Source organism: Notechis scutatus, chromosome 2 (assembly GCF_049901735.1).
Source record: "Notechis scutatus isolate UNSWTSFEM ecotype Mainland chromosome 2, rNotScu1.2, whole genome shotgun sequence".
Classification (NCBI taxonomy): Eukaryota; Metazoa; Chordata; class Lepidosauria; order Squamata; family Elapidae; genus Notechis; species Notechis scutatus.
In genome coordinates this window covers 17,894,190-17,965,646 of record NC_142010.1, presented here as the reverse complement: position 1 = coordinate 17,965,646, position 71,457 = coordinate 17,894,190, and the positions used below count along the sequence as shown (strand labels likewise).

Sequence of the window (71,457 nt, the reverse complement as noted above, 5' to 3'; positions counted from 1 at the left end):
TACCTTATTAAATAAATTTCCCTTTTTTTTCTTTTTTGCCATGACTGCATCTTCTATAACTTTAATTCTCAACAGTCAGAATCTGTGGCTGTGTTTCTCAACCTTGTCACTTTTGAAATAGGTGGACTTCAACTCCCAGAATTCCTCAGCTGGGTGCCAAGGAATGAGAAACACTGATCAGTGGACACTTCTGTGACATCACAGCAGTTTAGCCAATGGCTGAGAAGGTTTCACAGGAATCTTTCAACCAGTTTTTAAACCCTCTGTCTTCATAAAATTTGTAATTTTGCGAATATATAAATGAACTGTAGGGGACTGGAGACTAAAACATACAATGAACAGTTGCAGGAACTGGGCCTGGCTAGTCTAGTGAAGAGAAGGACCAGGGGAGACATGATAGCAGTCTTCCAATATTTGGGGGGGCTGCCACAGGGAGGAAGGGGTCAAGCTATTTTCTAAAGCGCCTGTAGGCCAGACAAGGAATAATGGATGGAAACTGAACAAAGAGAGATTCAACCTGGAAATAAGGAGAAACTTTCTGACAGTGAGAACAATCAACCAATGGAACAGCTTTGCCTTCGGAAGTTGTGGGAGCGCCATCACTTGAGACTTTCAGGAAGAGATTGGATTCCCATCTGCCAGAAATGGTGTCGGGCCTCCTGTTTGGGCGGGGGTTGGACTAGATGACCTACAAGGTCCCTTCCAACTCTGGTAATCTGTTATCTGTTATTTGAACTCCAATATTAAGGGGAGTTTAAGACATTGCCCCATTATTCATCAGTTCTTCCCTCTTGGCTATTTGTCTCTGTCATATCCCATTATGAGTCGGTCACACCTCATTAATCCTCAAGGAAATTTTTGAACTAAGTCACTTATTAACTATTTCTGGGCTCTAATATCCTTTTCCACTGGAGGGTGGGATAGTTCCTGGAAACAAAACTCAAGAGAAAGCTTAGAATCCCTTAGGGTTCATTTCATTCGCCATTATAGCCAGAAACACGTTGTTTTTCTTGACTGAGGCTCCGGGGCAAATACTGTTATTATTATTGTTATATTTTCCTCGTTTTGCACTGAAAGAGCAACTCAGTCCTAAACACCAAATACAAAGAATAAATTTTCCAGCTACACTTCTTTCTCCAACCAACTTTGTACAGGTAACAGATAACAGATAATCAGAGTTAGAAGGGACCTTATAGATCATCTAGTCCAACCCCCTGCCCAAGCCGGAGGCCCTATACCATTTCTGACAAATGGCAGTCCAATCTCTTCTTGTGATCCTTGTTGTCCAACCATCTCGTTTAGTGACCATCCAAAGTGACCATTTTTAGCAGCTGTTGAAGCATTCCCAAAGTCCCGTGATAAAAACGTGGATGCTTGGCAATTGGTATGTATTTATGACAATCGCACTTAAGACTGTTGCAGCATCCCCATCGTCACGTGATCAAAATTCAGGCGCTGGGCAACTGGTTCATATTTATAATGGTTGCCTCAGGTCATGTGATCCCCTTTTGTGACCTTCTGACAAGCTGTTCAATGTTGACATGGATGACCTCTTTAATGCAGTGCGCCATGTGCAGACCTGTCCATTGGGGAAACAAAACAGCCACTTCATAAATGCATGGCACAACATAGGAGAACAAACACATCAGGACAGCAAAGTCCACATTTTGGACACTGGTTTGAAAGTGGAGTCCATCCAGAGGTGGTATTCAGCAGATTTTGACCAGTTCTGGAGAACCGGTAGCAGAAATTTTGAATAGTTCGGAGAACTGGCAAATCCCACCTCTGACTGGCCCACCCCAATCTATTCTCTGCCTTCTGAGTCCCAGCTGATTGGCTGGGTCTTCTTTTGTTGCCCTGCACAGGAGAATGGAGCTGGAAAGCAGGTTAGTGGGGTGAGGGGGGAATGGAGATTTTGCAGTAACCTTCCCCTGACACACCCACCAAGCCACACCCACAGAACTGGTAGTAAAAATTTTTGAATGCCACCACTGAGTCCATCTATGTCAAAATTGAGCAACCCTTTCTCAACCCCTTTTGCCATCATCTATCTCCAGTCTACAACACAGTCCTTTCAGCAGTTCCGAAGGCTCCGCACCCATTTGTACCACTCAGGTGACCTTAAGGACACAGATGACCTTAACAACCCACCGGCTAAAAGGATGCAAATGACCAGCTGTCTGCAAGGAGTATAGAACCTTCCATTACCCACCATCCAGTCAGAGCTGAGTAAACTTTTTGGATGAGAAGTGAAATGTCTTCAAAGAAAAACCAGAAACTCCAGCTGCTTCTTTGAAAAAAGCACCTTTGGTATAACGCAGTGGGTCATTTTTTTTGACTGAACATGCTGTTGAACTACATTTCACGATGGTTTGTGGCTTAGTCTATTGTGCAAAGCCATCCAGTTTGTTGCTCCTTCAGGCAAGCAGCTGTGAACAAGCCACGGTTTAGAAGTTTCATAAGCTTACGTGGATGCTAATGTATAGATTGTGTGACAAACCAAAACGGAGACATTTTTCTTTTTCTTTTAACCGGGTGTAAAAGAGAAATGTGATTTCTTTGGTCAGCCTTCTCTAATTTGGTACCTCCAGAGCCATTGGGCTGCAAAGCCCAGGATCCCCAGCTTTTCCTAGCAGCCTTGTAATTCATTTCTAAAGGTGAATCCCAATTTAACTTCATATTTGTACATCAGTGCCCCCTAGTGGAGTACAACTGCATACCTCTCATTCATTTAAGACCACAACTGAACCCAAACCTTCCATTGTTAAACAAGACAGTTGTTTGGTGAGTTTTGCCCCATTTTATGACCTTTCTTGCCACAGTTATCAAGTGAATCACTGCAGTTGTTAAGTTAGTAACCTGGTTGTTAAGTGAATCTGGCTTCCCCATAGACTTTATTTATTTATACTTTGCTTGTCAGAAGGTCGCAAAAGGGGATCCCATGACCCCAGGACACTGCAACCGTCATAAATACGGAACAGTTGCCAGATGTCCACATATATTTTGATCACATGACCATGGGAAGCCTGCAGTGGTCATAAGTATGAAAAACAGTCATAAGTCACTTTGTTCAGTGCCAGTTGTACCTTTGAAGGTCACCAAGCCAATGGTTTGTAAGTCAAGGACTACCTATATCTTGGCTGGGTAGAATCTAACGATTTCATCTTGAAATTGAGCCGATTGCTAATTTCTCTGCCAAGGAAATCTGGACAGAAAGATTGAAAGGAGAATTTCTCATATCCATTCTCACAGAGGGATACAATTGAGATCGAGTGAGGTACTAATACCACTCTATAAATCCTAGAGTACTGCATCCAGTTTTGGTCACCACATTATAAAAAAGATGCTGAGACTCTACAAAAAGTACCGAGAAGAGCAACCAGGATGATTAGGGGACTGGAGACTAAAACATATGAAGAATGGTTACAAGAACTGGGCCTGGCTAGTCTAGGGAAGAGAAGGACCAGGGGAGACATGATAGCAGTCTTCCAATATTTGAGGGGCTGCCACAGGGAGGAAGGGGGTCAAGCTATTTTCTAAAGCACCTGAAGGCCAGACAAGGAATAATGGATGGAAACTGAACAAGGAGAGATTCAACCTAGAAATAAGGAGAAACTTTCTGACAGGGAGAACAATCAACTAATGGAACAGCTTTGCCTTCGGAAGTTGTGGGAGCTTCATCACTTGAGACTTTCAAGAAGAGACTGGACTCCCATCTGTCAGAAATGGTGGTAGGGTCTCCTGCTTGGGTGGGTGGGTGGTTGGACTAGATGACCTACAAGGTCCCTTCCAACTCTGATTATCTGTTATCATTCTTAGAGATTCAACAGGAAGGTCAATTTTAGGGGGTTACTACCACCCAGGTGGATGGATGTTCTTCTGTCATCATGATGACTCTCTAGGAAGGAGACTCTTATTTACCAACATCTGGAGGTTTGAGGGAGTGGAACTGTGTGTGAAAGAAGTTCTCAGGAAGGCAGAAAGCAAAAATGTATGGCCGGTGCATGACTAAGAAAGTTTCAATTTTTTTTAAAACACATGCCTGATTATTTGGATAGGAAAAAAGGAATTTTTAAATCATTTCACCCCATTCTATTCCCATTTTCTTTCACATCTCCAAGTGCTGCATTCATTGTCTCTGTAGGGCCCTGGGTGGTGTTTAAATTTGATTGTTTTCTTGCAGACGTTTCATTACCAAAAAACACAACATCATCAATGCTAGTCTCTGTAACTGAGTCCTAACCTTTTGGATGTTAATATTTATTGTTTTAAAGTCTTGTATTGTCACTTTTATCATATTGCAAGCCATCCGGAGTTGCTTGATAAGTGATGAAAGGTTACCTTTATCATCAGAACATTATATTATCTTTGATTTGATAGCTGGTACTCAGGTTAAAAAAAAAGAATTCCAAGTGCTATCAGTTTAACTTTCCATCAAAATTATCTAGTATGCTGAGATTTTGTTTCTCTAATCTAGGATTCTATTTGATTTTCTTTAAAAGGAATGGAAAACACAATGTCTATAGTATATCATATTATACCGAATTATATAATTCTCCTATTCTAGATCTCTTTCACAACCAGCTACTTCTCAAAATTAGCACATGCTGCCACCTGGTGGCAAAATGTTCGCATGACAGCTCCACTCTGCTCTTTCGCACTGCAATAAATTCTCAATTTGACAAGATTTGATATTTTGGCTCCTGCAAACTCAGTAGCTGCCTTGCTGAGTTTCCTGGACTGCAAATGATTTTGGAGACCTTCGTCTCACCCACCCATTTTTGGTCTGGGCAGAGTAGAAAGAGGACTTGCTTTAGCATCTGCCTCCTACCTAAAATATCACCACGACCATCTAAATGTCAGGTTTGCCTGTTTCAATACAGATTATCCAAAGGGTGAACAAATAGGTCCGAGAGACGCCCGAATGTGGCAAGTACTAATCATTCTCATGACCTTGGTTGAGACATAACAAGTCTCTGTGATTTGGGAAGCCTCAACAAAAGATACAGAGAAGTCCCAAGGCCATGCTGTCTTCAAGCTTCACACAACATTCAGCCAAACATGCCCTGATATCCACCATCGTCCCTCAAGATAGGGCTTCATTTCCCACAAATCCTTCACAGAGATAACGGAGAAGTCTCAAGGCTGTGCTATCTTCATGACAACGAAAGGTTTAGAGGCCGGTGGTTTGTAGCTTAGAATAAACCACATTCACTCAAAACATGCCCTGATTGTTCCACCGTGGATTATTCCACCAAAGGCAACAGCCCCCCACCAAAAAAAAAACAGGCAGCCAGTGCAATCCTAGGTTGCATTAACAGAGGGATAAAATCAAGATCACGAGAGAAGTCATGGTACTGCTTTATAAAGCCTCAGTAAGATGACGCCTGAAATATTGCATCCAATTATTGGTCACCACATTATAAAAAAAAGAGTGCAGAGAACAACAAAAAGATGATTAAAATACACGAAGAATGGTTGCAGGAATTGGGTATGGCTAGTCTAGTGAAAAGAAGGACCAGGGCAGTGGTTGGTATTCTACTGGTTCGGCCCGGTTCTATCGAGCCGATAGCACCGATGAGACCGAAACGGCTCTCTCTGACAGTCTGCTATTGGGGCCACCCGCCCACTTGGGCTCCCGTACTATCCTTTATGTCCTGCTTCTGAAGCGCAACTGCTTTGCGTGGCACAGCAGACTGCCGCGCGGCAGCTGCTGAAGTGACAGGGAGAGTGCAGGATTGCAGGTGAGTCCAAACGCCTCTGCGCCTGTGCAAAGGGCGTCTTTGGCATGCACACGCATGCAAAGTGTGTGTGTGCACACGCAAAGTGTGCCCACCAAGCCACGGCCACCGAACCAGTGGTAATTTTTTTTGAAATGAGCCGCTGGACCGGGGGTGTGTGTGTGACATGATAGCGGTGTTCCAGTATTTGAGGGGCTGCCACAAAGAAGAGGGAGTCAAGCTATTCTCCAAAGCACCAGAAGGCAAGGCATGGAACCATGGATGGAAACGGATCGAGGAGAGAAGCAACCTAGAACTAAGGAGACATTTCCTGACAGTCAGAACAATACACCAGTGGAACGGTTTGCCTTCAGAAGTTTATTTTTATTTATTTTTATTTATTTGATTTGCCAATTGTTTACAAGATAATAAGTATAAGAGTATACATAGTTGTGAATACATGAAATGGGTACATATATGAAAAATAAAAGAATAAGAGAAACAATAGGACAGGGACGGTAGGCACGTTGGTGCGCTTATGCACACCCCCTACAGACCTCTTAGGAAAGGGGTGAGGTCAATAGTAGACAGTCTAAGGTTAAAGTTTTTGGGGTTTGGGAAGAAACTACAGAGTCAGGTAGAGTATTCCAGACATTGACCACTCTATTGCTGAAGTCGTATTTCCTGCAATCAAGTTTGGTGCGGTTTACTTTGAGTTTGTATCTATTGTGTGCTCTTGTGTTGTTATGGTTGAAGCTGAAGTATTCACTGACAGGTAGGACATTGCAATGTATGATTTTATATACCATGCTTAAGTCAGACCGAAGACGGCGTAATTCAAGGTTTTCTAGTTCTAGAATTTCAAGTCTGGTGGCATAAGGTATTCTACAACGAGTAGAGGAGTGGAGAACTCTTCTTGTGAAATATTTCTGGACTTTCTCAATTGTGCTAATATCAGATACGTAATGTGGATTCCAGACTGATGAACTGTATTCGAGTATTGGTCTAGCAAATGTTTTGTATGCTCTGGTTAGTAGTGTGATATTACCAGAGAAAAAGCTACGTAGGATTAGGTTAACAACTCTTAATGCCTTTTTGGCTATGTAGTTGCAGTGGGCTCTAGCACTTAGATCATTAGAGGTGAGTATTCCAAGGTCCTTTACAGAGCTTGGGTCATCAACAAGTTCTTGATTATTCAGCTTGTATTTTATTTTCTGATTTTCTTTGCCAATATGTAAGACAGAGCATTTATTTGTTGAGATTTGAAGTTGCCATTTGTTTGACCATTCTGATACATAGTCAAGATCTTTTTGTAGGGTAGCAGTATTGTCTGTGGTATTGAACAGCTTTACGTCATCAGCGAAGAGAACGCAATTACTCTTAATATGATCACAGAGGTCGTTTATGTAGAGTATGAAGAGAGTTGGTCCTAGAACACTGCCTTGGGGGACACCACTATTGACAGGTACTGGATTTGATAGGACGCTCCCGATTTTGACCATTTGTTGTCTGTTTGACAGGAATACTTCTATCCAGTTATTCAGTTGTCCAGAGATACCATAGGATTTTATTTTTAGGAGTAGTTTATCGTGTACCACTGAATCAAAGGCTTTACAGAAGTCTATGTAGATTGCGTCTATTGCTTTGCCCTGGTCGAGTTGTGTTGTCCATATGTTTTTGCAGTGTAAGAGTTGTAGATTACAGGATAGTTTTTTTCTGAAACCAAATTGTTTATTGGAGAGTAGGTTATTTGTCTCTAAGTGGAGGATGATGGATTGGTTAATAATTGATTCCATGACTTTACAGGTGACGCAGCATAAGGAGATTGGTCTGTAATTTTCAACTAGGCTTGGGTCTCCTTTTTGAAGATGGGGATGACTGTGGCTTGTGACCATAGGTTAGGCAAGGAGCTGGTTCTGAAAGATTTTTCAAAGATTATGCTTAGAGGTTTGGCTATGGCAGTGGATAGCTTTCTTAAGAAGTAGGCACATATTCCATCCGGTCCAATAGATAGAGATGGTTTTAGATTGCGTAGTGATTTTTCAACATTGTCTTCTGAGAAATCGATATGTATTAGATCATTATTGTTATCTGTGGTACGGCTAGGAAATACTGGGCATGATCCATTGCTGTTTACAAATACTGAGCCGAAGAATGTGTTAAAGATGTTGGCTTTAATGGTGTCGTCGTTGCAGTCTTTACCATCAGGTCCTAACAAGGGAGGATGGACCTTGAGTCTTTTAGTTGTTGTTTACAAAATTGTAAAAAGCACGGGTGGAATTGGTGCTTAGAAGGTGTTCCAACACTGGAGGCTTTCAAGAAGAGACTGGAGTGATATAAGGTCTCCTGCTTGATCAGGGGCTGGACTAAAAGACCTCCAAGGTCCCTTCCAACTCTGTTATTCTGTTCTGTTCTGCTAGTGAAAGTCTCTATTTGCTTCTTCTGTAGCTTAACAGACATTACACATTTAGCCGTTGTAATGTATAAGCCCGTGATGGCGAACCTATGGCATGCAGAGCCATTTGTTCCAGCACGCGAGCCACAGGCAAACTTACCTCACTGCGCATATGCGCATCTCACTGCTGATTTTTCGGCTGGTTTGAAGCCTTTTTTGGCCTCCCAGAGGCTTGAAAAAAGCCTCTGCAAGCTTTGCAGGATGAATAATAGGCCCGTTTCATCACTTCCTGTAATACCGGAAGTGGCTAAACAGGCCTCTGTAGAAGCCTTCCTCATGCCTTTGGGAGCCTGAAAATGACCCTCAAACTGGCTGAAAATCAGCTGTGAGGTGCAGTGCAGTTAAGGGAGTGGCGGGGAGGGATTGCGTGTGCATGCACAGGGGGTGGAGCACGCACATTGCCTTCTGGGTGCTGGCACACTGGCACACGAGCGCACAATTTTTGGCACAGGAGCCCAAAAAGGTTAGCCACCACTGCTATATGCCATGGTTTTTGTGTTAATATATGTGAAGCCCTCAGTAAATTACACAGTTCCACAATCCGTAGCTTAGCATGTGTAAACACCCCCTCTCATGTCAATGGCTAGGTTCATACATTAATCCCGGCTTAACATTTTGTAAGCTCAGGTACTTGTGGCCTTATTAAACAGAATATTACTAAACCAGAGGTGGTATTCAGCAGGTTCTGACCAGTTCTGGAGAACCAGTAGCGGAAATTTTGAATAGTTCGAAGAACCGGCAAATCCCACCTCTGACTGGCCCCACCCCCATCTATTCCCTGCCTCCCGAGTCCCAGCTGATTGGCTGGGTCTTTTTTGTTGCCCTGCACAGGAGAATGGAGCTGGAAAGCAGGTTAGTGGGGTGGGGAGGGAATGGGGATTTTGCAGTATCATTCCCCTAGAGTGGGGTGGGAATGGAGATTTTGCAGTATCCTTAACCCTAACCCTGCCATGCCCACCAAGCCATGCAATGCCCACCAAGTTCACAGAACCGGTACTAAAAAAAATTGAATCCCACCACTGTACTAAACTGATTAAAACGCACTTGGCTTGCTTTCCAGGATAGGTCATGAATCATGGTTTACAGACCAAAATGGCTGGATTCAGAAACCCCATTAACCCCAAATCAACCAAACTGTTGAGCAATCATACCTGGGCCGCAAAATCCATTATGTGGTCTTCTGAGAATTTGCAGTCAGGTAAAGGCAAAGGTGCAAATCTAATTCATCAAACAGTTCCTCTGGGCTTCCACAACTGTGCAATAAGATGAAGTATTCTAAAGATTTTCTAAAAGTTTCCGCTTGTTTGGATGACAGCCATTTCAAGATACCCCCTCTAAAAAGTCACAACTTTTTTAACCAGGGGAGAGGGTTGTTGGTGTTTTTGAGTGACCAAAGGGTGTTCCGTCTTCTATATTACAAAAAAATTAGCCCTAGCATGAAAACAATAAGGAGTTATTGTTTAGCAGTTCCAAAAAAACAAAATCCCATTTATTCTTTCCTGAATAGAGGTAATCCTCAAATTATGGCCATAATTGAGCTCAAAATTTCCATTGCTAAAGGAAACAGTTGTTAAGTGAGTTCTGCTCCATTTTACGATCTTTCTTTCCCACAGCTGTTAAGTGAATCAGTCCATTGGCTTTGCTTGTCAGAAGGTCATAAAAGTTGATCACATGACCCCAGGACACTGACATCGTCATAAATATGAACCGATTGCCAAGTACCCAAATTCTGGTCATATGACATGGGGATGCTGCATGGCCATTAAGTGTGAAAAACAGTCACTTTTTTTTACTGACATTGTTAACTTGGAACAATACTTAAATGAATGGTTATAAGTTGAGGACTGCCTAAAGATGTGCTAATATGGCTTTATCTTTTTAAAACCTAAAAAACAACAACAACCCAAACCCTTTATGCATTTAGCTAGCTTCTTTCCAAATCTTTCGTAACGAGTTTGGGTCATGGTTTTTCTACCAGGGATCGTTTTCCCTCAGAGACAATCTGGTATTTGTGTGTGTGTGTGTGTGTGTGTGTGTGTTTGTGTGTGTGTGCGCGCGGCGCATCAGTGTGTAATCTGTGGGCCTGAAGCAAAGGGGAGAGAAAGGTCAGAGCCAAACATAAGTAGGATACACTTATCCTAGGGGGAATTCTGGGAGTTGAAGTCCACACACCTTCAAGTCACCAAGGTTGAGTAATACCGGGTTAGACCAACATATTCGAAGGTGATCCATCTTCCCTTCTGCCTTGGTTTGACTCTCTTTCTCTTTTGTGAGCTAGTAGATCAGATACACTCACCTGACATCAGGGTGGGCTTAATTTTTTTTAGCAAAGTGTTCTCTGCCCGGTTGCTTGGTGGGTGTGGCCATGTTGACCATGGCCTAGTCGGCCTCCTGCACAGGGGTGGGATTCAAATTTTTAACAACTGGTTCTGTGGGCGTGGCTTAGGTGGTGGGCGTGGCTTGGTGGTCATGTGACTGGGTGCACATGGCTTGGTGGTCATGTTATTGGCTGGGTTTGGCCAATTCAATATCGCTCACATCGAGGCACGCATCTCCTCCCCTGGCCTCTCATGACTGTGGGGATGCTGCAGCAGTCGTAAGTGTGAAAAATGGTCATAAGTCACTTTTGTCAGTGCCATTGTAACTTTGAATGGTCACTCCACACAAGCAAAGTACCAGCAAAGAAGGGGGGGAAAAAACTCCATGAGAAGTATCTGAGATAGGAAGTCTAGTCCTGCCAAGAATGTAAAGAGGGTTAACGGAGAGGCAGTTTCTGTAAGCAACACCAGAATGTTTCCTTCCTGCCTTCCTTACAGGATTAGGCCAGTAATTTCTTCTAACAACCGGTTCTCCAAACTGCTTAGAATGTTAACAACCGGTTCTAGCGAATAGGTGTGAACTGGTAGAATCCCACCCCTGCTCCTGCACCACGGGGGGGGGGGGGGGCATTTTTCCCCTCCCCAGTCTCTGGAGGCTTTCCTTGAGCCTCCGGGAGGGTGAAAATGGCCCCCCGGGGCTCCAGAGGCTCTCTGGAAGCCAGAAATGGGCCCATTTCCAGCCTTCCCAAACTTCTGGGAGGCCCGTGCGCCCTGCACTTACCTGCATCTAAAACAGGCCACGTGGGGATTCCTAGGAGGGGAGGGGTCGATGGGGCCAGCCAGGAGTGGGATTTGGTGGTTCTCTGAACTGTGCAGAATCTTAGCTAGGGGCTCTCCCAAACCCCTGCTAATCCCCAGAAGCCCACCCCTGCCTGACATCCACACTCTGTCTGTGCCACATATTTTCCTATGCAATAAGGCCCACAGGCCATCCTAAATCTGGAATTGCTCCTTCCTGCTTAATGGGCAACCCATTCAGGCATAGATGCGTACCTACACGCCGAAGAAAGACTGAGGCAGACCCTTGGCAGAGCTGCCATGATCAGCTCTCTTCTCCTTGGCAGCGTTTGCGTGTTGAGCGGTCTTCTTGGGCATCCTTGTTTGCCAGAGTAACCGATACCCTCCTCCGTACTGCAACTATGCCCTCAATGCCTGAATATGAGACAGGAGCACCATCTGCCAGACTGGCTTAAGTTTCTAGGAAATGTTCCCTCTGCTAGACTCAAAGGGTACAGACTGAGAACACCCGCCTGGTGCTCCGTTACCAGTTGTCCGACATTGCGAAACTGTTGTTTGCTTCTGCTGCTGCATTCTTGCCATAGATCACATTGATTTCCCCCTGCCCAAGGGATATTGGTGTCGAAGTAATGGGTTGGCAGAAAGGATAAAGAGTTTCGGTTTCTACGTTCTGAACATAGAACAACTTCAGAACAAGAAGCAATGGATGGAAAGTTTCAGTCACCCCGATGTAAAAAAAGAGGTTGAGGCTCTAAAAAGGGTGCAGAGACGAGCAACAAAGACGATTAGGGGACTGGAAGTTGTGAATGCTCCAACACTGGAGGTTTGAAAAAGAGTCTGGGCAAACATTTGTCTGAAATGGTATAGGGTTTCCTGCCTGAGCAGGAGGTTGGATTAGATGACCTCCAAGGTCCCTTCCAATTCTGTTATTCTATGTTGGATGCTCCTTTGTGGAAAAGGGCAGAAATCTTCTCCCTGCACGGAGAAGCTTGAGTTGATTACATGATGATTTACAATTCTCTGTTGCTGAAACATGACGTTACTTCTGACGTTTGGGTTCCAAACCTGAAGCATCAGGACCATGAGATTTTACAATTAAGGGATTGCTTTGGTGGATATAAAGATTTTGAGCCTCTTGGTGGGATCACCCAATGTATTACATGCCATACAAACATACAGTAGTACTAGGGCTTGATAATCTAGTTCATACCACATGCAAAACTAACAGCTGCGTGTCCTACAATACACTGAATTACCATCTACCCTGACCCGTTTTAGCATAGTCTGGCCAAACAATTACTCAAAATGGACTAGAGTTCTAAGGTATCTAAGGTATTTCTTCTCCAAATCTGCATCGTTTTTAACTAAAGAGAAAAAAAAAAAATGAGGTAGCAGAGCACTCTCAATCCAGCTAGAGAGCAAATGTACCAAAACACACAGCATGAGTATAATCTTAAAATAGACTTCTAATTTACCTGGGAGTAAAATCCTCTTAAATTCAAGGGGTGTTTGTTCTCCCCCAAAAACCTATTTAGGATGGCAAGTATTGGGGTGGGGGGCAACCAACCTTAAAATGCGTTAAGATCTTGTCTTTGTTTTTTTCCCAGTCTAGCCAGTTTTTGAAGTTTTATATCCTGTGTAAAATAACGTTTATGTCCTGCACGGATGAAAAAGGCCACCCACAGAAATTTATCGTGCTGCATGCACACCCACACACACACAGAGTGAAGGGCTCCAACTCTCTCTTTTTCTTTCTCCAGGAGGAATTCTTTCGAGGTCATGTTGCCCTGCAGAGTTTGTGGTTCATTAACCCTTTCAGGCTGCACAGTCCTTTCTTCCAGACGGCACAATCGGCGCTGCTCGCTGCCCGGTTCTTCAAGTAAGCACAGCCTCCGTCTCCCTCCACTTCGAAGCTGCAAAGCAATAGAGAAAGTTCCTGGCATTTGTAATTTTCTTGCAAAAGGGTTTCCCTAAAGTTGCATTTCTTATCCAAAGGGCTTCAGAGAGGCAGGGGTAGACTTCAGAAGGTGGTATGCACCGGTTCGGGCAAACTGGGTGTTAATTTTACATCCGGTATGGCAAACCTGTAGTTCCGACGACCGGCTGGCCCCACCCTACGCTGCCCCTCCACTCCCAGGAGTCGCCACGTGGCCCGTTTTGGATCCCAGGTAAGGGCAGGGGGCGCATGGAGCCTGGGGAAGTGGAAAATGGGCCTCCCAGAGGCTTGTGGAGGGCGAAAATGGGCCCATTTCTGGCCGCCAGAGAGCCTCCAGAGCACAGGGAGGTTGAAAACAGGCCCTCTACAGCCCGTTTTTGCTCGAGAATGGTGCAGGAGGCCGACTAGGCCACATCCACCATGGCCATGCCCATCCAGCAACCGGGCAGAGAACGGTTGTTAAATTATTTGAAGCCCACCACTGTGAGGCACCGAGACACACTGGGAGAAGAATGCACTAACAAGAGCTGGCATTCTCAGAGTAGAGAATTGGCCCCAGTGTTCCCATTGTTAAGCGAAGCACTTCTTTAAGTAAATTTGCCTTGTTTTACGACCCTTCTTCCCACCGTTGTTAAGGGAATCACTGCAGTTGTTAAGTGAATCTGGTTTCCCCGTTGACTTTGCTTATAAGAAGGTGGCAAAAGTGGATCCTGTGAGTCCAGAATACTGCAAGCATCATAAACATGAGTCTGTTGCCAAAAGCGTCTGAATTTTGGACTTCAGAAAAAGTTCTTCAGAACTGAAAAAGCTTGTTGGATGAGAAGCAAAATGTTTTCAAGGGGCAAAAAAACAACAACCAAGAAAATCCAGTTGCCTATTGGAGAACCTTCATAGAGATTGAGTCAGTGAATAAATGGATGGATTAACAGAGAATCAGAGTTGGAAGGGACCTTGTAGGTCATCTAGTCCAATCCCCCCGTTGAAGCGGGAGACCCTACACTATGTCTGACAAATGGTAGTTCAATCTCTTCTTGAAAGGATGGATGGGTGGGTGGATGAGGCAAACACAGTTGGAACCAATCAAAATTTCTTTTTGTACCTTGGAAACTATTCATTTTCTCCCTCCCTCCAGTTTATATGCCGTTCCAGTCCAGAACCTCTGAGCTCTTTGTGATAGACCAGAGGCAGGTCTAAATAGTGATCCCCAACCCCCCCCCCTTTCCCTACCGGCTCGCCCCATCCCGGCCCATCAGCTGGCCCCCCCCACTGTTCATCAAAAAGTGCTGGTGAGCTCCCTTCCAGGTAGAAATGGCTTTCACCGGAAGCTCACCGAGCGGCGCCCCATCTTTTGATGAACGTGCTTCGAACTCTGCACAAGCCGCGCCACCTTTTTTTAGACTGCCCGGTGGCTTTCTACCGGAAGAAGCTTTTCATCAAAAAAAGGCGGCGCCAGCAGCCAGCGCCCGGTAGGAGTGTCCGTGGCCGGTACGCGACCGCCTGGGGACCCCTTTTTATAACATCTAACCTCACATGTTTATGCTTGCTGGTTACCATGATCTTTCCTCACCCGCAAACATCTGCCTAAAGAGCTATATTGTAATGATTTTTTTGGAGACTTCATTGAGGCGATGGGTTTTCAGTATCCAATGGTAGGAAGAACTTACATGTTTTTAAATAGAGTCCCATCTGGCCATTTCCATCTGTCTTCAGAACTTCTGTGGAGGCCAATCCAGTGGTTAAAGGGCTCTTTGACATTCATGGCGCCAATCTGTTTGTTTTTTTAATTAAAAAAGAAAAAGAAGAAATACTATACGTTTCAGAACATTTTGGAAATTGAGCTCTGCACTCCGCAGAAGGACATAAGTGCCTCTTCCATCATCACTCTTCATGCATATGCACGTACGTACACATAACAGAACAACAAAGTTGGAAGGGACCTTGTAGGTCATCTAGTCCAACCCCCCCCACCCAAGCAGAAGACCTTACACCATTTCTGACAAATGGCAATCCAATCTCTTCTTGAAAGTCTCAAGTGATGAAGATCCCACAAGTTCCAAAGGCAAAGCTGTTCCATTGGTTGATTGTTCTCACTGTCAGAAAGTTTATCCTTATTTCTAGCTTGAATCTCTCCTTGTTCAGTTTCCATCCATTATTCCTTGTCTGGCCTTCAGGTGCTTTGAAAGATAGCTTGGCCCCTTCCTCTCTGTGGCAGCCCCTCAAATATTGGAAGACCGGTATCATGTCTGCCCTGGTCCTTCTCTTCACTAGACTAGCCAAGCCCAGTTCCTGCAACCGTTCGTTGTATGTTTTAGTCTCCAGTCCCCTAATCATCCTGGTTGCTCTTCTCTGCACTTTTTCTAGAGTCTCAACATATTTTTATAGTGTGGTGACCAAAATTGGATGCAATACTCTAGGTGTAGTCTTATTAAGGCTTTATAGAGTGGTATTAGTACCTCACTTGATCTTGATTGTATCCCTCTGTTAATGCAATTTAGGATTGCATTAGCTTTTTTGGCTGCTGCTGCACACTGCTGGCTCATATTTAGCTGGCTGTCCACCAAGGCCCTAAGATACCTGTCACAGTTACTGCTATTAGCCTAATTTCTCCCAATCTATATGTATGTATATTTTTTCTTGCCTAAGTGTAAGACTTTACTTTTTTCTGTATTGAATTTCTTTTGGTTAGTGTCCAGTGTTCAAGTCTGTCAAGAATCATCTGGATTTTGAGCCTATAGGGTATTTTTGGCTATTCCTGTCAACGTTTTATCCAGAATAATAGAATTTTCTGCAGAAAATCCAGTATCCGGATTGCTTGAATTACACAATCTGCTTCTGGGGTACAGAGAATAAAGGCACATCTTTTCAACACTGGAAAGAGATTTAAATCCCTCAAGCATCCTGGAGATATAATGGCAAGTTCTTATTTCATAAAATGGCGAAAGAGTAGCCACTAGGAAGGCCTGCTTGAGCAAAACTGCAGGTATCAATTTTGACAGATTCTTCTCTTACCAGTTTCTCTAGATCCCCAAAAACAGCCAAGGTGGCCCCAAGGGAGAGACAACGGTTCTGACTAGCATTCCAGCTCTCTTGGGTTTCCAAAACATGATAGCAGTTCCCTTGGTTCATGTGCCAGCCCGTTGGGCAACAGGAAGCGGTGGCAGCAGCAGAAGGCAACTGAGGTTTAGCTTCTGAAAATACAAATTCACATGATTTAATAGATTATTGTCCTCTCAGCCCTCTATTTGGGAACAGAGGTGGGGAACTATGGCCTCTTTATCACTTGTGGACTTCAACTCCCAAAATTCCTGAGCCAGCATGGAACTCAACTCCCAGAATTCCTCAGCATGGCTGGCTCAGGAACTCTGGGAGTTGAAGTCCACAAGACATAAAAGGGCCATAGTTCCCCACCCCTGATTTAGAGGAATGTTTCTCAACTTAGTGAATTTCTACGGTAGGTGTAGGAACTTCAGCTCCCAGAATTCCACATTCAACATGGCCACTGAGGAGAATTCTGGGAGTTGGTCCCATACCTGGCTGCTAAGCCTTTAACAAGGTTGCTAAATTTGGGGAACACTGATTTAGAAACACGGGACATAAAGGAGATGGTAGAAAAAGCTGCTGTTGTTTTGATGCTCTCCCTCACCTCTCCCCTAGGATGTTGAGTTCAATTTTATTCTGATTTATCATCCTTCAAATGTGCTGGAGCATAATTCCTAATCATGATTGGTGCTACAAGACATAGGATCTTCCTGGGAATTATAAAAGGTCCAGACATCTGGAGAAAGATAATGCAATTGAAAATAAGTATGTGTTAATGGATTTTGATGTTGCCCTGATAACCATTAATATGCAACAAGTTAGAAAGATGTCCTATCCTATGACATCAAAGGATGCATTGTGATTGGTTGAAGTGATATTCTCCATTTGCTGTCTCAGCTGTCATTTAGCTTGTCTTCCCACCCACTTCAGACCATTTCCACCAGTGAGCATTCCATCTAGCCCAAGGGTCTTCAAACTTGGCAAGTTTAAGACTTGTGGACTTCAACTCCCAGAATTCCCGAACTAACATGACTGGAGGAGGAATTCTGGGAGTTGAAGTCCACAAGTCTTAAAGCTGTCAAGTTTGATAATCCCTGATCTAGCCTATAGCAGCTAGAAAGCATTTACTACTTTAATTAGTAATTACATTTAAATGTATTCAATATTAACTTAATGCTTTAACTGCATTAAAGCACAGTAAAATTCTAGTTGGAATATGTATTTATTTAATTAAATTTTGAGGCTGTTGAATGACTTGTAAATGTTTTTTAATTAAAACAAATACAAACCCTACACATGATTAGAAAAGGACAATTCTGAAAGCTCTGAAGTTTAAGAGCCACATGCAAGTAATCCTCAACTCACAACCACAAATGAACCCAAAATTTCTGTTGCTAAGCGAGACAATTGATAGGTGAGTTTTGTCCCATTTTATGACCTTTCTTGCCACAGTTGTTAAGCGAATCACTGCAGGTATTGAGTTGGTAACGGTTGTTAAGGGAATCTGGGTTCCCATTGACTTTGCTTCTCAGAAGTTTGCAGAAGGGGATCACATGGCCCCAGGACACTGCAACCGTCATAAATGTGAGTCAGTTGCCAAGCCTCTGAATTTTGGTCACGTGACCACGGGGAATGCTGCAATAGTCGTAAGTGTGAAAAATGGTCATAAGTCCCTTTTTCCAGTGCTGTTTTAACTTTGAACGGTCACTAAACAAACTCTTGTAAATCAAGGCCTGCATGCAATTTCATTTCATTTTATTGCCTCACTATTAAACATTTTTTTAAATTAAATTAAATTAAATTTAAAAACATTTGAACATGGTGATCTTTGGACATATATCAATACTCTTTACATTATTATAATAGCAAAATGTCATCAAACAATATAACAATATATATATATATATATATATATATATATATATATATATATATATATATATATATATATATATATATATATATATACATACATACATACATACATACATACATACATACATACATACTGTGTTTCTCCAACAATACGGCCTCCCCAATAGGAAGTCCCAGCATGTTTTATAGGCATGAAATGAAATTAAGCCCCTCCCCCCAAATTAAGGCCCATATTAAAACATGCGAAATGGGGGGGGGAATGGCGGGGGAGGGCTTGCCGTTAGGAAGTACTTTTGTTGCACACTGGCACCGGGCAGAGCGCGAAGAGCTTCGCCTGGGGCGCCCAGTGCAGCTGATAGGCAGGCCCTCCTGCCCGGTGGTGGAGATCTGGCCAAGGCAGCGAGCACCTCCCCGCCAGGCCCTCCGCTGGGCAGAGCTGGGAAAGCGAGCCGTGAGTGCACATCCGCCTGCCAAGTGAATGAGCCGGGCCAACCTGAGCTTGGCTTCCCAAGTCCCTCCAGCCCGACCCCGAAGGGGCCACCAGGAGAGGCTGCCTGAGGCAGCGATAGCACCCACTCATCCACAGACGGGCAGGCAAGGCAACAGCAGCGCTGCTTCCCTGGCTGGAGGGTCCGGCGGAGAGAGCCCAAAGCTGCCCATCCTTTCCATCCCTCACCCAGCCCGGTCCCGGTCCCCACACATCTCCAAACGTGCTGGCAGCTCCAAACACTGCAGCAGCACGGGCATCGGGCAGATGTGCTCACTCAGCGGGGCTCAACTGAGAGGAGGACGCAGCGTGGGCCGTCGCCTTGCCTCCCTGTCCACGGATGGGTGGGTGCTATCACTGCCTTGGGTGGCCTCTCCCGGTGGCCCCTTCGGGGTCGGGCTGGAGGGACTTGGGAAGGAAGCCAAGCTCGGGTTGGCCCGGCTCTTTCACTTGGCAGGCGGGCGCGCACCCGCGGCTCGCTTTCCCGGCTCTGCCTAGCCCTCCCGGCTCCGGCGCGGCCCTGGTGGGATGACCGGAGGGCCCAGCAGGGAGGCACTCGCTGCCTTGGCCAGAGCTCCATCACCGAGCAGGAGGGCCCGCCTGTCAGCTGCGCTGTGCGCCCCAAGTGAAGCTCTTCGTGCTCTGCCCGGCGCCAGGCAGGGATGGCTGGGCGCTTCTCCCGGGGTGGGCCTATCCTACGCTATGGCCCCGGGATATTCGCCTCCCCACGTGGGGTTGGGCTGCCCTCTCTGGCAGGGGAGGCTTTGTCGTACTGGTAGTAGGGCGTCGTTTTTAAAAGAATGGGCTTTGCCTTCAAACGATGCCCGGGAAGGCAGCGACAGGAGCGCCTGAAGCTGAGTGTCTCCGCCAGGCTCCAGTTGCAGGGAGGAGCCCTGGCCAGCCCCGCATGGCTGCACCAAATGCCGTGTGGCTGCGCCAAACGCCGCGGCAGCATGGGGAGAAGGGATAGCAACGGTGGCGGAAGGTCTCCTGATATGAAGTGCCCCACCAACGCCAAGCTGAACATCCAAGCCGTCGCTGCCTGCCCGCCCAAGGATGCAAGCGGGGGGAATTAAGTCACCCCTGAAAAGACGGCCTAGCCATTTTTGGGGGGCTCAAAAAAAATAAGACCCGGCCTTATTATATGAGAAACACGGTATATATGTGTGTGTATATATATACTGGCCACATACATTGGACAGACCAATAGAAGAATAAGTACCCGCCTGGATGAACACAAAAATGCAGTAAAAAAGCTGGAACACACTTCCTCACTTCCAACACATGAAAGCCACAAGTCATAGCATCAACTTCAATGGCACTAAAACCCTAGCCACAGAATTATCAGAGAAGCCATAGAGATTGAAAAAAGACCTGAAAGCATGAATAGAAGAGATGATTCCACCAGATTCCAATTATTTGGAAGCCTGCACTCACAAACAAAAAAATCTCCACACCACAAGCCAGGCAAACACCTGGGCACAAACAGATCCCCCCTGATACCTCCAGCTCAAACACACCCCAACCAGGCACCCAGATGAAACCTAGCTTCCTAATAAATGATAGCCATCCATTTACTCGGAGCCAAGCTGCACTAAAAGCCTCCAATACAGGAACACAATGTTGCCAGCCAATCAAGACAAAAAAAAGCCACAAAACAGACAGAAGATATTAGAAACACCAATCAAGCAGAACACAGCAAACTCCAAGACCAATAAACACAGACCAAGACTCCCAACCAATCAGGATGAAGAAAAAACCATTCTGGCACAGCAGTAGGCTAGCCCCAAATTTAAAACTGAAACCACTGTAAAAGCCTGACTCACAGACGAACACAATACAGAAGCCTGATGATGGCAGATGAGATTCTGCCGAAACGTTGCTACAACTTTAAAAGCACAACTATAATGACGTGGGAAAATACCCGAACAAAGCTGAATACCATACATACATACATACATACATACATACATACATACATACATACATACATACATCTATATACATCTTTACATTGTAAATCTTTATATTCATTTTAAATGAATTTTTAATAGTTTGCAAACAGAGAGAGACTACAAGTTTCCTTGCCTGGCCTTACTCGGCAAAATACAGGCAGTTCTCAACTTACAACAGTTCATTTAGCAACTGCTCAAAGTTAGAGCGGCACTGAAAAAAGTGACTTATGACCATTTCTCACACTTACAACCCTTTGCAGCCTCCCCATGGCCATGTGATCAAAATTCAGATGCTTGGCAACGAGGTCGTACTTATGACGGTTGCTGTGTCCCATGCGATCCCCTTTTGGGACCTTCTGATAAGCAAAGTCAAGGGGGCAGCCAGATTCACTTAACAGCTGTGTTACTCACTTAACAACCTCAGTGATTCACTTAACAATGGTGGCAAGAAAGGCTGTAAAATGGGGCAAAGCTCACTTAACAAATGTCTTACTTAACAACAGAAATTTTGGGCTCAATTGTGGTCGTAAGTCACATAGTTCCATCGGTTGTCAGGCTGACCACCCATTACACTAAACCAGAGGTCTTCAAACTTGACAGCTTTAAGACTTGTGGACTTCAACTCCCAGAATTCCTCCTCCAGTCATGTTAGCTCAGGAATTCTCGGAGTTGAAGTCCACAAGTCTTAAAGCTGCCAAGTTTGAAGACCCTTGTACTAAATGAAGGGTTTTTTTTTAAAAAAACAAAAAACTGCAATTGGTTGAACAGACCTAACATAGGGTTTGATTTACATTTGGTTGTAAGCAAGGACAACCACTGAGCAGTAAGAACGAAGAGGGGGAAATAGATTATTATCATAGCTCATTGCAAGGTCAGCCAGATGTTTAGACTGGATATGATGCCTATTGAGTCCTTCCCAAGGATATAGGCAGATAGGCAGATGTGGTTTGAAGGCATCTGAAGATATATTTCAGATATTCTGTCACTGTTCCAAGTAAAGCTGCGGAGATGTTGTCAGTGCTGATGATATTTGTTTGGGTTTCCACCAGTGGTGGGATTCAATTTTTTTTTTACTACTGGTCTGTGGGTGTGGCTTGATGGGCGTGGCAGCAAAATCCCCATTTCCTCCCCACCCCACTAACCTGCTTTGCAGCTCCGTTCTCCTGTGCAGGGCAACAAAAGAAGACCCAGCCGATCAGCTGGGACTCGGGAGGCAGAGAATAGATGGGGGCAGAGCCAGTCAGAGGTGGCATTTGCCGGTTCTCCAAACTACTCAAAATTTCCGCTACCGGTTCTCCAGAACCGGTCAGAACCTGCTGAATGCCACTTCTGGCTTCCACGCAATATTGGTACTATATATTTGCTTCCTTTTGCCACATTGTTGTTATTATTACAGAATTAAGGAAATATTTTTGCAGGTAGTTCTCTTCCGACTTACGACCACAGTTGAGCCCAAAATTTATGTTGAAGGGCAACATTTATGTTGAAGGGAAACATTTGTCGAGTGAATTTTGCCCCATGTTACGACCTTTCTCGCCACCGTTGTTACGTGAATCACTGCGGTTGATCAGTTAGTAAGTGAATCTGGCTTCCCCATTGACCTTGCTTGTCAGAAGGTCCCAAAAGGGGATCCGACCGTCGTAAGTATGAACCAGTTTGCCAAGCATCTGAATTTTATGGGAATGCTACAGAGGTTGCAACTATGGCAAACAGTCATGAGTCACTTTTTTCAGTGCCATTGTAACTTTGGACGGTCACTAAGTGAACTGTTGTAAGTCAAGGACTACCTGTATTTGAACACTTAACGTCGCCGTATATTTTGGAAGCGTGCAGCTATCCTTCCCCACAAATGATCTCATTACAGGGTGGGAAAAAAAGTATACACCGTCAGAGCAAAAAGAGAAATAACTTCTTCTATCAACTAAATAAATAAATTATTAAATAAATAAATAAATTATTGTGTCAAGTTAAGATCCTGGGAAGCTAGGAAGAGTAATGAAAAGTGAGTATTTGGGGCTCGATTTTACAAAAATAAAAAATAATAAAAATCAGTTGCTGCAAATTTTCATTTGTGATTCAAGTGGATTTTAAGACTTCCTCCTTAAGTAGTGTAATTCTGGGCAGTTTTATTTGGAGACAGACAGCGTCTTAGCCTCCCTTTCATGAACCTTAGTTTGACACAGATGTCTGATAAGGAGGGAGGCCAGATAAACAGCTGCTGGAGTCCAGCAATCTTCCTGGACCAGAATCATTCAAGTCATCTCACATTCGTTCCCTCCCAGTTACAAAAATATTTATTTAAACGAGGATTTGCCTCACTTTGATATTCTCCAAACTCTGTGCAAAATTGACAGATTCCAAAATAAAATGGTTGCTTGCATTCCAACCATGGTCTGTTGGGCTTTCTGGGTGAGATTTCCACCGAATGACAATGCAGGAAAAGCAATGAACAGTCCCCTGCACTAAGCCACTGTCTGCTTGCATTATGAGCCAGAGTTGCTATTCAGCAGGTTCTGACCGGTTCTGGAGAACCAGTAGCGTAAATTTTGAGTAGTTTGGAGAACCAGCAAATGCCACCTCTGACTGGCCCTGCTCACATCTATTTTCTGCCTCCCGAGTCCCAGCTGATCGGCTGGGTCTTTGTTGCCCTGCACAGGAGAACGGATCTGGAAAGCAGGTTAGTGGGCTGGGGAGGGAATGGGGATTTTACAGTATTCTTCCCCTGCCACGGCCACCAAGCCACACCACGCCCACCAAGCCATGCCCACAGAACCGGTAGTAAAATATTTTGAACCCCACCACTGATTATGAGGGATGTTCTCCGGAGTAAGAAAGAGAAGCAAAGGAATAACCAACATTTTCATAAATTAACCTCTCCAATGTGTATATTGCAAAGTAAACCACCATGCCTGTTATGTGGGAAGTTATTCTAAACATTTTGGGAAGCAAAACTGCAATCAATTACATAAGATACAGGGAGTCCTCGACCTAACGGAGACCAAAATTTCTGTCGCTTAAGTGAGACAATTAAGTGAGATTTGCCCCGTTTTACAACCTTTCTCACAACAGTTTCTAAGTGAATCACCGCAGTTGGGGGGTTAGTAACATTGATGGTGCATACAATATTACAGATAATCCTCAATTAGGACCACAATTGAACCCCAAATTTCCATTGTTAAACCAGACAGTTGTTAGGTGAGTTTTGCCCCATTTTATGACCTTTCCCGCCACAGTTGTTAACTGAGTCACTGCAGTTGTTAAGTTAGTAATATGTTTAGTAAGTGAATCTGGCTTCCCCGTTGTTAGACGGTTACAAAAGGGGATTTGCATGACTCCGAGATGCAGCAGTTGCCATAAATATGAGTCAATCGCCAAGTATCTGGATTTTAATCACAAAAATTACCATGGGGAATGCTGCAATAGTCGTAAGTGTGAAAAACGATCATAAGCCACTTTTTCCAGTGCCCCCGTAGAATCCATAGGGCCGTGATGGCGAACCTGTGGCACGTGTGCCACAGAGCCATTTGTGCGGGCACGCGAACCCCAGCCAAACTTACCTGCACCGCGTATGCGCACAGGCCCATTTTGCAGCCTTCTGAGGCCGCAGAGGCTTCTTTGGAGCCTCCGGGAAGGTGAAAACGGCCTCAAATGGGCCGAAAATCAGCTGGGAGGCGCATACATGCACAGTGCAGGTAAGGGGATGGGGCAGGGGTGTTGCTTGTGCATGCGCAGGGCAGGGGGCAGGTCGCATTGCATTGTGAGTGCGGGCGCACGCACGCTTTCGGCACGCCCTAACAAAAAGTTTCCTCATCGCTGCCGTAGGGCCTGAACCGAAGACATGGCTGCCTTGAACGCCGGGCCTTCTCCTCCTCACACTGATCCCGAGTCCTTTTGTTAAGGTGGGTGATCCAGGACTGGGATATTTTCTGTCTCAAAGGTCCTCGACTTACAATCGCTAAATGAATGGCTGTAAGCTGAGGACCAGCTGTAGTAAGCTATTCTAAAAAAGGATGAAACTTGGATCGATCGATAGGGAACGCGAGTGGGTCACTCACTTGTAAAAACGAAGATGGTGGTTACCAAGCCCGCAATCTGAATGACAAATAGTATGAGGATAATCCAGGTAATTGAGTTTTTGACCCTTACGTTGGGTTGGGTGCCTATAAAGGAAAAGATCATATGTCATTATAATTTATTTTTATTGCATTTCCCACAAAGCTTAGAAATAGTTCATTGGATCCTGTATTATCTTGGCAACGGATAACACCCAGTTTCATGGCCTCTCAAAGCACCCATGATTGCAATTAAACATAGGTGTGATCAGAAAGGGGTGCCAGTTTTTTTCTTCCTCCCCCTCCCTTTCTCTCAACTGTACTTAACATCCTGTTGAATAAACAGTTCTCAGCAGCTCAAACATTTGTGTCCCCCGCTTGATTAATCCAAGCTGAGTTGGTTTCATAACTACGTTCTTCAAGATGAGCTTTGGAATGGTATCTCTAATTATTTCAGTAGCTCGTCCTTGAGGTCCAGACCACAAACTATAACTTCAAAGAGGCAGATAAGTAAACAGAAGCTTCTGAATTACGGGGGAGCTTGCTGTGCTCCAGAGGGGGCTAAAGGAAGTCTCTCAACGTGTCTCGCCAGGGCCCGGCTATCTGTGGCTGCCCGGAGGTAATGGTGAGCATCATCTGGAAGGCAATGGGGAACCTGCTTGTAAAAGGTGCCTCAGTCACCTGAGTGATATGACGCACCCTGTCGTCATCATCATCTTCTTTTAACGACCCCATAATCCTTTGCGGGGTGGAATCTGGGCAACTGAATGGAGCTGAGTGTTTAATGGCCGGAGGCCTTTCCTGTCGCCAGTGTGGAGCTTTGTTCAGCAGATCTATTCTCATTGTGCCCAGAGAGAGAAACATCTGCCTCTACCTAAGATCGAACACACAGCTCCCTGATTGTGAGGCAAGAGCTCCTTCTCTAGCCCACTGCACCGCTTGATGTGACACATGCTGTGCTCGTAAAATACAGTATTATGCGTCTTTGGAGATTCGCAATCCTCCAGGTCATGGTTGCCCCAAAGATGCTTTTGCTAAAAAGCAACTGGACTTTCTTGGCGGGGGGGAGGGGGTTTGTTTGTTTGTTTGAAAACATTTCACTTCCCATCCCAGAAGCTTCTTCAGTTCTAACTGACTGGTGGGAAATGGAAGGATTTATATTCTTTGCAGTCAGTCCTCTGGCTCTTAGTTCTCTGAGAGTCACTGAGGCCACTTGGGGGTTTAACTGTATCCTCAGAATCATCTGAATCAGAGTGTGCAAATGAGTGCGAAGTCGCTGAAAGGACGCAGTGCCACACCTGTTTCTACTTCTGATTTGGCCTAGATTAGTTCCTGGAGATCCTTTCAAGCTATACAAGTTTATTGGATGACAAGCAAACAAGGAAGAATATATTAGGTATAAAAAAGAGCATCTGTGAGCACCCAGGTGTGACCACGTGGAACTAGAATATATACAATAAGGGCAAATAGAGTACCACAAGGATCCCAGCACCGGACCATGACATGCCAGAAACCAGGCCATGCAAACAAGTGAAGCCCCATACATGGGATACAGGCAACATACAAAACCACACTCCCTTCAGTCCGCGGAAAAACCACAGAACTAGTCCTTGGTGCCCAAAAGGGTGGGGGGCCCCTGGAGTATAACGTTTCTCGATCTCAGTAGCTTCAAGATATGTGGACTTCAACTCCCAGAATTCCCCAGCCAGGATAGCTGGCTGGGGAATTCTGGGAGTTGAAGTCCACACATCTTCAACTTTTTGAGGTAGAACTCTAGCACCTTGGAGAGCTCTGGAACCATGGAGAACTCCAGCTCAGAAAGTGTGGAATTTGGTGCTCAGTGGAGTCATTAAATCCATCAGCAGTTGCTCCATCAATCATTCTGGGAACACACAGATTGTCTAAGCATGTATTCAGAAGAAAAACTCTTAGTTCAGGACCATCTTGCCTCTTGGCTGATTATTTCAGCAGTCTAGAAGCTTCTGGGATCCAAACAGAGAAATTGTCTCCCTGCAATTCAGAGGAATATCCCATAATGTCAAGTGCCTTATACCTGCTTCCTTCTTTTCTTCCGAGATGAAGTCCACACACTGCTCAATAGCTGCATGCTTATTACCCTTGTTGTCATCTTCATTCCCATCAGTTGCGCCTCCTTGGAAAAATAAACCACAGTTAGATACCTACTTTTCCTGAGGCAACAGCAAACTTCTTTCCTTTTGACCAGGGGTATCAAACTCAATTTCATTGAGGGCCGCATCAGGGCTGTGGTTGACCTTTGGGGAGCAGCTGGGCATGGCCAACTGGGTGGGCATTCTCCCCAAACTGCTGGCATGTTTCCTCTTTGCACTGGGTAGACCAGGCTGAAGCCTCGCTGGGCCGATGTTTCCTCTTTGCATTGGATAGACTGGGCCAAAGAGACATGGGCCTGCCCCTTACATTTTATAGGACGGCCCTGTGGGTGTTGTGGCTCCAAGTCCTGAGCCTGCATTCTTAGAGGAAGAGGATTCGGAAGATGAGGAGGAGGAGGAATTGGGAATGCCTTCCTCCCCAGGACCTTCCTCTTCGGCAATGCCTTCCTCCCTGATTGTGCCTCAGGTGTCGGCAGATAACTGAGAGGGAGAAGGAGGAGGGCATATTGGAGCAGCCTTTGACAGAGAATCAAGCAGACGAATGCTGGCTTGATGCGAGGCAGCGTCGCAGGCAAAAGTGTGGGCTGCAGCGCAGGAGGCATGGACGAATGAGAGAGTGAGCTGAATTAGTGACACGCCCCACAGGGAATAAAAGTGGGTGTGTTTGCTCTGGGAACTTCGTACGGGACAACGTGTGACTTATTCAGAGGAGCTTCGGTGTATTCTGTGTTGTGACAGCTTGTGTGATTTATATTCCTGTTTTCTTGTCGGACTTGGCAGACAGTGTGTGTGAGACTGCCAAGAACATTATCGGCTCAAGGAATTAACTCTATAATTACTGGATTTGCTTGCCTGTTTGTATTCAGTTGGAGTTTGGACTTCTCACCTCCTTTGTAAAGGTGAGATATAACATTTGGTAGAGGTGGGATTCTACCAGTTCGGACTGGTTCGGGCAAACCGGATGTTAAATTTGCACCTGGTTCCCCGAACCGGTATTTGAACCAACCAGCTGGCCCTGCCCACCCCTCCCCTCCCAGGCATCTCCATGTGGCCCATTTTTGAAGCAGGTCAGTGCAGGGTCTGTGCGGAGGCTCTGGGAGGGGGAAAATCAGCCCTCCTGGAAGTTCCAGGAGGCCACGCCCACCATGGCCACGCCTCCACAGCAACTGGGCAGCGAATCGGTTGCTGGGATTTTTGAACCCCACCCCTGCCCCTGGACCAGATCCAACCACTTCGCAGGCCAGAAGTTTGACACCCCTGCTCTTGACTCTTGCAAATTCCATCGCAGCGCCATAGGTAAGCAGGGAGAGATTAATTGGGAGATAGGAAAATCCTACTTGCAGACAGTCCTCAACTCACGACAATTCATTTAGTGACCATTTGAAGTTATAACAGCACTGAAAAAGTGATTTCTGACTGTTTTTCACACTTATGACCATTGCGGCATCGCCATAGTCACATGATCAAAATTCGGATGCTTGACAACGGACTCATGTTTATGATGGTTGAAGTATTCCGTGTGTGTGTGTGTGTCATGTGTTCCCCTTTTGCGACCTTCAGACAAGCAAAGGCAATGGAGAAGCCAGATTCACTTAATAACCGTGTTGCTAACTTGACAACCGCAGTTATTCACTTAACGGTAGCAAGGAAGCGGGGGGGGGGGGAAATGGGGAAAAACTCACTTCACAACTGTCTCCCTTAGCAATAGAAATGTTGGGCTTAATTGTGGTCATAAATCGAAGACTACCTATATGGATCTGGAACTAAGTATCTGGAACTAAGTCCAATTGAACCTAAATGTTGAGGAAGTGGACAAAGCAAGCCTGGCAAAGACACTTTTTGAAGGAAGTAGAGACAGGGACTCACTTTGGACATTTCTTTTGTGAACCCAAAATTGTTGGGGGCAATAGGCTGACTCTGTAAACAGCTTAGAGAGGGCTGTAAAGCCCTGTGAAGTGGTATATAAGTCTAAGGGCTATTGTTATTAGTCCTATTTAAAAAAAACAAAAAACTAGGGCCCTTTGAAACCCTGAGAATCAGAAATCTTGTGTGAAAAATCGTTTTTTGAATGTGAAATCATCCAGTTTCCTGTCTCATTACAAGATTTGATCTGGGCTTCCTTCTATTTCTTTAGCGGGCCAGTCAAGCAAACAGTCTGTCAGTCTCCAAGAATCCTTCTTCTGCTTGTCTTTCCGGCTGCCATAGAAACCGGGGGAGGGAAGAATAATTGGGCTTCATGGGGAGGGGGGAAGGATGCTGGAGATTTTAAGTTGGTGAAATGTAAAAATTGGGATGTTTTCTTGACTATTCCTACTTGCTTACTGAGCAGATGGAGCCCCTTATCTGCCTAAGCCAAGGTCAACCGTCTTGGAACACCAGATGTGTGAGACACCACCTGAAGATGCCTCACATGACATTATACACACCTCAGATTGGATGGTCAGTTTGAACTCTTGCGGGTGGGAACATGGGATAATTTTCTGTATGTGATTTTCGCACCTATTGCCTCAGATCTTGTATTCTTCTGATGCTACCACTTCAATTTTCAGTAAAAGGCCTTTTCTCTATAAACAATGGAGTCTAAGGTTTTCTTCCTTGGATTTTGAATGGAGCCTCACCTGACATAGTCATTACACACAGCTAGTCCTCGATTTACGACTCTTTGTTTAGTGGCCGTTCAAAATTACAGTGGCACCCCAAAAAGTGACTTACAACATTTTTCACCCTTACCTTTTTCTATGAAGTCTGCTGGGTTTATGTTTGAAAATTCTACAATGGTTGGCTGGGATTTTGGAAAACTCTCTTTCCCCCTAAGGAGAGAGGAAATTCACGATATAAAGGATATGCAATTGAAGAAGATCAAAACATTTGCCTTTTCCTACCATACTGTAAACTGGAATATAATGTGATTCTTCAACTAAACTATTCACAAAAGGTAGCAGTAGAAACACAGGTAATCCTTGACTTACCACAGTTTACTTAGTGGCCATTGAAACTTACGACAGTACTGAAAAAAATGACTTACGACCATTTTACACACTTACGACCTTTGTAGCATCCCCAATTGTCGAATTCAGCCGCTTGGCAACTGGTTCACACTTGTGACTGTTGCTGTGTCCCAAGGTCATACGATCCCCTTTTGCAACCTTCTGACAAGCGAAATCAATGGGGAAGCCAGATTCACTTAACAACCAGGTTACTAACTTTTCAACTGCAGTGATTTGCTGAACAACGGTGGCAAGAAAAATTGTAAAATGGGGGCAAAGCTCACTTAACAAATGTGTCACTTAGAAACAGAAGTTGGGTTCAATAGTGGTCATAAGACGAGACTACCTGTATTATCTAAAATAGCTTGTCAATAACATGGCAATCAGGTGCTACAAGTAAATAATCTCTATATTAATACAGTAGCATCAATAAAAAAAATTTTAAAGTATCAAAATGGCTTTCTTGGTTGAGTTTAGGTCCTAATTATTCAGACTTCAGTGTCCCAAAGATGCTTTTTCAGGAGGCAAACGGACTTGTTTTTTTTTTCCTTTTGAAGACATTTTGCTTCTCATCCAAGAAGCTTCTTCGGTTCCGATAGGATAGTGGGGAGTGGAAGGATTTATACTCCTTTCAGACAGCTGGACATTTGCATCCTTTTAGAGTAGACGTCACCAAACTGCAACTTTAAGACTTGTGGACTTCAACTCCCAGAATTCTCCAGCCAGCATAGCTGGAAGAATATAAATCCTTCCATTCCCCACTGTCCTGTCAGAGCTGAAGAAGCTTCTTGGATGAGAAGCAAAACGTCTTCAAAAGGAAAAAGACAAGTAAGTCCAGTTGCCTCTTGAAAAAGCACCTTTGGGACAACCATGAACTGGATGTCCTGGATGAGAATCCCTACAGACTTTCAGACATCCAATTCATACTGTTTCCTTGGTAACAACACAGAAGTGAATTGATTACCACTCTTCATCCTAAGAACGTTTCCCCCCCCCCCCATCAACTCCCCAAATTAATTAAGACTTCTCATCCGGGTACCAAGCAGATCTGACTCTGTCTGGCTTCCCAGGTCAGAAGCAGTTGGCCAAGAAATGTCCCAGGCTGGGAACTCTTAGCTCTAGAGATGGAAAGTGACACCATATATGGGGCAGGCTGGTTTTGCTGGACCTGGGATGAGCTAAGATCTTCTAGGAGCTGCCATTGGATCATGGAATCAGTGAGATACATCCAATTGCCGCAGGTCTAGATTTGAAAGTGTCAAAGCGTGAAGCGAGATGGGTAGCACACAAGTCAAACAAATATATTGGTGCTTCAGCAGGAAAACACTTACCCATTCAAGACATTTCCAGTAGCCTAGACAAAAAAAGAAGGAGGTAAAGTATTATGGGATGCCTTGAATTTTACCTATGCAACAAGTCCAATAAGAGATGGTTTTCACCATATTAATAGATGTATCAGCCACTTTGGTCTAGTGGCTAAGGCATCAGGGCAAGTCCTACTTTAAGCATGAAAAACCAGTTGGGTGAGTTTAAACCACTCATTTTTCTCTCAGCCCAACCCTCTTCACAGAGGTGTTGTTGTGGAGAAAATAGAAGAAATAGTAGGTATGTTCACCGCCTTGAGTTACTTATAAAATTAATAAAGGTTGGCTAGAAATGAAAAATAAAATATATAATAATTTAGCTTTTTGAATCCTGGTCTTTGGATACAGCATGATATGATACTGTACCATATTATATATTATGTTGTTACATTGATTTTATGTATTGTATTGTATTATTGTGTTGTGTTGTATTATAGTGATATTTGAGGGGAAGAAGAACTTCAGTGCAAACACAAAAAAATTAAAACTCCCTTATCCCCCAGGCTAATTTTAAGTCAAATATTTCTGCAGTTACTGTGGCCTGGATGATACTTCATTTGATCTTTTGACAATTTAATATCCATGTTTCATATTTTTCAGTCTGAGGTGAGGGTGATATATACCAGTGGGGGAGAAAAACAAATCACAATTATCACGATGGGTGCATGTCGTATTTTTGCTGAAGCCAATATGTTTAATCAGAGTCAATTTGTTATGACAAATAATACACAAAACAAGTGAAAGTGAACTGATTCATGGCTAGATTACTCTAATGAATGTCAGGAGCTGCCCTTGGAGACTGACTGGAGGCTGGTGCAGATGATGGTTTTTTTTAATTAATCGGCAAAAGGTTTCAAGAGGGAAGATTTTATCCCAGGAGTTTTAGGGGCTGGCTCCCTATCGTCTTAATACAGTGTTTTGGAGGATTACATTGGCTTACCTGATTTTCTGGTTGATTCCTGGAAATGACAGTGTGCCCCGCATGATCCCAGGATTTTCTGCAGAGTGAACAAAGGGGAATTTGATCCTCCAAACAGAAAAGACTTAAGTCTTCTTTATGTATCATGCACACATCTTGAATTGCACGCCAATTTGTTTCCTCTACAGTTGCCTGTCTGATAGCTTCTTTCATTTTCCCCAGAAGTTCTGTGGAACAAACTTCCTGTTTGTTTTTCAATGAATCTCCTTTACAACTTGAACAAATCACTTTATCTTTTACTTCATCCTCCAAGGATTGGCTGGTGCATGTTTGAGAAGATGGAGTGGTTGGATGTTAACAGTTGGTCAAACTGATCAAACAAACTGCTTCCCCTGTAGAACGGTTTGAAGATGTGATCCTATCTCCTGGTTCCCTAAGGAAGAAAACAACAGAAATGTGGATTCAGGAAAAGTTATAATGCATTCATATACAGTATATTGTAAAATTGGCTTAGGCCCCTTTTTGTGTTCTTTCTAATACAGTGTGGGTAACTATGGCAACTTTATGACCTGTGGACTTCCACTCCCAGAATTCCTCAGCCAACATGGCTGCTCAAGAATTCTGGGAGTGGAAGTCCACACAGGTCATATATTTGCCATAGTTGCTCATTCCTGTTCTAATGTCAGATTATAGATCTAACCAACAGATCATTTTTTATCAGAAGCCATCAGGAGTGATTTCTGCTGCTTAGGATAACAATCATACATTAAACAATTATTTTTTGTTACCTTCTGGGAGGAGGCTTCGCAGCATCTGAAGCAGAACAACTAGATTCTGTAATAGCTTTATACCATAAAATATCAACCTTGTCTTTTTTCAGCTATGTATTCAAAATGGATTGTGATTTGTGTGTATTTGTAACGGTATATGTATGTATGTGTGTGTATGTACATATAGTAAATGTATATGTATGTGCAAGTAAGTGAGTGTACATATATGTATACATACACATATACATACATACACATATATACATGCATACACAACACACACACACACGTGTGTATGTATGTATATGTGTATGTGTGTGTGTGTGTATTCTTTTGAGAGTAGGCATCAATATTTCATTTTTTAATGTGTGCCAGTGTGTTCACAGAAAAAAGTAACAATAAAGATTATCTTATATATGTACTGGTAATTTTTCTGTATTAAAACGGTGACAACCAGAATGACAAGCACTGCATGAAAGTAAAATGGGGAGATAATATTTAAAATAGTGATCAGCAAGTTGGAATACCACATGCCAGTAAGTCCCACATCACACACTCTGCTAGAGAGAAGTCCCCTGAAGATGAGATCCAGCACGAGTCCAAAAGCTTGGAAGACAAAACCTTTGGTCCTGGTGACCCAGATTGGATCCTGCAATGTTATCCTGGGACACGTATATTTGCCTTCATTCCTTACGTCTTTGTGTAAGTCTTAACCCTTAAATACAATACAATCCACACCAAAATTCTACATTGACTTACCCGTATAGTCAGAGATCTGAGATGAACATTATAGTTCCAGTGTTAGTACATCTCTCTATATATATACTTATATACACATGCACAAGTGTTAGTCTTATGCATGTGTGTATATGCATATATTTTCTACTTTACTTGTGGTTATGTAGCTTTCTACTAAATGCTAACAAGGTCTGCTAAGAAAGATAAACCAGGAAAGATATACAAGAGATTTACCTACAAGCCTGCCCCAAAATGTTTCACTGGGTTTTGCATGTCGAGCTTCTGCATCAACTGTTAACAAGGATCACTCCCTGCTTATCTTTCAAAAACCATATGCTTAAATTATGATTGTATTCTTAGCTATTAGTTATCGGCAAGCTCCATTGGAGATGCCGGCAATATACAAGTATGTGTTTGTTTCGGCTAATTGCCTTACCAGTCTGTTTTTCCTAGAATGCTAGCATTTAACAATAGCTGATATACAGTACTTGTCTTCTGCCAGAATATCCTAACAACTTAACTCCTCGCTTCTCAGAGTCCAGAAAGCAGCTGTTCCTGGTTTGCTTTGCTCTGATTTTGCTGCTTCTCCTTGGTTCTCTCAGCCTCACAAAAATGATGCCCTCCCCAAAAACGTTTGTGAATTGTCTCTCTTTCCTGTATCCTACAAATGCCAGAGGGTATATGTAGAGGTTCCCCTTGCACATATGTGCTAGTCGTTTCCGGCTCAAGGGGTCGGTGCTCATCTCTATTACAAAGCTGAAGAGCCAGCGCTGTCCGAAGGCATCTTCGTGGTCATGTGGCTGGCATGACTAAACACTGAAGGCGCATGGAACACTGTTACCTTTCCACCAAAGTGGTCCCTGTTTTTCTATTTGCATTTTTACATGCTTTTGAACTGCTAGGTTGGCAGAAGCTGGGACAAGTAACGGGAGCTCACTCCGTTACACGGCGGTAGGGATTCGAACCACCAAACTGCCAACCTTTCTGATCGACACACTCAGCATCTTAGCCACTGAGCCACCTATAGAGGATATATGGATCCTTCTCGGAAAAAAACCCAAAAAAACAGTTCAGCTCTCAAAAACATTTCCCCCAACATTAAAGCTCGGTTAAGAAAGATCATCAATTCACCCTTGATTTATGGCTGTAATGGAGCTTGCCATTATGATCTTAATGTTTTTATGATCTTTTTTTTTGGGTGGTGGTCATAAGATGAATGTCATCATTGTAAAGAGAGTCCATTGCTTGCTGTAGATTGGTTTTGCCGAAAACTGCCAGTAAATGCCCGTTTTCAGCGAAACCGTTGTAACATGGGATGATACGACTATTGAATGCAAACAGTTGTAAATGGAAGCCAGCTGCTGGGGCTCCGTATATACAATTGTGTGACTGCAAGGGTGGTATAGGCCATTGGAACTTCAAATCCAAGTCATGTAGCTTTATCTGGGAACCATTGTAACTTCAAAGGTTTGCTAAGTTGAGGAATTACCTGTACTTAACAAATGGGAAGCCAGAGATAGCTGGCTAGTAATCATTGCCAGCATCCCCCTTCAAAATGAAGTCCTGGTTATAACGGCTACAGGTAAGTAGATGGACATGCAACCCCACAACACAAGCTCTGTCCTTTTTGCACATATGTTCACTTTGTTGCATGCACAAAAGAGAGAGGCTCTTGTAGTGATGCCGTGCCGGCCATTTTGTAAATGCTTACTTCCATGGATGCCTCTGAATGGAAGAATAAGCAGGCCCATCAACCAAGAAATGCAATTTATGCATGGATTCAATGTATGCATTACATGAAGTCACTGTTTGCCTAATCCTGATTTGTTCAATAAGCCACAAGAACTGAACCTGAACCACACACCGAGTCAAACTCTTAATGAACGTATCATGGTCCAATGTCATGGGCAAACTCCCCAGTCAGTGATAACAAATATCATAATACAAAGTCCTTTCTCCTGATTGAGGCAAAAGAAAGTTATTCTAATAAAGGAGAGTAGTTGTAGCTCAGAGTTGAAACAAGAGAGTCTTGGTGCTCTTTAGAGCTTGTTTGTTTTCTTGCAGAAGTTTTATTACCTAGTGAAACTAGTAAGGAAACTACTAGATCAGTGGTGGTGAACCTTTTCGGCACTGAGCGCTGAAATGGAAGTGGGCACGTGCGTGCCGGAAACCGGAAGAGCAGCTCTCTGGTGCGCACGCATGGAAGCACATGAAACCAGAAGCTTAACTTCCTGGCACATGCATGCATGGCAGCCACCTAGTCTTCCGGTTTCTAATGCACATGCGTGCGCAAAGACCAGCTGGCCAGTGCATGCTGGGGAGCTGATCTTCCAGTTTCTGGTGCTCCCATGTGCACGAAGATCAGCTGGCAGGCACACATACATGTGCCAGAACTCGGAAAAACAACAGGCGACAGCTGGCGTGCCCAGAGAGATCGCTGTGCATGCCACTTCCAGCATATGTGGCATAGGTTCGCCATCACGGTACTAGATGTTTCATTACCTAGTAATAAAATTTGCTAGTAAGCACTTACGATGTCACTTAGTTTGGGTAATGAAACACCTGCAAGAAAACAATCAAGCTCAGAGAACAGCAAGAAAAATATTCTTTCCACACCATCTCCTCTAGCTAAGCTTTGTATAAAGATCATTTATGTTTCCCCTCCCAAACTACCTTTAACAAATGAAAACAAAAACGGCACCAGCATCAGACCCTCGTGAGCTCTTCCAGCCCCTTTCTTGCCTCTCAGAAAGAGAAATTTGGGGTTCCTCAAGCCAGCTTTTCAGCTCCTGCAAATCTCTTAAGAGTTTCAAGGAGGAGTTTCCATGAAGGAATCTTTCTTTGTGACATCAGTGTTGCCTGAGTGAAGGAGAAAGGCCACTGCAGAGAGTTGGACTAGTTGGCTCTTGTGATCATCTCTAACCCCATCATTCTCAGTTCAATCATTCTATTGACCAAAGTTCACAGATTTGAATTTTTTTTTTTTTTTTTGCAAACAATGCTCTAAGGTAATATTTGCCAACCCTGGCAATTTCCAGGTGTGTGGACTTTAACTCCCAGAATTCTCAGCAATGGCCATGCTAGCTGGGGAATTCTGGGAATTGAATTCAACCTACCTAGAAATTACCAAGGTTGGGAGATACAGGTAGATCTCGACTTACAAACCATATAATTAGTGACAGTTCAAATGAAAAAAAGTGATTTATGAGCATTTTTCACATTGACGGACTGTTGCAGCATCCCCCCAGGGTCACATGATCAAAATTTGGACACTTGGCAACTAGCATGTATTTATGACCCTAACCCTAAACTATAGGTCAGGGCTGTCAAACTCCTGGTCCGCAGGCTGGATGCATCATGCATTGGCCACGCCCATGCCCGGTTTACCGAAGAGGGAAAAAGTCCCGATACGTCATGTGACACCACCATGACGATGTGAGTTTGATACCCCAGCTGTAAGTGATCTTAGCTTCTCTCAAGTGCTGTGAACTTAGCTGGTTCCAAAGACAATTGTCCTAAAATTTAGAGATATTGGTGTTCTAATAGTCTATGTGCTTTAGAAAATAATGATGTCTCACTCAACATTTTTGCCTTCATGATATTATATAACTTTTCTGTTTTAGTCTCTCTTTCCAGTATAGAGTGAATTGTATCTGCTTGGTTGTTTTTCTCTCTGGTATCTCAGCTGTAGGATTATTTAGAATCATTTAATACAGTAATAATGGTGTACTTGTAAAACTGATCTTAATTTATGACCATGACTTTGGGGCTCTGCAGTTCATTGACTGGAATCTAATGTATATTATGTAACCAATTAGCTCATTTTATAGAACAAAAATTTTATAGATCTACCCAAAACACGATTCAAATGCAATTTAAAAAAAGAATTATTTCTTGGCTCTGCCCACTTCTGTTGGAATAATATTCCAAATATATTCCTTTTGCAACGTAACAAATTTTTACAGACCTCTCAAATGTTCCAAATATTTCAGGTACCTGTTATCACTCCAACGTAGAATTGGGTAAACAACAGAATGGTGTCCTTTTTATGAAAGAAATGTTTCCACAGGAGTTGGATCACTTAAAATCTCTCCACCAAGGGGTTTCTGATTTCTTATTTTATCTCTTAGCCCCGACACCATCTAATCCCTGCTAAAACCCTTCTCTGATTATAAATTTTTGACAAAAATCAAAAGTCATATCTCAAGAACCTCCCAGCCTTTGCAAATTCTTCCTGACATTCCTGACATTAATCTCATTCCAGATCTCCGATTTGCCTGGTTTTTGTTTGTTTTTTTTGCTCTCCTCACCTCAGGTCTTCCTGTTCTTCAAACCAAGGCGGTGTAGTCCGTTCTGATGCTCCCAAAGAAATTAAGCGACTAAATGAAATCTGAGCCGTCCAACTATTCTGAGGAGGGAGCTGAGAGCAAAAAGGTTCATGACGGTGAATAATATCTAAAAGGGTCCAGCTTTGTTTGGTCAAGACAGGAAGACATTAAATAACTGGAGAGATGTCAACAGGAAGAGGGCAAAGGGGTATTTGGAGTGACAGGAACAGGTGACATCAAACCACCCAGGGATGCAAAAGGAGGGTTATTTTAAAAGGAACAAGCTCAGGTCCCAGGTTTTGAAGGCCTCATAAATTAACTTCTATGCTTCTAAAATTATAAACTCTGTTATCGGGGTTAAGTAACATGGAGTTTCTCAGAGTAAGACTAATCCCTCCAAATAGGGATACAATACAAGGTTCTGCTAACTGATAGTACATTCCTCAAGCTTTCTATTAAACTAGGATCTAGTCTTTATAATTTCATTCTGAGCAACAGACAGCTCCAAATCCTGACAGAGAATTGGGGGTGAAGGTTTATCGAAATTGTCTGAAATTTGCAAGGTTACTAATATTCCTTCTTTACACAGAATTCTCCAAAGTCATCAGTTGGAAAGTCAAACCCAGTTTGTATTCTTGGTACTTTCTCTTGGAGAATGCCTTGTGGTATAAATTGTGGGTTGTCTATTTTTAATTTTTGCTTCGTTGCACAGAGAGAGATGTTCAGACTTCGGATTGGAACTATCATACTTATATGATATTTATTAACATGGATTTTTCTTTTTTCTTTTTTTAACAAATTTTATTAATTTTTAAAGACATACAAAACATAAACACACAGAAACACAAAACGTAGAAACATAAAAAAAACCTCTTTTCTGAAAGTTGCTTAGTCCCGGGTTAAAACTCTTGGTACAGACACAAATTCAAATTCATATTCATTTTACATACCATTCCATGTCTTATTAGCATTTTCAATTTTCTATATAGCTTCTCCTTTCTTTTAAATTTTCTTAATTTTATTTTATTTATCTCCTCTCAATTCGAATCATGATATTTATTATTCTTTGTCTGTTCTATTTCCAGCTATCCATTTATCTCTCTTCTTTGAAGAAAACTTCTCCTGTACACTAATTGGAGTATGATGCCTTTATCTCTTTCCCCTATATTTATAATACTTAATATAGAATACATAGCTTACATTGGGATTCTGTCTGGTACATTCTAAAATTATACAATATTATCAATACCAATACAAATCTATTCATTAATATTAATATTCATTTATACCTTAAACATTTAGCACATTACTTTTCAGTTAAATCACATACTTTTATGGGAGCACCTATTTTCCATAGTTATTTTAACATGGATTTTTCATGTTTTGTATCTGTAGGGTTTTTTAAAATATTGCTGCTGTTTTATCCCACTGTGATAACTTTAAAAAGACAACCCATAATTTTATCCCAATTTTATCTCCCATCAGGAGTCGCTAGTGGTGAGATAGATGGCTACATAAAATTGATAAAGGTTATCAAAGGTTAATTTGATCTAAAGGTTAGTGAAGCTCTAGAAAGCCAGCTTGGTATAGCGGCTAAGGTATCAAGCAAAGGTATCAAGCAAAGGTATCAGGCTAAGGTATCAAAAACTGCAGAGAAAAGCAACCAGGATGATTAGGGGACTGGAGACTAAAAGATATGAAGAACGGTTACAGGAACATGGCTAGTCTAGTGAAGAGAAGGACCAGGGGAGACATGATAGCAGTCTTCCAATATTTGAGGGGCTGCCACAGGGAGGAAGGGGGTCAAGGTATTTTATAAAGCACCCGAAGGCCAGACAAGGAATAATGGATGGAAACTGAACAAGGAGAGATTTAACCCGGAAATAAGGAGAAACTTTCTGACAGTGAGAACCATCAACCAATGGAGCAGCTTGCTCTCGGACGTTGTAGGAGCGTCATCACTTGAGACTTTCAAGAAGAGATTGAACTCCCCTCTGTCAGAAATGGTGTAGGGTCTCCTGCTTGGGCGGTGGGGTTGGACTAGATGACCTACAAGGTCCCTTCTAACTCTGATTATCTGTTAATCTGTTAAAAGCTAGAAACTGGGAGAGTTGTGTTCTGGTCCTGCTTTGGGCACAAAGCCAGCTGGGTGACCTTGGGCCAGTCACTTTCTCTCAGCCCTTGGAAAGAGACAATGGCAAACCACTTCAGAAAAACCTTGCCAAAGAAATTGTAGGGATTTGTTCAGGCAGCTTCTGAGATAAGTTTGGTCAGAAGGAAAAATAAATGAGCACCCAATTCACCATATTAGCATACTTGGTAACTTGATATAGTCTCTCACATATTAACCTTTTATGCTCTCTACAGCCATCTGATGTTCTTACCCCTTCTTTCCAATCCTTGCTTTTTATATATACTTTTAGTTTTTAATTCATCTTTTTTTAGATTTTTATTTTTATTTTTGATATATCCTTTATGCATTTTAATGGCTGCACCCATTTTTCCTTCTGCTGGTTTATGATTGTGATAAAGAGTTGGTCCTTTTCAGATTCATTTTTACCATACATATAATTTGTTGTTCTGTTAATTGAGGACATCTGATCAGAAAGAGGGGGATGAGGATTACAAACATCCCATGCATCAAAAGCAAGGAGAGACTCACAAGCTGCTGAAAAAGGAAGAAATTGAATCCAACATTTGAGGCAATTTATATTTTTTTCTGCTTTTTGGGGTATTTCAAAAGATTCCAAACTAAAAGTCTGTACAGATTCTCAGTCATCCAAGTCATGGTTGTCCCAAAGGTGCTTTTTCAGGAGGCAACTGGACTTTCTTGTTTTTTTCTTTGAAGACCTTTCGCTTCTCATTCAAGAAGCTTTTTCAGCTCTGAAGAGTTGAAGAAGCTTCTTGGATGAGAAGCGAAACATCTTCAAAGAAAAAAACAACAAGGAAATCCGGTTGCCTCCTGAAAAAGCACCTTTGGGATTCCAAACTAAGTTAACCAGAAGAAGTCCATTTCACAACTAGCCACGGAATGTTAGCCTTTGCAAAGAAGCCAGATTTAAAAAAAAACAAAAACACAGCCAATGAGCTAATTCTATTTTATTGCAAGGTTACATTAATAGAATCTTGCAAGTCTGAAAATACATTCAGAATATAATGCAATCTATTTTTAACAGAAACTTGCAAGTATATATTCCTCTCCTTTCACCCGTCTCCTTTACAGCCCAAAAACCTAGGAGCTGCTTGCCCTGCACACGCCCTGCTGCTGGCTAAATTGCTTTTTATCTGACATTTCCTGAGTTGTGTCTCTTCTCCCCGTATCCCAAGGTCGATCCCACAAACCATTGCACCAAATAATATCAAGGCTTACTGATCAAAGAGACGAGAGACGATTGTGTAATGGCTCCAGACTTCTGTGGTTACCCAAGTTGGCAGCACTTATCCTGACCCAGTTCATTTCTGGCCCAGCTATGATATTTCTGAAGCTATAGCCAAGCTAGGAATTCCTTTTGCATCACTTTGAAATCCTGCGTTTGTATGTTCTTTTCCCCCCCAAGATAATGAATTCTTGCCTCTGTCCCAGCTTAGGAGTTCAAGCAAAACTTTGTTCTTTCCTTCAGCCCAGATTTGTTATTGCTCAAACTTCCCAGCCAAACATCCACTGGTGGTTTTGATGCCAGCTGATCCCCGTCCAAGAGAAGGAGGGAAAAGGCAGATATCTCAACTATTTCATCCTTGCTGTTTTTGCCAGGGCTATTCTGTGTCTAGGAAGAGTTATGAGGGTCTATATAGAGAATCAAAACAGGCTGGGTCAACCTTGCTTGAATTTTAAATTTAGCTAAACCTAATCTTAAAATCTAGCTCTGATTTATCTTAATGCAGAAAATTGGGTTCTTCTTGTGGGTGTGGAGGCATAAACAGATATTGGTGCAGCGTGGCAGAGGTGCAGCCTCAGAAATATGATTTGCAGTATGAGGGTTTTTTTTTAATTTTTATTATAACAACCAACTTTAAAGTATTAAAGTACATTTAAATGAGAACACAGGAAGTCTGCATACAGTGAAACAGTAATACAGTAGACAAATGAAAAATACCATGCAGATTTAAGAACAAAGAATACCATGAGCAGGGATAAAACTGGTGCAAGCAAGCTTAAGAATATTACTTTCATAAACTGTATATAAGTAGGAAGAATCCTAGAGAAATACTTTAATCTTATATGTCCAAAGAAATATTTTAATTCAAATTTGTCAAGGGTGTCTGGTTTTTTATACGCATCACCCACAAAAACACATGCGATCAAAGTCTTCTTTTAATGTGTGAAAAACACACAAATGGGGTGGAGCTTAGATTATTGTGGCCACCATATTAATTTTTTTTAACCTTCTTCCCTGCAGACTTCCTGCTGATGGGTTGAACAAGTTATAATCTCACATTTCTAAATATAATTTCTAAATATAATTTCTAAAGCTACGAAGAAATTGGGAAGGAATAATATCTAAAATACTCACTGGATGTGGGAGGAGAGAACTGAATAACCATTCTGTCTCCTCAGTGGGCAAAAAAAAAAAAAAAAGCAATGAGCAAGGCAGTTCTACATTTTAAAAAATGGTTAAATTAGCCTAAGGCATAAGAAAATATGAAAGAGCCATCCCATGAAAATTAATAGTGCAGTACATTGGTCTAAAAAAAAAGCCGTATATATCACCTCTAGTGTTATGTAACCTAAGATGTAGGCAGAGATTCTCACATACTGGTTGTTCAGTAGAGTCTTGGGGAAATCAGTCATGGCCAGTGGTGGGATTCAAAATTCAAATTTTTTGACTACCGGTTCTGTGGGCGTGGCTTGGTGGGCGTGACAGGGGAAGGATACTGTAAAATCTCCAGTCAAAGGTGGGATTTGCCAGTTCTCCGAACTACTCAAAATTTCCGCTACCGGTTCTCCAGAACTGGTCAGAACCTACTGAATACCACCTCTGGTCACGGCCACCCAAATCTAAAGCTCCTACATTGAAGCTGGGCCTCCATGCTTCTAACAAGGGAATAAAACATCTGATTAAGAGGAACCAAGGAGAATGCATGGTAGGAGATGGCCCATCTGCTTAGGACTTCACCAAGGTTCATTAAAAAATTCCCAGGGGTCTCCGTAAAGAGGCACCTCACTATACCTTCCCCACACCAGGTCAGCTGCCAGCTCTTCAAAGTCTATGGCTGGCAGCTTGAGCAGCCCTCCCTTAACCCAGAACCAAGGGTAGATATTTTCTCCAGAAAAGTTTGCTGGAGGGAAGGTAAAGATCCAACCGTTGGTCCCAGCATTGAAAAACGACACCTGCCCTGCGGTGTAATCTAGCTGTACCCGGATCTTTCGGAGAGGCTCGGACAGATCCAAAGGAACAACTCCAGAATTGGTATATGCCATGTATTTTTTCTGCTCATCTAAACCCAGTCCCCAAATGCCATTTTCGGGAGCAAATTTTATTAAGTGCTTTCTCTCCACCGACTCTTTGGCGACTCCCACAGCCCAGATCTTCCCTTCTTCCACGTTTATTTCCTAATAGATTCTCCCTGAGGCGAACCCTTCGCTTCCAAGCACGCAGGCATCTTTTTCGAACCTCATCCAGTGGTAAGGGGTTTTTTCCTTCAATTCTCCATTCCACTTGACAGTTATCTGGTCACTTGAAAGAACCAGCATGTGGCTCAGGGTGTCCCGATCGAAAAACACATTTGCTGGAAGAGACAAGGATCGTGTTAGGCTGCGCAAAGTAACCTTCCCTTCAGGTTCTATGCCCACCCTGCAGATGGGTTAGAGCAGCATCGTTCAGAATTGCCAGCTGGCACATTGCTGGCAATTTTGGATGACAAGAAACCAGGCTAAAGAGAAGGCAGGAGCACATTTCTGCCTCACTGCACCTCATGGGAGGCACACATCTGTCATTCAAAGACAGTTGCATAGCTGTTCCTTTATTACCTCAGCGGATTTTAATGTTCTGGCTTGGGAGAAGTTCAGGAAGTTGGATCGACCAATCAGCACACAGGACGCGTTCCTCCGCAGAATGCACAGTTGGGATTTGGGAAGTGTGTGTGTGTGTGTGTGTGTGTGTGTGTGTGTTGGCAGCCATCTCCAGCCATCTGCAACCTCTGCTTACCCATCAACCCCTTCGCAGCATAGGTAAAGTGGTGATGGCTACAGCAGGGATCTTCAATGTTGTCGATTTTAAAACTTGTGGACTTCAATTCCCAGAATTCCCCAATCAGTATGGGGAATTGTAGTCCACAAGTCTTAAAATGACCAAGGTTGGGCTAGAGGTGGCTGAGGGCCACCCCTAAATCAGCCTTCAGTCCATTTCAGGATTCCATTAGCATTTACAGCAGTGCTTTCCAAATCTGGGGAAATTACCCCAAATTGGATTTTAAAAAATGTATTTTCCTTTGGGTAAACAACACACAAGCCTGTTACCCAATCGCAACAGGGACATTTAAATTGAATTAAAGGTTGCCACGTGTACTAAAATATATTTGAAAAATCTGCTAAATATTCCTATTAAGAGGGAAAGCAGTGAAATTGCCAATGGGAATGTGTTGAAATGACACAAACATCATGAATGATATTGTTTTAACAATACAGTTAGTTCACAAGTTACAACCCCTCATACAATGAAGTTACAACAGTGCTGGAAGAAAAGACTTATGACGGGTCTTTGAAGCTTGATAACATTTTCTGGGTTTGGGTCATGAAGGTAAAAATGGGTGAACAATAAATTTAATAAATATACAAGTAAACAAATGAATAAGCAAATAAATAAATAATGAAGAAAAAATTGGGAAGCACTGATTTATGGGAATCATTTAAGATGAAGCACACAAAATTATCCCAAATTTAAAAAAACAAAAATAATTTTTTTGCTGACAAAATGAAAAACAGCCGCAGCCTATTTATTCCATGTATGTGTTGTCTTTCCACTAAATCATGTTTAAATAGCTTAGCGATGAATCAGTGAAGTGAAAAGTTTTTACAACGAACATCTATTAAATAACGTATCAAAAAATAAACACTGAAAATAGATGACTTATTCACAATTTATAAAACATACACCATTGGCTAGTTTTGTATGACACACTAACACACAGTGATTGTTCATAAATCTCACTGGCTAACGTCACACAGGAAAGGAAACCTTAAACAATACATTCTTCCCAGTTTGGCTTGGTAAATTTACCTTTCTCATAAGATTTCAGGCAGTTGTCCATGATTTTTATTACTTCGATTTGTATTTTAGCTGGAAAGTAAAGGCAGAATAAAGAAAAATAAATAATAGTTGGCATAGTTTAGGTACTTTATTCAGCAACTAACCATAGTCGTGTAAAGATGCCATGATTAAAGTCTATTTACATTATTGTACTCTGTCGCTAATATACCCTAAGTTTTTTTCCCTCATGCATTTTTCAAAAAAAACAAAAAATGGTCTGCACAGAGGAATCAAGGAGGAATTTCCTGACAGTGCAAATGATTATTAAATGGAACAGCTTGCCTCCTAGAGTTGTTGATGCTTTTCAAAAAAAAAAAAAAAAAGATTGGACACCCATTTATCTGGAATGGTGTAAGAACTCCTGCCTTTAGCAAGGGGTTGAACTACCATAGAAGACCTCCAATGTCCCTCAGCCCTATGATTCCATGACTCTATGATTCATTCCCTGCTGAAATAAAGCTACACTGAACTTTTCAATTTTTGCTCATTGACCCTTTTTCAATCAGAGTTTTGCCATCCACCTTCCCGGGCATTCTCCTTAGTTCTAAGTTGCTTCTCTCCTTGATTAGTTTCCATCCATTGCTCCTTGTCCTGCCCTCAGGGGCTTTGGAGAATAGCTTGACTCCCTCTTCTTTGTGGCAGCCCCTGAGATATTGGAACACTGCTATCATGTCACCCCTAGTCCTTGTTTTCACTAGACTAGCCACACACAGTTCCTGCAACCGTTCTTCATATGTTTTAGCCTCCAGTCCCCAAATAATCTTTGTTGCTCTTCTCTGCACTCTTTCCCGAGTCCCAAGATCTTTTTTACATCGTGGCAACCAAAACTGCAATGCAGTATTCCCAGTGACCGACTGGGTGTTCCCTAACAATCTATGCCTTTAACATTTGTCAACATTCTTGAAGCATTGATAGCATCCATTTCATCAACCTTTTCCTGGGATGCTGCTTTACAGTATTCATTTCAATTCCACTCTTCAAAGTAGCTCCTTAAAATTCCCGTACAAATGTCTGACTTCCTTCTTCCAGCCTTTGATTTTCACTTGGAATTATGTTCTATTTTCACTCTGGTGTCATTCATTTCCATTTTTTTTTTCAAGCACCATTTTTGGCATTCTCATATAATGGACTGGCTCACATTCAGAAATTCTCTTTTTAATCTAGTCGATCTAAATTAGTCTTTTATGATAAGCAAAGAAACTAATTGTGCTTTTGGATTTTTCTGTGAATGTATAAACCCATTTAAACTACATTTGAAAGAATAAGGTGTTTTTTTCTATATGCATATGATCTTCACCCATCACTCACAAGAGGGAGGAAGTACATGGAAGATTGTGAGAGAAGTAAAAGAGAGACAGATTTTCTGGAAGAGAAAGCTATTGAGGACAATGGGCACAAGAACATGACAAAAGATGGAACCATCACAGAAAGAAATCCCTAAAGCTGTTTCTACCACCTCTCATTTTCCTCCTTCTTTACGTCCTGATACCTTTCAATGCTTTCAGTGTCTCCTTCAGAACCTTATTTTGTTCAGTGATTTTTTCCAATCTCTGTTCCAGGTCACCAAGATTGTTTTCCATGTACTTTTCTTCACCCAAGCTGAAGGGAAAAAAAAAAACAACCAAGCTATTTAGGTGCTTGAAAACAAAATGATATAGTTACCTCTGTGAAAACACATACAAACTAGAAGTAGCAAAATATATAATGCGAGCATGGATGATGATCATACATGTTGGAAGAAGATAGGGTGAGAGTGAGATGGGTGGTACCTAAATTAGATGAGGATGGAGATAGAGAGATATGGATGGATGGATAGATGGGTGGATAGGTGGATGAATAGACAGGTAGATATAGATAGACACAGAAAGATAGATGATAGAGATAGATAGATAGACAGATGATAGAGATATGTAGCATGAGCCACGGTGGCGCAGTGGTTAGAGTGCAGCACTGCAGGCTACTTCTACGGACTGCCGGCTGCCTGCAATTTTGCAGTTCAAATCTCACCAGGCTCAAGGTTGACTCAGCCTGGCATCCCTTCTGAGGTCGGTCAAATGAGCACGCAGATTGCTGGAGGCAATAGGCTGCCTCTGTAAACCGCTTAGCCTTAGAGAGGGCAGTAAAAGTACTGTGAAGCAGTATATAAGTGCCATTGCTATATACAGTAAGATAGATATAAATAGATAGTAAGATAGATGATAGAGATAGATATAGATACATGATAGAAAGATAGATACAGTGATGAGAGAGGATAGACAGACAGACAGACAGACAGATAGATAGATAGATAGACAGACAGACAGACAGACAGATGATAGGTACATGATAGACAGATAGACCCCTGTACCTAATGAAATGCACAGTGTAAAAACACTGTGAAGCGGTATATGTCTAAGTGCTATTGCTATATACAGTAAGATAGATATAAATATAGTAAGAAAGATGATATAGATATAGATACATGATAGATAGATTGATAGATGATAGAAGATAAATAGATAGATAGAAAGCTAGATAGCTAGATAGCTAGATAGACGATAGATAGATAGATAGATAGATAGATAGATAGATAGATAGATAGATAGATAGATAGATGTTCAGATGCTCAGATAATCAGAGTTGGAAGGGACCTTGTAGGTCATCTAGTCCAACCCCCCGCCCAAGCGGGAGACCCTACACCATTTCTAACAAATGGCAGTCCAATCTCTTCTTGAAAGTCTCAAAATAGACAGATAGATAGATAGATAGACAGACAGACAGACAGATAGATAGACAGACAGACAGATGATAGGTAGATGATAGACAGATAGACCCCTGTACCTAATGAAATGCAGAGTGTAAAAACACTGTGAAGCGGTATATGTCTAAGTGCTATTGCTATATACAGTAACATAGATATAAATAGATACCGTGGTAAGATAGATGATATAGATATAAGTACATGATAGCTAGTTCGATAGCTATCTAGATAGCTAGATAGCTAGATAAACAGACAGACAGACAGAGAGACAGATAGATGATAGATAGATAGATAGATAGATAGATAGATAGATAGATAGATAGATAGATAGATAGACAGACAGACAGATAGACAGATGATAGGTAGATGATGGACAGATAGACCCCTGTACCTAATGAAATGCACAGTGTAAAAACACTGTGAAGCGGTATATGTCTAAGTGCTATTGCTATATACAGTAAGATAGATATAAATAGATAGTAAGATAGATGATATAGATATAGATACATGATAGATAGATTGATAGATGATAGAAGATAACTAGCTGGCTAGATAGATAGATAGATAGATAGATAGATAGATAGATAGATAGATAGATGCTCAGATGCTCAGATAATCAGAGTTGGAAGGGACCTTGTAGGTCATCTAGTCCAACCCCCACTCAAGCGGGAGACCCTACACAATTTCTGACAAATGGCAGTCCAATCTCTTCTTGAAAATCTCAAGATAGATAGATAGACAGACAGACAGACAGACAGATGATAGGTAGATGATAAACAGATAGACCCCTGTACCTAATGAAATGCATGGGTTAAAAGATGCATGGGTTATGTTACAATACACTGGTCAAATTTCCAAAGACCAAAACAGTTTGTAGGCATTGCTTTGGCTACAATTATTTAAGACAGCCACATATCTGCATTCTTTTTCAAAGGAAGATTTCTAGCAATCTTGTTACAGAGGAGCAAAGAATGACAGCAACGTTTTCAGAAGCTCAAATGCAGGGGCCTCTCAGGGAAAGTGTATCCCAAACTTCATCACCAGGCAGAAGGAAAATGTGTAAGGAAGAGGCACGTACCAGTTTGAAATAATTTTAAATTCCTAGAAGGAAACAGAGAAAATTCTCATTTTGGTAAGGGTTAGGTTTAGCATTAGCATTTGTGTAATTATTAGCATTAATGCAAATGTTTACCTTATTCCTTAAAATAATTCACTGATAGCGCCTTTAAGATTCCCTTTTGACTTCATTGTTTCTATACAACAATTTCAATCGTCTAAGCAAACTTTCAACTAAACTCTCAGCCTCAACAAGTTATGCCATAGACCAGGGGTGTCAAACTCAAGGCCCGTGGGGTGCTTAGATCTGGCCTGCGGGGTTGCCCTGGAAAATAGCGAAGGACTGTCCCGCGGTGCCTCTGCCGGTGAAAATGAAGCTTGCGAGGGCCATGTGTGGCTCCTCCTGAGCTCCATTTTTGCTGGCAGCGGAATGCAGGACGCCATCCTAGCCGAAAACAGAGCTCGGGAGCCCGTTTTCGCTGGAAGAGCTCTCAAACCACCACAGGCACCTCCCAAACACAAGTGACATCATGCTGGGCACACCCACCTTGGCCATGCCCCCCCCCCGAGCCCCCCAAAGGTCAAACACAACCCTGATGCAGCCTTCAATGAAATTGAGTTTGACACCCCTGCCCTAGAGGAATAAGCATGCTGTAATATTATACACACACACAAACACAGACAAATCCATAATACAAGAGCATTTCTATGAAAGTCCTCACCTTCAGACATTCTTCAGGGAGCTGCTTACGCAACTTCTCTAGGTTACTGACCAAGCTGTTGACTTGGGTCATTTGCTTCAAGAATTCAGCCTCTGGCTGATCACACTTTCTCTCTATGTCTCCAATCAAGGTGTTCAGTTCGATGGTATTGGCGGTGTGCCTGGCGTGATTTTTTTTCTGGTAGTCCAAGATGTTGATTTTCAGTTCTTCCAAATGGGAAAGTAGGAACTGCATTTGATCCTTCACAGCCTGGTGGAACTGCTCAAATTCCCGCACCAACTTGCGACGTTCTTCTCCTGGCTTTTTCTGCAGATATATCGTGATTGGGATTGTATGTTGCTGAATCATCAGATTTGACAGCCACTCATGGCAACGTTAAAAAACAGCAAACATCCAAAAGAAGCAAAAAATATCCACCGTAGTAATATGTCCAAAATTAGCCACCACTGAAAATAACCCATAACACAACATAGATAATCCTCGAATTACAATGGCGATGGGGAATAGTGGTTGCTAAGCAATGGGATCATGTAGCATAGTTTGACATAATCCCATTGCTTAGGACAGCAATCCAGGCAGTCCAAGTTGTTATTGCAACTCCGAGACAAAGTAGACATTAAGCAGGAAGCAGGGGTCTCAAGTAAATACTATGTGAGGCAGTGGTGGGATTCAATTTTTTTTACTACAGAACTGTAGGCGTGGCTTGGTGGGCGTGGCATGGGGAGGATACTGTAAAATCTCCAGTCAGAGGTAGGATTTGCCGGTTCTCCGAACTACTCAAAATTTCTGCTATCGGTTCTCCAGAACTGGTCAGAACCTGCTGAATACCACCTCTGATGTGAGGGTGGGGGAGGCCTTGGGAAGGGTCTAGGACAGGGGTATCAAGCTCACGGACCATGGACCGGATGCATCACGCATTGGCCACGCCCACCTGCAGTTTAGCGAATGGGGAAAAAAATCACGATACATCACACGATGAAGATGTGATGAACTGATGATGTGAGTTTGACACCCCTGGTCTAGGACAACTCACCACAGTCAACTTGCTGCTGCCAACTCACCATGGCCAACTCATGATAGCAATAGCAATAGCACTTAGACTTATATACCGCTTTACAGTGCTTTACAGCCCTCTCTAAGCGGTTTACAGAGTCAGCCTATTGCCCTCAACAATCTGGGTCCTCATTTAACCAACCTCGGAAGGATGGAAGGCTGAGTCAACCTTGAGCCAGTGAGAATCGAACTGCCAAATTGCAGGCAGCCGGCAGTCAGCAGAAGTAGCCTGCAGTACTGCACTCTAACCACTGCGCCACAGTGGCTCATGATGGGACAATTCGCCAGCCAAATTGCTGCAGAACAACTTGCCCCGGGACAAAAGTTGCATCACCTCAAAGAAATTGTGGAATAGAATCATTAAAGAAAAGAGGAACCAAGTGAAAGATAAAGGACAAAAAATGTAAATATTTTTTAAAAATATTTCAAATAATTAAATAAAATGGTTGAATTGTCCCGTGACGAATTGGCAGCGGTGAGTTGGCCGCGGCAAGTTGTCCCATCCTGCTTGGGAGGTCCAGTGCAGGCTGCATACAAGTTGTGGGATAGGTGGTGTATGTGAGCAATCGAAGTGAGAAGGAAGATGCGGCACATATGAGCAAACAAATAAAGAGGGAGAGGCAGGGACACATGCATGTGGGAAAGGAAGGTGTTAGTGGAGGCACACGTGGGAACAAAGGTGAAAAGGAAGGCGCTGATGGATATATGCGTGAAACCGAAGGGAATGGAAGATGCTATGGATGTGTATGAGCAAATGGGGCTGAAAGGATGTGGTGCGGATGAATGAAGAAAGGCCAGAGCGGGTGTGTCAAACCTGAACCTGATCTGGCTGAATCCATTTTGAGGCTTCAGTGCTACCACACTGGAGCAAGAGATAAAGAGGGAGGATTGCAGATAGCTAGGGTTGTGTAGTCAAAACAAAATGCTTTCTCTTGAGAACCAAGGACGTTCTCACACCTGGCCGGAGGAAGGAGGAGTGATGTCACCAGACCAGCAGAGGCTGCTATGATTGGGCCATGTGACTGATTGTTTGAGATTGGGGGGGGGACTTATTTTTAATTAGGTGAAAATCGAGGGGCCCCTTCAGAGTCGGTTTTCACTAGATCTTTGCAATATGATATTTCCAATAAAGCTGTTCTTTGAGGAATCCACCTGCCTCGGAGTTTTTGCTTGCAATGGATCTATTACTTCGAACCCTGACAGGGTGGAGGAGACCTACTGGAGAGGCTTGCGACCTTCCCCACTGACTCTGCTTTCTGGGAAGCCAGTAGGAAGGTTGCAAGTGGCAATCCTGTGATTGCGGGGTGTTTAGCAACTGTTCATAAGTACGAAATGAGGACATTGCAATGGCCATAACTTTGGGAACTGGTTGTTAAGTCCCTTCATTCAGCATCATCATAACTTTAAACAGACACTGAATGAATGGTTGTAACTCAAGGACGGCCTATGTGAACTTGTAAAACCAATAATAACGATTTCAATCCAAGAAAAATAAGACATAAAGCAGGGTTCCCCAATCCCGAGCCTGCAGACGCAGGGGTGGGATTCTACAGGTTCGCACCTATTCGCTAGAACCGGTTGTTAACATTCTAAGCAGTTCGGAGAACCGGTTGTTAGAAGAAATTACTGGCCTAATCCTGTAAGGAAGGTAGGAAGGAAACGTTCTGGTGTTGCTTACAGGAACTGCCTCTCCGTTAACCCTTATTACATTCTTGGCAGGACTAGACTTCCTATCTCAGATACTTCTCAGAGAGTTTTTTTTTCCCCTTCTTTGCTGGTACTTTGCTTGTGTGGAGTGACCATTCAAAGTTACAATGGCACTGACAAAAGTGACTTATTACCATTTTTCACACTTACGACTGTTGCAGCATCCGCACAGTCATGAGAGGCCAGGCAAGGAGATGCAGGCCTCGGTGTGAGTGATATTGAGTTGGCCACACCCAGCCAATAACATGACCACCAACCCATGTCCACCCAGTCACATGACCACCAAGCCACACCCACCACCTCAGCCACACCCACAGAACCGGTTGTTAAAAAATTGAATCCCACCCCTGTGGAGACGGGTACTGGTCGGTAGACTATTACAGCGATGGCGAACTTTTTAGGCACCGTGTGCCCAAACTGCAAGGCGTGCGCACCCGTGCATCCGCAGCCGAGACCCAAAGAGCAGCTGGCCAGCGGGAGGTATGCGTGGCAGAAGACCAGCTGGTTGGTGGGAGGTGGGGCATCCCAACACCGGCAGCTCTGAAAGAGGTGAGATATTTTTCGTTTGTGAGCCATAGGTTCGCCACCACTGGTCTATTAGGAACTGGTCCGCAGATGTGAGTAAAACTTCACCTGCGCATGTGCGGGATCTAAGCAGCGCATGAAAACACGCCCCTCTGGTTTCCCACAGAAAAATTGTTGTCTGCAAAACCAGTCACGGGTGCCGAAAAGGTTGGGGACCACTGATGTAAAGCATCAATGTGAAGGAACCAATGAAAGCACAGAGTTCACATTTTGGAAATAATATTTGTACTCCGTGTTGGTCAGATTACCTCTCGTATCTAAGTCTGGGCACATAACAACAACACGGAAAAGGTTCGGAGAGGAGCAAGAAAATGATCAGGCAGATGGAAAACTGATCTCCTACGAAAGGAGATTATAGGCAGTTTAGCTTTTTCCCAGGATTGGGATGGAACATGGTAGCACCCCAAGAGTTTTTGAAGGAAGGACAACCAAAATTTCAGAGGAAGGCAGGAACAATGTTGGCAAAGGAATTCAGGAACTGTTAGATAAAAGTGAAGGTGAGGGGTAGCTCAGTCCTTTACAAGGAGGCAGTCCTGGACAAGGAGGCTTACTCTAGCTCTACTCATAGCTAGAGTAAGCCACTTTGTTGTCCCAAAGTTTCTTTTGCAAAAGGCAACTGGACTTCCTTGGTTTTTTGTTTTTTTTTTACTTTGAAAACATTGTGCTTCTCATCCAAAAAGCTTCTTCAATCCTAGAACTGAAGAAGCTTCTTGGATGAGAAGTGAAAGCTTTTCAAAGAAAAAAAAAAACCCCAAGAAATGCAGTTGCCTTTTGGAAAAGCATCTTCGGGACAATCCCGACCTGGATGATGGAGAATCTCCATAGACATTAAGAAACTTTATTGTCCTCTACCTAAGTTATAAGAATCTTCCTGAGCCATTTGCCTTCCACTGGGAACAAGCAGATAAGGCTTTATGGATCTTAGGGAGAGGCCAAGCTCATGCCTCTTGCAGCTGTGCAAGGACTCTAAGCTAAGCCCCGACTTGACCCCTCCTTCCGGCCTAGCTGGCGATTTCCCACACACCCCGCCCCCTGTTTCCACAGAAGCTTCCTCCCCCTTCCATGTCTTCTTCCACTTCTGAATTCTCAAAAGAACCTGGGAGGAGTGGGAACCATGCCACTTCAAAGGAATCGTCTGAAGTCCCCATCTGTAGAATTGTCTCGGTCAGGGGGTGCCTCCTGCAAAACATCTAGACAACTAGAAAGTCCTCCCTTTAACTTTTTGGAAGAGAAGCCCTTGTCTGCCTGGATGCTTATTGCTTAAGCAGAGGTTGCCTTTTGCTTCCTACGGTAAGAATATCCGTGGAGCAAAACTGTAGTGTCAAGATATCCTCCAACTTATATTTATTTATTTATTTGTTTATTTGATTTGCCAATTGTTTACAAGATCATAAGTATAAGCGTATACATAGTTGTGAATACATGAAATGGGTACATATAAGAAAAATAAAAGAATAAGAGAAACAATAGGACAGGGATGGTAGGCACGTTGGTGCGCTTATGCACGCCCCCTACAGGCCTCTTAGGAAAGGGGTGAGGTCAATAGTAGACAGTCTAAGGTTAAAGTTTTTGGGGTTTGGGGAAGAGACTACAGAGTCGGGTAGAGTATTCCAGACATTGACCACTCTGTTGCTGAAGTCGTATTTCCTGCAATCAAGTTTGGTGCGGTTAACTTTGAGTTTGTATCTATTGTGTGCTCTTGTGTTGTTATGGTTGAAGCTGAAGTATTCATTGACAGGTAAGTCATTGCAATGTATGATTTTATATACTATACTTAGATCGGACCGAAGACGGCGTAATTCAAGGTTTTCTAGGTCTAGAATTTCAAGTCTGGTGGCATCAGGTATTCTACAACAGGTAGAGGAGTGGAGAACTCTCCTTGTGAAATATTTCTGGACTTTCTCAATTGTGCTAATATCAGATACGTAATGAGGGTTCCAGACTGATGAACTGTATTCGAGTATTGGTCTAGCAAATGTTTTGTATGCTCTGGTTAGTAGTGTGAAATTACCAGAGAAAAAGCTACGTAGGATTAGGTTAACAACTCTTAATGCCTTTTTGGCTATGTAGTTGCAGTGGGCTCTAGCACTTAGATCATTAGAGGTGAGTATTCCAAGGTCCTTTACAGAGCTTGGGTCATCAACAAGATCTTGACTATTCAGCTTGTATTTTATTTTCTGATTTTTTTTGCCAATATGTAAGACAGAGCATTTATTTGTTGAGATTTGAAGTTGCCATTTGTTTGACCATTCTGATACATAGTCGAGATCTTTTTGAAGGGTAGCAGTATTGTCTGTGGTATTGAACAGCTTTACATCATCAGCGAAAAGAACGCAATTGCTCTTAATATGATCGCAGAGGTCATTTATGTAGAGTATGAAGAGAGTTGGTCCTAGAACACTGCCCTGGGGGACACCACTATTGACAGGTACTGGATTTGATAGGACGCTCCCGATTTTGACCATTTGTTGTCTGTTTGACAGGAATGCTTCTATCCAGTTATTCAGTTGTCCAGAGATACCATAGGATTTTATTTTTAGGAGTAGTTTGTCGTGTACCACTGAATCAAAGGCTTTACAGAAGTCTATGTAGATTGCGTCTATTGCTTTGCCCTGGTCGAGTTGTGTCGTCCATATGTTTTTGCAGTGTAAGAGTTGCAGATTACAGGATAGTTTTTTTCTGAAACCAAATTGTTTATTGGAGAGTAGGTTGTTTGTCTCTAAGTGGAGGATAATAGATTGGTTAATAATTGATTCCATGACTTTACAGGTGACGCAGCATAAGGAGATTGGCCTGTAATTTTCAACTAGGCTTGGGTCTCCTTTTTGAAGATGGGGATGACTGTGGCTTGTGACCATAGGTTAGGCAAGGAGCTGGTTCTGAAAGATTTTTCAAAGATTATGCTTAGAGGTTTGGCTATGGCAGTGGATAGCTTTCTTAAGAAGTAGGCACATATTCCATCCGGTCCAATAGATAGAGATGGTTTTAGATTGCGTAGTGATTTTTCAACATTGTCTTCTGTGAAATCGATATGTATTAGATCATTGTTGTTATCTGTGGTACGGCTAGGAAATACTGGGCATGATCCATTGCTGTTTACAAATACTGAGCCGAAGAATGTGTTAAAGATGTTGGATTTAATGGTGTCGTCGTTGCAGTCTTTACCATCAGGTCCTATCAAGGGAGGGATGGACCTTGAGTCTTTTAGTTTGTTGTTTACAAAATTGTAAAAAGCACGGGTGGAATTGGTGCTTAGAAGGTTTTCCTCTTGTTTAATGTGATAATTGGTGCATTCGGTCTTTATCTGGTGGCATAAATTTTTGTATCGGTTTTTGAAATTGGCAACGTGACCAGATTTGTTTTTCCGCCAGAGTGATCTCTTTTTGGATTGAAGTTTCCTTATTGATATGGGTAATCTGCTTTTTTGTTTTGTTTTCTCCAACAGTTTTTCATATACAGGTAGTCCTTGACTTATGGTCAGTTACAGGAGCTGGGCATGGCTAGTCTAGGGAAGAGAAGGACCAGGGGAGACATGATAGCAGTCTTCCAATATTTGAGGGGCTGCCACAGGGAGGAAGGGGTCAAGCTGTTTTCTAAAGCACCTGTAGGCCAGACAAGGAATAATGGATGGAAACTGGACAAGGAGAGATTCAACCTGGAAATAAGGAGAAACTTTCTGACAGTGAGAACAATCAACCAATGGAACAACTTTCCCTCTGAAATTGTGGGAGCGCCATCACTTGAGACCTTCAAGAAGAGATTGGACTGCCATTTGTCAGAAATGGTGTAGGGTCCCCCGCTTGGATGGGGGGTTGGACTAGATGACCTACAAGGTCCCTTCCAACTCTGATGATCTGTTATCTGTTATCATTTTGTGATTGTGACAAAGTTACAAGAGCACTGAAAAAAGTGACTTAGGATTGGTTTTCACACTCACCCCCTTTGCAGCTTCCCCATGGTCACATGGCCAAAATTTGGACGCTCATGTATTTATGATATTTGCACTGTCCTGGGTTCACACGGTCACCATTTGGGACCTTCCCAGCTGGCTTCTGACAAGCAATGTCAATGGGGGAAGCTGGATTCGCTTAGCGACTGCATGATTCACTTAACAACGGCAGCGATTTGCTTAATAAGAATAAGTCACCTTGAGGTATGATGGGCGGCCTATAAATTTTATGAATAAATACAAAACAACTGTGGCAAAGGGTCATAAAAGGGGATGCAACTCATTTAACAAGTGCCTTGCTTTAGCAACAGAAATTTTGGACTCAATCGTGGATGTAAGTCGAGGACTATCTTTACCCAGTGAAATGCGGCCTGCCACTTCCCTGGGCTTTTTGTTAGAGCTCTCTTCACTACCAAAGCGAAGCATAGAAATAACCAACGAAACCGAATAAAACCAGAGGTACCTACCCACAGATTCTGAGTGCTCATTTCAACATGCTTCTCATACATCCTGGCAACTTCTCTTCCCTTTTTCACGTGACTCTGGATTTCAGCCTATTAAAATGTCACAGGGAGGAAGAGGAGAAGAAAATTAGATTTGAGGGTCTAGAAGAAACTCCAGGGATACAAAAGAGCATTGTAGCTTCTTTGACCGTGTGTCTCTCTCTCTTCCCTGTGCACCACAGAAGCAGATGACCAGATCAGAGGTGGTACTTGGCAGGTGCCGACCAATTCTGGAGAACCGGTAGCGGAAATTTTGAGTAGTTCGGAGAACCAGTAAATACCACCTCTGACTGGCTCTGCCCCCATCTATTCTCTGCCTCCCGAGTCCCAGCTGATCGGCTGGGTCTTCTTTTGTTGCCCTGCACGGGAGAACGGAGCTGGAAAGCAGGTTTGTGGAGTGGGGAGGGAATGGGGATTTTACAGTATGCCATGCCCGCCAAGCCACGCCCAGCAAGCCACACCACGCCCACCAAGTAATGCCCACAGAACCGGTAGTAAAAAAATTTGAATCCCACCACTGGACCAGATGATTTAGTTTTGGGGTCCTGCATGGTAACGTATGCATAATAAAGACAGGATGATCTCCAGAGTTCCCAATTCCCAGTCTTCCCACTTCTGCAACTAAACTTGTATGTAGCATTTGCCAAGCCTGTCTGCCCATCTTCCCCTCACAGGTCTCTATGGTTCACCCGGCTTTCCGCCTATACGTGCCAAAGTAACTTCAACAACCAAATCACATCTCTTGCAATGGGAACGAGGTGTGAAAGGGTTCCATGCAGCCATTTTGCTAGTTTATTGTGATTACCAATTTTGTGTGTGTGTGTGTGTGTGTGTTTGTAATAATAAAATACTGAAGGATAAAGTACATTAACATTTGCAGCCTTCCTTCTCTTTTCAATAAGCTTCACCAGATCTGAGCAGTTGTTTAAGACAATAAATTCCTCTCTATCTTTCTCAAAGGTCAGAATGCTGACTTTGCAATAGATTGTATGTGTTAAAAACATGCCAAAAAACCATAATGATTAAGTCATGCCACAAACCGAGCAACAACCTTAGGGCTTAATCTGATAGCAGCAGGATACACACAAAACAGTAAAATAGAATGAGCTTATTATTGCTTAACTGTGGCCTTTGTGGACAGTAAAACCCTGATTCTGGTTTACAGATTGTACAAACCTAGCTATAAACTTCATCATAAGTTATTAATCCCATTTTGTGGAGTTGCATAGCCACAATCTGGCTGAAGCCCACACAGCCATTTTGATGGACGGGGACTGCAAAACTGGAAGAAGCTGCACGTGACATCCTAACTAACTCCTATGCTGCTTACCTCCCCCTGTGGAATCAAACCCAGGACCCAAAGCAAACAATCGAGGCATAGTGTGGTACAGGTAGTCCTCAAGTGATGACCACAATTGAGCCCAAAATTTAGGTTACTAAGTGAAACATTAGTTAAGAGTTTCCTCCATTATACCACTTTTCTTGCCACTGTTCTTAAGGGAATCATGGCATTTGTTAATTGAATAACCTGGTTGTTAAGTGAATCTGGTTTTGCTTGTCAGAAGGTGATCACTTGATGATCCCAAGGCATTGCAACCATCATAAATATGATCCCAGTTGCCAAGCATCTGCATTTTGTTTCATGTGACCACAGGGATGATGCAACAGTCGTAGGGGGTGAAAAACAGTCATAAGTCACTTTATGTGACTTATGACTGTTTTTTTTCAGTGCTGTTGTAACTTTGAACAATCACTAAATAAAGTGCTGTAAGTCGAGGATTGCCTGTATTTATTAGACAGCATGCACTAGTGGGAATCCATCCAAAAAATATTGAGTGATGGTCCCTCGCATCAGAAAGGGATGCATTCATAGCCAGTTTGTCCTAGTGGTTAAGACACCAGACTAGACAGCTAGAGACCATGAGTTCAGGTCCCATCTTAGCCATCAAGACCAGCTGGGTGAGTTTATGTCAGACCTGCCATGACTTAAACGATCCTAGGCTCCATTTGTTGAGAAAGGTATATAGTTTTATTAGAAGTCAAGGTAATTGCAGTATTGCAAATCCAGAACTGAACATCGCACTCCAAAATCCCTAAGTTCTACTTTTCCCTCCCTCGCCTGCCTCTCATTGCCTACTCCCAGTGTAACTGATAAATTCGGGCAAGATGTTTTCCTAAAGGCCAGTCCAAGCATACTTTGGTATGCGGCCCCCTCCTTCTTCTAGCTGGGTGACCTTGAGGCAGCATCTGGAGAAGATACAGCCCTTACTTTCGTTTCCCCTCAAGTCTCCCACTCTCCCCACAGTTCATGGCAGTGTCACTGTCTAGCAAAGAGGCACAAGCAAGCATAAGGAAGCAGCTGATACTTTGGGCCAGTCACACACTCTCACTCCAACCTACCTCACAGGGTTGTTGTTCTGGGAAGAATAGGATGAGGAAGGTGTGTATTAACACCTTCTGTAAGCTTTGAGTTATTTATAACAATAATAAAGGCATGAAACAGACACACAAACAAAGAAAAGTCTTAGAAAGGCAGGAGAGACTACTAATGCATAAACAACAGATGATGAAAGCATACTTGTTCATAAGTAAAGGATTTCAAGTTACTACAGAGGAATTACTGAGTCTATCATCTGCACCTCTATAACTGTCTGGTTTGGTTCTGCAACCCAACAGGACAGACACAGACTTCAGAGGATAATTAGGACTGCAGAAAAAACAATGGCTACCCACCTGCCTTCAGTCGAGGACCTGTATGCTGCACGAGTCAAAAAGAGGGCTGTGAAAATATTTACAGACCCCTCACATCCCGGACATAAACTGTTTCAACTCCTTCCCTCAAAACGACGCTATAGAGCACTGCACACCAGAACAATTAGACACAAGGACAGTTTTTTCCTGAACGCCATCACTATGCTAAACAAATAATTCCCTCAACACTGTTCAACTATTACAAAGTCTGCACTACTGTTACTATTAACCTTCTCATCACTCCTTATCACCCATCCCCTCCTACTCGTGATTCTAGGACTGTAACTTTGTCGCTTGTATCCTTACGATTTATATTGACTGTTTCCTAGTATGATTTGATTGCTTATTGTACCCTATGACTATTATTAAGTGTTGTACCTGATGATTCTTGACTCTTGATGAATGTATCTTTTCTTTTATGTACACTGAGAGTATTTACACCAAGACAAATTTCTTGTGTGTCCAATCACACTTGGCCAATAAAAGTATTCTATTCTATTCTATTCTATTCTATTCTATTCTATTCTATTCTATTCTATTCTATTCTATTGGTAAGGGAGTTCAGGTTATTTCTTGTGCCTGTTTTATTTCAGAAACCAAAAAAGAAGGGACAAAAGCATTAGAAGAATAAATAAAACAATACAACGGGGAGGAAAACATCTACCATAAATCAAGAGGAGGGGGGGCAGTTTGGGAATGCTGGATCTGGAAAAAGAAAAACATTACCCACTGCAAATCTATGGGATTGTTCTAAAAAGATAACAGACTCTGGCTTTATATTTCTATGTATCAATTTGCTTTAATCGATTCAGCTAATCTAAAAAGGGATTCCCCCACCCCCAGCCAGCTCCATTCCTCCACAGAGCAGCTGTTTTTATGTCAACGGGACCTTATGGGAAGGGGAGGTGGAATGTCTTGCTCCCGTAATTCTCTCCCACCCTTGCAGCCCAACAAAATAGCAGAGAATAACCTCAGAGTTTCTTTTGTTCTGATGCTGGTGGATGCCTCTTGCTCAGGTTGAAGGAAGGGAGGTTTACTGGAAGCTGAGACTCAACCCAACCTTCCTTGCAAGAATCTCCTCTGAATGGGGGAAAAGACTGAGAAGGTGGAGGAGAAGTGGTAGAACTACCCTGGGCCCTCAAGGGCGAGCTGGATAAAGCCACAGCAGTTGCGGTTCTCTTCTTCCTCTTAATAGCAAAATCAATACCTATTAATACTCTGGAAAATGATAGATGATGCGCTGACTGGAAACCCCGATAGACATTTTGTATGAAACAGAAAAAAATGAGCTTGCAATTTACAGTTCTGATAGTTAGCATAGGTTATGCTATAACCATAGAGCAAGAGGTAAATTTATAATTGTACTTATAAATGCTATAAATATTGTATATTTTTCTTTCCTTCCTTCTTTCTCTTTCTTTATTCTTTCTCTGTCCTTTTTCCTCCCTCCCCCTGTTCCTCCCCTCCCCCCTCCTTCCTTCCCAGCTTTTTTTTCTCTTTTTATTATTCTATATTACTTTGTACTAATTTTTAATTATATATGTATAACATTTTATTTTAAAAATTCAGAGAGAGGGGGGGGGAGGCAGAGGGAGTGGGGGAGAGAGGGGGAGAGAGAGAATGTGTTCTTGGGTGATTCCTGGTTGATTTCCTAACCCTGGTACTGGTAGTTATAGTTTCTGACTTTTATAATCCATAGTAGAACTAGACTGATAACATGTTAAGAGATTCTGGAAGGGTAAATTTATAGTTTTCCTTGGAGATACCAAAAAGAGGTTTGCTTCTCGCTCTTAGACTTATTACCAGACCTAGTAGGATACACGGATTCAAAGTAAAATATTTCATTTGTTCTGTTTCCCTAAACTTTTGCCAAAGTTTAGAAGCACATTCAAAGGTTTATATTGCATATACCCTGTACCTCCTGCCTCCTTTTCTAAATAAACCCTGGAGTAATTGCTACGATCTACAGTCAAGTTAGGATACTCAAAAATTTGTTCAGGATGCTTTACAAAGAGTTACTTTTCCCAATTTGCTGCCTGCTGAACAGGTGGTTTCATCTTCCGAACTTCCCAGCCAGAATTCTAAGCTTGAAATTCTTGAAGTGAAGAATCTCGCCTCTTTTCAGAACGTACCTGGAATGAGATGCCAAGGAGAACCCAGCATTGTCTAGAAAAGCCAATCGCTCACTCACCTTGTTTTTTTGGGCTGCTTCTTGTATGGAGAGAACAGTGTGAGTGTGATGCTTCTTGCTTTTGGCACACTGGGTGCAGATCAAAGCCAACTCATTTTGGCAAAAGAACTCCAGAGGTTTGTTGTGGACCTCACAGACAGTCGAGGTCAGTAAGCTAGCAGCAGCTCCAGCAGCATCAGCGGTAGCCATGGCTCCTCTGGGGGGAAAGAACGAGAAGAAGAAAAGATCTTCCCCCACTAACTTCCTTTTGGCCAAGAAGGTCTCCTCCCACCGTGTCCTCAGCGGGGCTCTTAACTGGCAAGGCCATCTTACACGCCTCCAGCTGTATCACAGAAAGGTGGTGTTTTCCCCCCGCCTCTCATGAAGGACTTTAACAATGTGAATTTAAGATGGCCGTATGGAGTTAAATCCGTTTCCCCAAACTTCTCACACTGCCTGCAAATGGAATGAGTGCTTCGGAAGCAGATCATGCTAGGAGGGTTCCCAAGTTAATAGAATAGAGTAGAGTAGAGTAGAGTAGAGTAGAGTAGAGTAGAGTAGAATAGAATAGAATAGAATAGAATAGAATAGAATAGAATAGAATAGAATAGAATAGAATAGAATAGAATTCTTCATTGGACAAGTGTGATTGGACACACAAGGAATTTGTCTTGGTGCAAATGCTCTCAGTGTACATAAAAGAAAAGATACATTCGTCAAGAGTCAAGAATCATCAGGTACAACACTTAATAATAGTCATAGGGTACAATAAGCAATCAAATCATACTAGGAAACAGTCAATATAAATCGTAAGGATACAAGCGACAAAGTTACAATCATACAGTCATAGGTGGGAGGGGATGGGTGATCAGGACTGATGAGAAGATTAACAGTAGTGCTGACTTTGTAAATAGTTGGACAGTGTTGAGGGAATTATTTGTTTAGCAGAGTGATGGCGTTTGGGGGGAAACTGTCCTTGTGTCTAGTTAATCTGGTATGCAGTGAAGTTAAATGAATTTAGTGTGTCATGGGAACTCAAATCATTCTTATGTGTACAATCATGGTGGTACTCTTTTGAAAGCCATTCCCTTGTCCTGTTTCAGAATATAGTGAAGTTTTAGAAGTTAACAGACTCTGACAGTCTATGGAGATTCTCAGTCATCCAGGTCATGGTTGTCCCAAAGGTGCTTTTTTCAAGAGGCAACTGGACTTTCTGGTTTTTCTTTGAAGACGTTTTGCTTCTCATCCAAGAAGTTTCTTCAGCTATGACTGGACGGAGTATAAATCCTTCCATTCCCTATCATCCAGTCAGAGCTGAAGAAGCTTCTTGGATGAGAAGTGAAACATCTTCAAAGAAAAACCAGAAAGTCCAGTTGCCTCGTGAAAAAGCACCTTTGACCTGGATGGCTGAGAATCTCCATAGACTTTCAGAGCCTGTTATCTTTTAACACTTCACTATATTCTGAGACAGGACAATGAAAGGGCTTCAAAGAAAAAGCAGAATGTCCAGTTGCCTCTTCCAAAAACACCCTTGGGTCAGGCTCTGAAAGCTTATCCCAACCTCTAGGTCAGGGGTGTCCAACTTTGCAACGTTAAGACCTACACACATCAACTCCCAGAATTCTTCAGCCAGCCACGCTGGCAGGGGAATTTTGGAAGTTGAAGTCCACAAGTCTTAAAGGTGCCAAGGTTGGACATCTCTGATCTAGATCAATATCTCCAAACTCTTCAGCTCCTTGCTCCCTCCATGGCTGGCTGAAGAATTCTGGGAGTTGATGCCTACAGATCTTAAAGTTGCAAAGTTGGACACCCCTGGTCTAGAGGTTGGGATAAGCTTTCAGAGCCTGTTTCCACTTGTTCATTGACCTCCAAGCACTGATTAAAGGAAAATGCAGGTTGCCTTTGACTTATAACCATTTGTTGGTGACAAAGTTACCACAGCACTGAAGTGTGAGGTCTGGTTGTAAGTCACTGTGACTTACAGCCAGACCTCACACTTACAACAGTTGCAGCATCCTCAGTCAGCTGATCAACATTTGGCTCTTGGCAACCAACCAGTATTTACGAGGGTTGCAGGGTCCCAGAGCCATGTGATTGCCATTTGTGACCCCCCCAGCTGGCTTCCAACAAGCAAAGTCAATGGGGAAAGCCAGATTTACTCAACACCTACACGATTCACTTAACAAAGGCAATGATTTGCTTAACAACTGCGGCAAAAAATGTTGTAAGATTGAGTACGGCTCACGTAACAATTGCCTTACTTAAGAATGGAAATTGAGGTTATAGGTCAAAGACTACCTTCTTTAATTAGTACTACTGTCAACCCTGAAGCTGGCTGGAGGGTGGCCATTTTCCTGTTCTGCAGGGGTTTTCTTTTCTTCAAAGCTTCAGTGCTGACACAGAATGGAGATGAGGGATGGGTGTGTGTGTGTCTAGAGATAGCTGGGATGTCATAACCCAAACAACATTCTTTCCCCTGGGAACCAAGATTGTGTGTGTGTGTGTGTGTGTGTGTGTGTGTGTGTGTGTGTGCAGGTGGTTGGGAGGTGGAGAATGAGGCCAATCCCTCATCTGGACTGTGTGCGGATTGGACCGTGTAACTGACACCGCTTGAGGAAGTGACAAACTTTTGTTTTTAACGGGGAGGCGGGGGGGGGAAACCCATGGGAACTCAGATCCGGTTTTCACCAGCATCGTGCCAATTTGACATGCCCTAATAGGATGTTCTTTGAGGAGACCTTGTGCCTCAGAGTTTTTGGGGTTGTGTTACTTGCGACCCTGATAACTACTATGCATAATAGTAGTAGTACATTGATACTTTTGAAGGCCTGTCGTTCCACTGATTCATTGTTCTCACCAACAATATATCTCTCCCTAATTCTAGGTTGGCTCTCTCTTTGACAATCTTTTATCCATTACTTTTTGTCTTGCTTTAAGGTGCTTTGGAGAATAATTGACCCTCTCCTCTTTGTGACAACCCCTCAAATATTGGAAGACTTGTAAAGGCTTTAAATAAATATTGGAAGATATCTCCAGCTGGTAGTGTTACGTGCACTCCCAAGTTTGGCTTATCGTACAGAGGTGGTATTCAGCAGGTTCTGACCAGTTCTGGAGAACCGGTAGCAGAAATTTTGAGTTGTTCAGAGAACCGGCAAATACCACCTCTGACTGGAGATTTTACAGTATCCTTCTTCTGCCACGCCCACCAAGCCACGACCACAGAATCGGTAGTAAATTTTTTTGAATCCTACCACTATTATCGTCACTTACATCAATACAATTCCAGTCAACAGCCACACTCAAACACTGATGCATAACAGGAATACACAAAAACCAGTGAATTTAAAACAGTGGTGGTACTCAATTTTTTTTTACTATCGGTTCTGTGGGCGTGGCTTGGTGGATGTGGCATGGCTCAGTGGGCGTGGCTTGGTGGGTGTGGCAGGGGAAGGATACTGCAAAATCCCCATTTCCACCCCATTCCAGGAGAAGGGTATACTGTAAAATCCCCATTCCCTCCCCATCCCACTGACCTGCTTTCCAGCTCCGTTCTCCTATGCAGGGCAACAAAAGTAGACCCAGACGATCAACTGGGACTCAGGAGGCAGAAAATAGATGGGGTGGGGCCAATCAGAGGTGGTATTTACCGGTTCTCCAGACTACTCAAAATGTCCGCTACCGGTTCTCCAGAAACTGTCAGAACCAGCTGAATAACACCTGTGATTTCAAGCAACAGCAAAACTACGCTATAAAACTACACATACAGACACTCATCCATGCTTATCCATGTCCCTCTCAATGAGGCTGTCAGGCATTAGCCAGAGGGACAGAAGCTGCCAGGTCTGGGTCCAAAGAAGACTGAGTCTTGAAGAAGACTCATTCTTCTTCAATACCTTTTTTATCCTTTAAAGTCCTTGCTTGTTTTGATTTGTAGATTCTCAAGACGGGCAGCTATTCTTGCTCTGTTGATGGGGTCTCAGGAGAGGTTTCCCATATGCTCGGGTCCAACTTCTTTTTGTCTGGCTGAGGTGAATTTTTCCTTGGCTTCCTTAGTGACTTGGGTCCTTCTTAACTATCTCTCTGAGGAGATCTTTTAAACAAGATTCCTGGCTTTTACCCACCCTGCTTAGGTGAATCCATACGCTGAGCTGCCAGGAGAAGGGAACAGCGAAGGAACAAGGGTTGACTCGAGAGTAAAGCCACAGGTGGATGCTGAATAGCCCCTCCCACAGGGAATAAAGAATAGCGAAAAGGGAGTGGTGTTTGCAGGAGACAATTAGTTCAATTCCTTAGGGTGAATATCTGTTCCTGAGTTCTTGCCAAGTATTTATTGTCTGTTACAGAGTGGCGTTTTGAAGATACTGGCCTGGCAGCTCTCCAAGCTTGATAAAGGACTGTAGTTATGAAATCTCTTGAAAGATTGATGACTGGGACTTTGCTGCAGAGGAATCCACTTTAAACTAAATAAAAGGGGTTTTATCGGGACAAGAAGTCAGCTTTGTGCTTTTGGGAAGCCTAGGTCAAAAAACAATTTGAAAAAAAAATTTTTCCCCCCAAAAAAAAAAAAACAATAAAATAAAAACAACCCCCCTTCTTTTTTCTCTCCTTTTTATATATATTTTTTTCCCCTCCCCCCGCCAACCCCAGACCAACCCCCCCCCCACCCCCAACCCCCCCCAGCTCTATTCTATTCTATGGAGATTCTCAGTCATCCAGGACATGGTTGTCCCAAAGGTGCTTTTTTCAAGAGGCAACTGGACTTTCTGGTTTTTCTTTGAAGACATTTCGCTTCTCATCCAAGAAGTTTCTCATCTTCAGAGCTGAAGAAGCTTCTTGGATGAGAAGCGAAATGTCTTCAAAGAAAAACCAGAAAGTCCAGTTGCCTCTTGAAAATGATCACCTTTGGGATAGTCTAAGGGCAATTTAAAGTAGAGCAATGACCCAGCCACTGTATGTGCTAAGACTAAGTGGAGCAAGACTGCATTCTATTGGGGAAGGTCGAAATATACTCCTGAACCAAGCCAGCCAGTGAGTCAGGGGCCTCTCTAGCCCTCCAACTCTCTGAGTCTTTTTTTCCCTTGCATTTCATTCGCAGGAACTCTTTGGCATTCTCTTTCTGCTGCCGCATTCTCATGACTCTGTTTTCCTCTAAAGCCCAAAACATCCCTGGGTACCGGACCGTGGCACAAAAAGGTTGGGGGCCACTGGTCTAAGGGCAATTTAAAGTAGAGCGATGACCCAGCCACTGTATGTGCTAAGACTAAGTGGAGCAAGACTGCCTTCTATTGGGGAAGGTCGAAATATACTCCTGAACCAAGCCAGCCAGTGAGTCAGGGGCCTCTCTAGCCCTTCAACTCTCTGAGTCTTTTTTTCCCTTGCATTTCATTCGCAGGAACTCTTTAGCATTCTCTTTCTGCTGCCGCATTCTCATGACTCTGTTTTCCTCTAAAGCCCAAAACATCCCTGGGCAGCCCTAATACACCCTGAGCTATACAAGTGTTAAAGTAGTGTTTTCCCCTAGGGATGGGGAAGGAAATATTATCGGCCACCAGTCAAGGACGACCATCTAAAACGTATGCTTGGTCAAGCAACAGTCTCTGTGCAATTCCTACAGAGAAATGCAACCAGAACTCTGATTTTTCCACCTGCTGGATCCGTGTTTCTCAAATCTGACCACTTTAAGATGTTGTGGACTTCATTTCCCAGAATTCCTCTGGTGTGTTCTTTTTTTCTTTTTCTTTTTAAATTTTATATATATTTTTATTGTACATTTTCCTTTATTATAGATCACATTTCTGGTTTTGCAACGACAGCGTACTGGCTATATCAAGTCCTTTTTAAATATACATCGTATTATGCACCCTGGTTGCAACCCTGGGAGTGGTCTTCTTAACTTGTTTACAATAAGCTTCAGTGAAGGAATGATCACGAGTAAAGCATATAGCTGTGAAATTGAATGAAACCAGTGAACGTCACGGTAAATGTTGGTGTGCCCCCTACCAAAGTAAGTTTGGGTGATTTTGTGAATTAACTGGTTGCAGTCTTGGCTGTGAGAGATCCTCTGATCTCATAAGATTTTTGGTTCCTTAGTAAATGGCCACGGGTCTTGTTTTGCCAAGTGTCAGGTAGCGGCCAGATGCCAGAGAAAAGGCTGTTTTGAGGATCTGGAGACAATGAACCAACCAGCAGCTATGAAGAATTTTAAGCCTTTGTGTTACACTACAGCAGCGGTAGGGAAACTTGGCTCTTCTATCACTTATGGACTTCAACTCCCAGAATTCCTGAGTGAGCCATAAAAGATTCCCCATCCCTGGCCTACTGGTTTTTTCAGTTGTGGGGGAAATCAATTTTTGACTTGAATGGGACTGTTTAATATACAAATGTAGGACATATAAAGATTATATGTAAAGAATATGTCCTACATTTGTATATTAAACAGTCCCATTCAAGTCAAAAATTGATTTCCCCCACAACTGAAAAAACCAGTAGGCCAGGGATGGGGAATCTTTTATGGCTCACTCAGGAATTCTGGGAGTTGGAGTCCATAAGTGATAGAAGAGCCAAGTTTCCCTACCCCTGCACTACAGCAAGTCAACTATACAGACACACAAAAAAGCAACATACGAAGCAGGGTTTTTAATTTATTTCCTGGGGTGGAACCAGGGGTGGGCTGCTGGGAGTTCGCAGGGGTTCAGGAGAGCCCCTAGCTAAGATGCTGCGCAGTTTGGAGAACCCCCAAATCCCACTTCTGGCTGGCCCCACCCTGCCCCTCCCAGGAGTCCCGCACATGGCCCGTTTTGGATGCAGGTAAGTACAGGCTGCGCACGGAGGCTCAGAGAAGGCCAAAAACGCGCCTCCCGGAAGTTCAGGAAGGCTGGAAATGGGCCCGTTTCTGGCTTCCAGAGAGCCTTCGGAGCCTGGAGAGGCCATTTTCACCCTTCCGGAGGTTTAAAGAAAGACTCTGGAGCCCGCTGTGGTGCAGGAGGCCGACTAGGCCCACCATGGCCAAACCCATCCAGCAACCGGACAGAGAACCTGTTGCTAAAATTTTTGAAGCCCACCCCTGGGGTGTAACAAAATACAGTATTAACTGTTGTTATCATTTTCAGTACTCATGCTGTTTCTCTTTGTGAGATGCGGCAGCTGGAATCTATAGACTAAACTGGCTCCATGTTTTCCTATAGCTCAAACCCCACCCTGGACTTTAATATTGGGGGGGGGGGGATGATGATTGACAGATGGAGAGTGCAATGCTTCACAGAAAATAGGGAGCTTTCAGAACTTTTACACACCATACTTTACAACTCCCTCAGCTTTGTTCATCAACTTCAGTTCTTCAATTTTGCCTTAAGATTTCTTCGATTGTCTTCTACATGTACAGAGTGCAAGCCAGGTAAGACTGAGATAGATTTCCCCTCGCCTATTTGAGGCTGGAAAATTGATTTCTGCTCGATTACCATTATTTAGAAACAACAACTTTGTTTTCATACTGAAGACACAAGGGTATTTTGGCTTTCCATTGATCGCCACTGCCTTCTACCAAGCGCCAGGTGAGAGCACCTTACCTGGAAACTACAAAGCTCTGAACGCTAATAATTATTTTTTGTAACTTTTACCCCCCAAAATTTGCCTTACCAAATATCCTATAGTTTCCATCCCATCAAGGGAAAAGTCCTTATCACTGTACCCTTCCCACATATACTGTATTTTTGTTTTCAAGATCCGGTAAACAGGATGGTGGAAATGTATGCTGCCCACAGGTGGGATTCAGCCAGTTCTGACAGGTTCTGGAGAACCGGTGGGGGAAATTTTGAGTAGTTTGGAGAACTGGCACTCCCACCTCTGACTGGCCCCGCCCCCATCTATTCTCTGCCTCCCGAGTCCCAGCTGATTGGCTGGGTCTCCTTTGGTTACCTTGCACAGGAGAACGGAGCTGGAAAGCAGGTTACTGGGGTGGGGAGGGAATGGGGATTTTACAGTATACCCTTCCCCTGGAGTGGGGTGGAAATGGGAATTTTGCAATATCCTTCCCCTGCCATGCCTACCAAGTCACACCCACCAAGCCACACCCACAGAACCAGTAGTAAAAAAAAATTGAATTTCACCACTGATGCTGCCTCTAATATTCACACCGTCCAGCTGGAAACCCTGTTGTCCCAAAGGTACTTTTTCAAAGGGCAACTGGATTTTCTTTGTTTTTCTTTGAAGACGTTTCACTTCTCATCCAAGAAGCTATAGAAAAAGTGCAGAGAAGAGCAACCAAAATGATTAGGGGACTGGAGCAACTTAACAGGAACTAGGCATGGCTAGACTAGTGAAGAGAAGGACCAGGGGAGACAGGAGAGCAGTGTTCCAATATTTGAGGGGCTGCCACAGAGATGCTATTTTCTAAAGCACCTGAAGGCCAGACAAGGAATAATAGATGAAAACTGAACAAGGAGAGATTCAACCTGGAAATAAGGAGAAATTTTCTGACAGTGAGAGCAATCAACCAATGGAACAGCTTTGCCTTTGGAAGTTGAGGAGCTTCATCACTGGAGGCTTTCAAGAAGAGACTGGGCTGCCATCTGTCAAAAATGGTGTAGGGTATCCTGCTTGGGCGGCGGGGGGGTTGACTAGATGACCTACAAGGCCTCTTCCAACTCTGTTAATCTGACCAGAATCCTGAGGTTTAATATAGAAGAAGGGGTCAATCTATTCTCCAAAGCACCTGAAGGCAGGAAAAGATGCAGTGGATGGAAACTAATCAAGGAGAAAGTTTCTTCAACAAAATGACTTCAAAGAAAAACAAGAAAGTCCAGTTGCCCCTTGAAAAAGCACCTGAGGGACAACCATGACCTGGATGACTGAGAATCTCCATAGAAACTCTGCTATGTTCTGATCTCTAAAGTTAGGGTATGTTAAGTCAAGAAAATATTAAAACCAGGCCAATTTTAGAGAATAGACATTTATTGACTATTTCTAGCATAAAAGCAAGTAATATAGGATAGCTGTTTAGCATAATGTTTATGAACCTCAGATGATTAACATAGCTCTTATACATGGTAGAAAAACTCTAATGAATCAATAAAATAAAAGAGACAAACATTAAAATGTAACTGAAA

The 71,457-nt window shown here is 43.0% G+C and overlaps 3 protein-coding genes and 1 long non-coding RNA gene across 5 annotated transcripts in view; all 4 read right to left on the bottom strand.

Annotated features, from left to right (window-relative positions):
- Positions 1 to 12,435: 12,435 nt before the first annotated feature.
- LOC113423182 (C-type lectin domain family 2 member D-like) lies at positions 12,436 to 32,317 on the bottom strand. 2 transcript variants are annotated; one of them, XM_026684467.2, is made up of 8 exons: positions 32,056 to 32,317; positions 31,083 to 31,105; positions 29,495 to 29,574; positions 26,689 to 26,787; positions 24,639 to 24,743; positions 16,237 to 16,415; positions 14,892 to 14,995; positions 12,436 to 13,204 (listed from the first exon to the last, which is right to left on the bottom strand). In XM_026684467.2, the coding sequence occupies exons 1-8, from the start codon at positions 32,245 to 32,247 to the stop codon at positions 13,069 to 13,071; spliced, it is 918 nt and encodes a 305-aa protein (XP_026540252.2). In that variant the 5' UTR covers positions 32,248 to 32,317; the 3' UTR covers positions 12,436 to 13,068. The 2 variants fall into 2 exon arrangements, with proteins under 2 accessions (XP_026540252.2, XP_087810473.1); XM_087954347.1 differs by having other exon boundaries at positions 26,689 to 26,784.
- A 58-nt stretch (positions 32,318 to 32,375) lies between these two features.
- LOC148131854 (uncharacterized) lies at positions 32,376 to 37,957 on the bottom strand. The gene is made up of 3 exons (XR_015747425.1): positions 37,853 to 37,957; positions 37,539 to 37,584; positions 32,376 to 32,467 (listed from the first exon to the last, which is right to left on the bottom strand). It is a non-coding gene; the product is annotated as an uncharacterized LOC148131854 (long non-coding RNA).
- A 5,331-nt stretch (positions 37,958 to 43,288) lies between these two features.
- LOC113423192 (zinc finger protein RFP-like) lies at positions 43,289 to 62,563 on the bottom strand. The gene is made up of 7 exons (XM_026684479.2): positions 62,375 to 62,563; positions 57,397 to 57,483; positions 49,636 to 49,941; positions 48,936 to 48,958; positions 46,607 to 46,716; positions 45,088 to 45,147; positions 43,289 to 43,597 (listed from the first exon to the last, which is right to left on the bottom strand). Exons 1-7 carry the CDS (start codon positions 62,561 to 62,563, stop codon positions 43,422 to 43,424), a joined length of 951 nt encoding a protein of 316 aa, XP_026540264.2. The 3' UTR covers positions 43,289 to 43,421.
- An 8,721-nt stretch (positions 62,564 to 71,284) lies between these two features.
- LOC148131853 (uncharacterized) overlaps positions 71,285 to 71,457 on the bottom strand; it is a 9,541-nt gene continuing 9,368 nt past the window's right edge. Inside the window, exon 2 of the mRNA XM_087954346.1 lies at positions 71,285 to 71,457. This exon is cut by the window's right edge and continues 3,422 nt beyond it. The gene's annotated coding sequence lies outside the window, so the exon portion shown is untranslated.

What these genes read in the sequence shown, in the direction of transcription:
- LOC113423192 (XM_026684479.2), bottom strand. Translation starts at nt 62,563, where the DNA reads ATGGCTACCGCTGATGCTGCTGGAGCTGCTGCTAGCTTACTGACCTCG. An exon ending in TGAGCACTCAGAATCTGTGG is followed by an intron (nt 49,942 to 57,396) that starts GTAGGTACCTCT and finishes ATATATCTGCAG; the next exon opens with AAAAAGCCAGGAGAAGAACG. An exon ending in TTTAAAATTATTTCAAACTG is followed by an intron (nt 46,717 to 48,935) that starts GTACGTGCCTCT and finishes TTTTCCCTTCAG; the next exon opens with CTTGGGTGAAGAAAAGTACA.
- LOC113423182 (XM_026684467.2), bottom strand. Translation starts at nt 32,247, where the DNA reads ATGAAAGAAGCTATCAGACAGGCAACTGTAGAGGAAACAAATTGGCGT. An exon ending in CACCATCTTCGTTTTTACAA is followed by an intron (nt 16,416 to 24,638) that starts GTGAGTGACCCA and finishes TTGTATTTTCAG; the next exon opens with AAGCTAAACCTCAGTTGCCT. An exon ending in GGGACTCTATTTAAAAACAT is followed by an intron (nt 13,205 to 14,891) that starts GTAAGTTCTTCC and finishes ATTGCTTTGCAG; the next exon opens with CTTCGAAGTGGAGGGAGACG.